The following is a 53,599-nucleotide window of genomic DNA, read 5'->3' as shown; positions in this document are numbered from 1 at the left end:
GCATGCTACTCTTTGGTGGTTGCACATAGCACCTGTGCAATGTGAAAATGGCTGCTGATGTGGGAGTCTGATTTGAAGTTACACTGTAAATTCTATCAGATTTAATCAAACTGGGATTTAAGTCCTATGTGGAAAATAATATTGGGATCTGTTCCTCTGACGACAAAAATGTAGCTATTTCAATGTCTCCACTGTGGAGTACAGCGACATCTAGTGGTTCACACACTGTCTCTGCTTGCACCTGACCTTCCTCAGACTGCCTGCATCCCTTAGGTCTGTGAGACCACTTTAATAATTTATTGTCCATTTTCTTGTTGATGAGATGGGCTGCTGTATTATTTACTGTTCATGCCATTACCATGTATGATACTGTGGCCTTGCATCGCTCCGACATCTTAAAAGAAAAAAATATTTTAGTTTTGACATCATAGTAGTTGTAAATGTTTATAAAATTGTACAGCACCTGTATAAATACTTGCCTTCATTCAGAAAAAAAAATAATCCTCTGTAAATCGTTTCATTATTTTTTTAAGGGAACCAAGAGGAAATGATATATAAAAAAAATGGGTGAAAAATAAAATAATCTGGTCATGGCATTCTGTTCATGCACTGATAAATAAAGGTTTACTGATTAAACATGACTCAAGTACCGCATCTTTTGTGTGCATTTAGAAAAATACTAATATATATCCCATATTAATAATGTACATTTGTAAACTGATTCTTTTCTGCCTATTTCAACTCTTGTGTTTACATGTGCACTTGTATCCTTGGTATGATTTGATTTTTCGGAGTATACAGTTGCACATGTAAACAATGTTTGGATATGCTGCTTGAAGTACTCACACAGAAACCAAGAAACTGGCGCATGTAAACATCTCATCCGGGGTTCTAATCATTCTCTGCTGGTAAGATCCAGAGCACAACTACCTGAATACAGTTGAAAATTGAGATACACATTACTCAACAAATCTGTTGTATTTGTTTTAATAGAGATCATTCTCTTTCAATCCATTATAAAATAGCAATTTAAAAACTTTTTTTTTAAATTCAGATATTTACATATAAACAAGTGGCTGTGCAAAATTTACAAGATATTGGCAAGAAAGCATCTTGTCTCATTTACATCACGCATATCTCTATATACGAGAAAAATAAGACATTTTTTCATAATTCAAAGTTGTGCACTGATAAATCTACAAATAGGAAACGTAGGTATGTACAGTAGTAAAATTTGCCAATAAACATTCTTTTCATAAAATGACAAAAGGTATAAAGACCAAAATTAGTATGTGCACTAAAAATATAAAAAAGTTACAAAGTGGGTATGCTTATCTGATTGACTTGTTTTAGAAAATTAATCAAAAGTGCAGTCCGTGTTCTGCATTTCATGCCTGTGTTTAATCCAACATGACCCCCATGAATCATAAATATAAAAACGTACTGAAATGTGTGCATCATTAAATGACTGCAATGAAGTTACGTTACTGGGGTTCTTTTCATCAAATTAATTATATAACCTAGATATTTCACATTTTAAATAATTTAATGTAAAAAATTATGATCAATTATTTTTTTTCAATGGTACTAAAGCAAAACCCTTACATCACAGTAAACATCCTGTCCAAGAGTATTTTTCGCCGCAGCAGCATTTCGATCTACATAAACATGATAAAATCATCAATAAAATAACACTAATTTTTCACAATATTCCCGTTACTTCAATCTATGCATGATTTCAATAAAAGACTGAAAACTTGTAACACTGTTCAAGAAACAGTGCCAAATCCAAACACTTTTCATAATGTCAATGCTCTCTGCATACCGTACTATGAATGACACTTCTGTGTCTGTCTCCATTTTACACTCCAAAACAAATCTATCGGAATATTTAAGTTTTTAACAGCATATCTGTAACAATTAAAGTGTGACATATTGGAAAGGAAGTTTACTGTGATTCAGTGCTTTGAAATATGACCATTATTGAGGAAATTCATGTAACTCTGTGGTGGCTGGGAAGAAAATTTCACCATATTTTCAAATATGACTGTCAAGATAGAAAAGTATGTGCAGTCTGTATCGTAGGTATGCTACAATCTGAATAAAAAAGGGATGTACTGCCAGTAAATCCTGTGATGCTGAGATTCTACCACCACCTGAACATTACCAGCTCATGACATATAAATAGTTATTTTTGTGTCCAAAAGACAAACTATTACAGAGCAAACGACAAAACAACAAAGTTCTCTACAAATCTGAAGAGAACTGCCAGATTTGCAAAATTACTCAACACATTCTAATCCATATGGCTTAATTTGTTAAGAAGGCAACTTAGCAGATGACAAGACAGCTGTAATTTGTCTGTAAAACAACCCACAGGCATTGATAAAATATAGTATAAATGTGAGAAATTATTGTTAAGGACTTAAATTAACAGAGCGATGTCTGGAACAACAACAACTTTTGCTGCTACAACACAAATGTCACTGCAGTGACACTGACAAGATTTTAAAAAAGACTTTTTTCTTCTTGTGTGCAGCATGAGGCAGTGCATGGGGTCAGGTGCAACTGGTCTCTGAAGCCATGAGACATGCCCAAATCAAGGCCAAGTTTCACTATCTGCTCCATTTCTGTGCTGGAAATACAAAAGGGCCAGTGCCTGAAGAGACGTTTAAAAACTGATGTCTCTTCCTACAGGCAGATTTCTCATGACGCAGCAGTGGGAACTCAACGAAAGTACCATCAGGAAAGGTCTGACTTGATGGTCAAACTCCTTTAATACCACTGAGCAAGACTCATCGTTTTAATGTGTGTGCTATTTGAGGAACCCTTTATAGAGCAGATGTGAGTGACTGGTCTCTCTTTCATTCTCCAGACAGAAGAGCAGGTCCCTGAGGTTGACTCTAGTGATGCGCTGACGCATAAACTGTCTGGAGCCTGTTCCACTGGAGCCTGCAGGCTGGGAGGGGCCTGACCCTGAGCCCTTGATAGCAAAACACAGCAAACACAAAAAGGATTTAGTCTCTTATGACTTCTTCTCTAGGTAAGTACGAGAAGCCTACAACCACTGCAAACAACTGGGTTTGTTGTCTTATATTTGCTGCTCGTTTAGCAAATGAGGAACAGAGGTCTGAACAATATGTTCGCCAGTTATTATGCCTCAGTCATGGTTAAAAATCAGTGTTCTTGAACCACTTGTTTGAGAACTTCTTTCCCCATCATATTTCTTCATAACCTATGCAGGCACCTTTATGTAAAATGTAAGAAAACATCCTTATCTTTGGAGAAATAGAAATCTCATAAGCACCCTGATTTTTAGGAAATTGTTCTCTCACCTCTGCACTGGAACCCCTCACTGGAGAGTCCATTTTCCGTTTTTTCCTTGGGCCGATTGCCGCCAGAGCCGTTAGGTTGGCTTCTCTCTGTCTGATCTGGGCCAGCTCCTGCTGCTGCATCTGGAATAAATGCAATGACACAGATTAATTCCACTGACAAATCGTGACAATGCTTCACAAAGAAAACATCTATACAGTCAGTTTTTAAGTGAATACTTGCCTCTTTGGCCTTCTGTTTGAGTCGTAGTTGCTCAGGGTCTTCTTGCCGTGAACGAGACTGTAGAGGACATTTCAGTATTTTCAGATGGATACATTGATTTTAAGCAGCTGACTCTTCATTTATTGATTTTAAGCAGCTGACTGTTTATTTACTCACTCATTCATAGCTGGTTGTTACATGGTGACGATTACAGGTAAAGCAAATGTATTATTGACACTATCCTGAGATGATTGGCTGGCCTTTTCTATGCAATTACGAGGACTCTTCCTGTGACTGATACTGTGTGTAATTGTTTAAATGCTGTTACCTTAGCCGCCTTTAACAGAATCTCTCTCTCCTGCTCTTCCTTCCTTTGCTTCTCCATCTGATCCAGCTGCTCAAAAAATTTGAGCTGAGTTCGCACATCGCTGACCTGCTCATGTCGCTCATCTTCCTGGAGGTGGTAAGAAAAAAAAGGACAAAGAGAGGCAGAAAACATAAGTAAACAGCATCACAGTCACGTTTAAATTACTGTTAAAAATTATCACCTTGAAAGTTAGGTTCTTCTGCTGTGCCACCTGGGATACTTTTTCCAGCAGGTTTTGCAATCGCTGCTGTGTAGCATGGGAGATGAAGTTGATGACATCTGTGCCCAACTCACTGACACCAAACTTCTTACCTGTGACAACAAGAGCGGATGTGGATAAAGATTTAGACAACAGGAGGAACATGCCGTACGTTTTCCCATGAGCCTACATCTCACTCACCAATCTCCAGAACAATCCGGGTGAGTGAAGGGGTGGAGAGGAAGGCCTCGTCCTTACAGGAACGAGTCACCATGCCAACAATCTCAGAGTTGGTTGCTAAGATACGGGCACTCTCCTCTGACAAGTTGACTCCTGCCATGGAGGCCACATCATTGATATCATCATCATCCCTGCATGAAATTAAAAGTGAGAGAAGACATAAACGTCAACATAATCTTGTGTACATTCATACAGACTCGATACTTTTATATTAATATAATGAGCCTGTAGCTGTGAAAACAATTCAAGGAACTTAAATTAACTGTCAAATAACAAACTTCCCTGCATTTAAGCAACTATAGCAAATATGAAAAAAAGCAATGAATGCTCATTCATTCGTCACATTTTTAAGTGTTCAACTGCAGCTCTTGATGTAGAACAGAACAAGTCCTAAAGTTTTCAACCTTCCTAAACACAGTAGTAAAGAATGGAAAGTTTGCTATTTTAGTGAAGATACCTGTTATTTAATCATGGACCTTTAATGCTTTTGAAATGCAAATTAAATTTAAATTACAAACCTGAACGTTCCTCCTGCTTCTTTCAGTTTGTTCTTTTGAACCATAGTGAGAGAAGTCTGACCGATCACTTGTAGTCCTTTGGCCCCCGGAGTCAATGTCTGTTTCACAGCTGGAACTAGGGGTCATAGACAGGGACAGAAGACAGTCTAGCTACTTGCTCATAAGAATGTAGTGTACATGTAAAATGTATTGGAATGTTTGTATTCTACAATTGTACAGTTGACACAAGGCAGCAGATATCCATTGGAAGTAATATATGTTTAAAGTACTGTATGTTAACTGACAAAATATATATCAACTAAATGAATGAAGGAAATAATTTGTTGAGCACGCACCAGTTTGCAGCTGTTTGACCACCTGTGGCTGGCCCACTATGATGCGGCTGTGTGTTTGTCCTCTAAGCGTTACCATGGGAGACTGAGCCAGTGTCACTGGTGGCCTTACCATAGTCCCCTGTTGCTGCGGTACAATCTGCAAACATTCAGGGACATAAAATTAGAAACACAAGTATAAAGTAAACTCTTACGTGCAAAGACTTCACTTTCATAACATTGCTTTAAAATACAGGCATCGCAGCAAATTTACCAGTCCAGGTTTACTGTGAGGTGTCTGAGTTATGCTGATGACTGTGGGTTTAGTCGTGGCAGTACTTGTGGCTGTAGTAATGGCGGTGGTGAGAGGAGGTCGCAGTACCACAGCAGTGAGGGCCGTGGAGGCTGCTGCAGTGGGCTGAGTGCTTGGCTGAGGCAGCAGGCTTTGTTGGATGAAGGCCTCTGAGTCTGGTGTCATCTGGCGCAGTGCTGGGAGACTTCTCTGCAGACCGAAAGAGAAAGATCGTAGATTATAGATCAGTCAACGAAAGTGCAGAGAATTTGGTTTCGTCCATTTAACACAAAGTTCATAAAAGCACTTTGTGTTCTTTAATATTTTTGAAATTAATTGTAATTTGTAATAATAGTCAACTGAGCCAACTTTTTCAGAGTTATGTTGATTTGAATTAACAGATTAAATGATGTGATTATCATCATGCAGACTGAAATTCTTGCAGAGAAAACAGTCCCACAATGTGTCCTCTCATAACACTTTACACTCAAATCAGCTGCACTGTCTTCATATAAGTATACAATGATGTAACCAGTTTCAAATTTATGATGAGGACAATGCACACTGTGTTCATGTTTAAACTGCAGATAACTGCAATGACATTTTGCAACTTTGGTTCATGCATAGGTCTATAAAACTATACAATTATGGCTGGGCGTAAATGTGTCTGTTAAAAGAATAACAGAAAAAACTAATATAACAATGTTTTGGTGCAGACTATGTGGTTGTAATTAATGGAATTATATCAGTATATACAGTAGTAATTACTATTTAATTATATAATAAACCAGTATAATGTAAATTCATGTAAGGGCAATGGTAAGATACACAAAAAGGTATCAGGTATCATTATGTTTTCATACTCCTGGGAAAATTACACATTTTGTGGATATCTTGAGGTGACAATGTATCAATAAGCTAGAATTGTCATAGAAAACGATGCTGTGGACAGATTAGATTCAAACTAAGCTCTTGGGCTACAAATGCCTGAACGTTTGTTTGGCTGTTTGCCTGATAATAAATGACCAACTGTTGAATGTGAGGAGGACGATTTTCTGCTTTGAATCTGTGTGGCAGTAGTAACTAACTATATATCTGCTGATGTGTCACTGATCTCACCTTGAGGAAAGGTACAAGATACGGCTGAGGTGAAGAGTTGAGCTCCCGGTATAACCTACTGGTGAAATCTTCAGGTTCTATCTTTGCTTCCTGTCATGAACACAGAGATGTATCAAAACAAGTACACTGACAGAGGTGTTTGCCCCCTCATGATTTATTTTTTGTATGTTATTCACACTTAAATATTTCAGATCAAACAAATTTATATATTAGACAAAGATAACAAAGTAAACACAAAATGCAGTTTCTAAATGAAGGTGTTTATTACAGGGGGGAACCTACATGGCCCTGTCTGAAGTAGTGATTGCCCCCAATCCTAATAACTGGTTGGGCCACCCTTGGAAACAATTGCAATAAAGTGTTTGCAATAACTGGCAATGAGTCATTTACAGCACTGTGGAAGAATTTTGGCCCACTCATCTTTGCAGAAGTGTTATAATTCAGCCACACTGGAGGGTTTCAGGCATGAACCGCATTGTTAAGGTCAAGCCATTCAGAGGTGGACTTGTGTGTTTTGGATCATTGTCCTGCTCCAGAACCCAAGTGCGCTTCAGCTTGAGATCAGTAACGGATGGCTTTTTCAAAGATCTTCAAGATGTCTGCTGGCAAAATTGAGACAAGCCTCTATGTTGCTTTTGCTCAGCAGTGGTTTTCATTTTGGAACTTTGCTGTGCAGGCCGTTTTTGCCCAGTCTCTTTATGGTGGAGTCATAACACTGACCTTGACTGAGGCAATAAGGCCTGCAGTTCTGTGGATGTTGTTTTGGGATTTTTTAATTTGTGACCTCTTGAATGAGTCGTCGCTGCGCTCTTGAGGTAGTTTTGGTCGGCCGGCCGCTCCTGGGAAGGTTCATCATCACTGTTCCATGTTTTTCACCATTTGTGGTTAATGGCTCTCACTGTGGTTCACTGGTGTCCCACTGGCATTATAACCTTTTCCAGACTGACTGATTTAATTACGTTGTCTCTTGTTTGTTCCTGAATTTCCTTGGATCGCAGCATAATTTCTGGCTTTTGAGGATCTTTGGTCTACTCCACTTTGTCAGGCACGTCCTATTTAAGTGATTTCTTGATTAAGAACAGGTGTGGCAGTAATCAGGCCCGAGTGGGGCTAGAGAAATTTAACTCAGCTTTCCAAAAATGTGACCACTGTTAATTTTTGTTCGAACAGTTTTTCCACACAGGGCCGTATAGGTTTGATTTTTTTCCTCCTAATAATACATACCTTCATTTAAAAACTGCATTTTGTGTAATTTTGTTTGATGATCTGAAACATTTAAATGTGACAAACAAACAAAAAAATAAGAAATCACGAAAGGGGCACATTTTTCACACCACTGTATAACACATAAACAAAATTAGAAGAGAGACAGGTGAAAGAGAAAAAGAGACATACCAACAAGTTCTTGACCAGCTCCTTTACGTTAGCTGTAGTCTCAGAGGACTGCTTTCCACTGGAAGCCAGCTTGATAAGCGTGGACAGAAAGTTTCTACACTTTTTCACATTCTCCAGAGTTTCCTGCAAGCACATAAATATAACATTATTTGTTATAGCTTTGTTTACAAAACCAGAAATACACCCTACACTTAAATATCTGTGAAGTACATCTTGTTATTTTTGTTTAGCACTTTTCTCTTACAGCTGTGACAGCTGTTGGAGTATTAGCGGTTGCAGTGGCTGCAAGGGGCCCCACTCTTTGCGCTACAGGTGTGGCTGCAGATCCAGGCTGCACTGTTGTGGGTGTTCCTAGAGGCTGTCCTGTGGCGGTGGCAGTTCCTCCCAGCATGATGGTGTTCTATATAAGTCAGTGAATATATAAACATGAGATGAGTCGCAGACAAAAGACAAGGTCAGAATAACAGCTTTGACATGTCTTTCTCCAGGGCACAGTACATTTAGCTTCTACTATGACAGGAGACAATTGTTTTCCAAGTATCATTCTTCTAGGGAAATAGTAGACATGTACTGTGTAGGATACACACTCATCTTCAATCTTAGTTTACAAAAGACCTTGTCATCTGCAAATCAGACGATGAAAAATGATGAGGTTTATTACAAATGAATTAGCCCTTAAGAGAATTTCCATGGCAACCTTAACATGTACTACTCACATTATTCAGAAAGAATAAAACAAGCAAGGTTTCAAATCGTGATCAAACAGTCCTGGCAGAGAAGAAATGAAAACAAATTGCAAACAAACTAATCTTGATGCATCCCAAAAGAAGATCACGAATATAATAAATAAAACTGAATTCTGTATTTTTTTCCAAGAAATTGTTCCAACTTGTCCAAAAGAAATGTATTTACTCCTATAACCAAGAGTATACATTTTATATTAACTTTGTAAATCTAAGAACCTATAACAGAGCTTTTTGCCCAATAACAGGACTAATTTGAGTAAATTTTAAGTAGAAACATGATGAACAAAGTTACATCAAGTGTCTTCAAATACACAAACTGCATTCAAACATTTTATGAAAAACATTTTATTTCAGTGCTATCACACCTGAATCAAATGTCTTGAGCAATGATGGAAACACACTTTGTGGGTTCACTGTATATGGTTAGTGGACACAATGAGCATTCAGAAAAGAACAAAGAATTCTCAGGTAAAAATGATGACTGGGGGAAAGTGAGGTCAGGATGTCAAGAGGCTATTATGATGTAAACGCCATTAAAGTCAGAGAGTCGTAAAAAGTAACTATGCACTAATTAATGCAGTGACAGGTGAAAATACTGAGGTACAATTAAGGCAATGGACTTCTCTTAAAGCATAATGTGGCATGCTCTATAAAAAGGAAATGGTTAACCTAGTCATTCAGTAGAACAGAGAGTTTATTGTTGGTAAAATCCAGGTTTGGCGTAAAGGGACTCAGTCACTTAATAGTCACAATTCTTTGTAACTTACAGATTTCCCTAACACCTTTTAATGGCATTTGAGGCTCTGGTAGTTAAATATCCCAAATGGACTGTAAAGTGAGAGTTACCTGCAGTACAGGAGGCCTCTGCAGCGTGGTGGTGGCTGTCACAGTGGTCTGGGCTGTGGAACCTTGTTTAATTATAGTGGTGGGAGTTACTGGACGAGCCAGGAGTGATGCACCTGGAGCCTGCAAGAACAGCATATTATACAATATTATACTCTACAAACTGGGCAGTGGTGGAACAACCTAATTATTTTCCTTTTTAACAATGGCACTATGCACTATATAATCCTAACAACCCTTTTGCTGTTCGTGCTTTTTTCTGCATCTGCACTTAAGATTTTGGTCATCTCATTTTAAGGCTAATGCTCACTTAAAACAATAAGTGAAGATGTTAAAACAAAAACATCATCCGTCACATCCAGCTGTTAACTCAGCTGCTAAATTGGGTCAGCATCCACAAAGATTCTGATCCACTGCTGTATGAGATTTATGCATCACTACTTATCAGAAACGGGTCAAATTTTCCTGTGTGTCCATGTGCTCATTAGTCCTGTACCTGCAGAGAAGTGATCTGGACAGGTGGAGTGCTGGTGGGGGCTGCAGGTCGTGGTGTCATGGCACTCTGTGACTGCGACTGAGCTTGCATCTGGGCCAAAGTCTGCTGGTGAATCATCAGCAGCTGCCCACTTTCACTGCGAACCAAAACCATGCCTGCATATAGCAAATGTCCAGAGGGGTTAAATGTCAAACATCAATACTTTTCTGTCCTAATTAATTATTACAGTACTGTATAACAACTATGATTCCATGTTTATGTTGTGGTCTGATTAGTTTGACACAGAGTTTTTTGTGTAACAACATCCAAACAATTCATACAGCTTTTAGATTAAAATCTGGAATAATCTCTTAAATAATCTAAAGGCAAATTCAAAAACTCTCAGGGTAAAATTTACAGTGACAGTTAAGGAACCACAGACCCCCACATATTGGATACTCAGGAATACACAGTAAACAGCAGTTGATATCATGTTGATGAAGATTCTGTCATCCAGGTCATCATACGTAGAGAAGATTGAAGCAAGGCGTCTGGACTTGTAGAGTTTTCTAGAAGACGTTTCGCTGCTCATCCAAGCAGCTTCATCAGTTCTAACTGTTTGGTGGGGAAACATGGTTTATATGATGATGATGATGATGATGATGATGATGATTATATTATAAACCATGTTTCCCCACCAAACAGTTAGAACTGATGAAGCTGCTTGGATGAGCAGCGAAACGTCTTCTAGAAAACTCTACAAGTCCAGACGCCTTGCTTCAATCTTCTCTAAGCAGTTGATATCAGAACAGTGGGTAATTGTCGCAGACAAAACAAAGTAATAAGAATCAATAGATTGCAATGGAATCCTACTCTGATACACTACAGTAGGAACATGTTGGCTAGCTGACCTCAATAATAGAAACAATGTCTTCTTCTAATCTGTTGTCAATAGACTAAAAAGACAATCAATTCCTGTATCTCAGACCATTTATAAAGACATGTTAAGCCTAACAGGTTTCTACATAAATTGAACAGCATGGTACAGAGTAGAAGAGACATACACTTACACACTGATAGGATAAAAATACTTTGCAAATGGTGCTAACTAAATGTAACATTAAATTACCTGGCGGGAGCTGAATATTTTGGATATTTGGGGTGTTTTGTTGAGGTTGAGTGAGTCGAGGAGCCAACATCTGTGGAGCAATAGCGCGTACTCCACCAGGAGGAGTGTTTGTTGAAGGTATTGGAGTCCTCAAGTTTTGCACAACAGTCGGACTTCTTACGGTCGCTGTCGTCACAGTTGACGCCAAAGTGTGCAGTACTGTTTTGCTGACAAGAGAGCCAGCCGTGCTGGTAACACTGACGGCTGGTGATGTTAAAACGGCGGCTGGATTGCCTGCGCTTTGCGAAGTATTAGTTTGCATAGGTGGCCTCACTAGTGTGACCGTGGGAACAGTTTTCACAGAGGACTGAGAAGAAATAACAGATGAAGTCACAGCATTTTGCGCACTTAAAGTAGTCCTTATTATAGTACTTGGTGTTCCAGACAAAACCGCTGTGCTTCCCTTGCTCACAGAAACAGGTCCATTGTTGACAAGCGTGACAGTGGGCTGTGCGTCGTGGCTGTCAGCAGGTCCGCCTCCGGTGATATGACAGTTCATCACCACAGCACTTCCATTCAAAGTTTGAACACCAGTCGTTCCAGGTTTCCCAACAGTAGGTGTTGCATCTGACACTACTGTAACAACTCCACTAGCTGCCCCCGGCTTGGGCTGACTTTCAGCGGCTGCCGCCGATGTAATCCCGGCTGTCCCATCCATACTTGAATCGTGGGACTCCGTACTGTTACTGACACCTCCTTGCACTTCTGCCCCTACAGCAGCGGAAACACATGAAAACAGGAGGGGTGTCGAGCAACTCTCCGGTCTCACATTAGTTTCGGAAATCACACAAGTGAAGGCAAGTTAGCTACAATCAGTTGAACAACGTGACCAAAATTAGCTAACGTTAGCTAACCGGAGTACGCAGCTATCTTACCTGCTTTAGCAAGCTCTTGTTGTGAAAGTACCATATTGCTGTCCATAACACTGAATTTACTCCCTACAGCTGAGCTGGCGACGTGATTTACTGCAGACTGAACCCTAGCCGATGCATTAACGTAACCTGCGCCTGTTGGCTTGCACTCCAGGGACCCGAGAAGACCACTAACTACTTTTTCGTCCACCTCTTTACTGAAGAAAACATCATCCAGCAAATCGGAGCCCGCCGCCATCTTTGCCCAGCTACGCTCGCTCGTGAGACGCATGCGCCGATTGGATGTACTGTCGGTGACGCGGCTTCGTCCGGTGCTGTGATTGGTCCCTGCAGGAAAATAAAGATTGGCACAAATGGTCGCTCTTAGTCACATGACGTCTTTGCAAATATGGCCGCGAACAGAGGGTCGCGGTGGCTCCGCTGTCAGTGCGGTAAACAGACCTCTGAAGTCTGCTTAAAGCAGTTTCATTATATCTTTTAGGAGATATTTCTCATGTAATTAACTATGGTAAACTACAGGCGTTCGTTCTAAGTGGTTATCGCTATTTTAGGTGGTATATACGGTGCATTCCCGACACGTTCAGGTCTGGAGTTTCAGTGTCAGATGACTGTTTTTAGCTTAAATAATGCAACAGCATGATTTCCTTGTGTTTGGAGTCGCTTTTTAAAACGCCTGCTGTGTTTCGAATGCGGCATAATTTGCAAATCAGCACCCATCCAGACCTCACAGCCCGTCAGATAAATGTCTCACTTTACCCAGTAACCGCAGCCAGATGTTGGTGAGCTTATTTTTCATGAAATATATTTTTTGTTAAATATGTGTGCACATATCACCTTAAAATAACCGTGCGATCATAGGCGCCCCCACACACACACACACACATTTTAAAATGGCCCGTGCTCCCTCCCCACACAATGGACATGAGAAGAATTCCTAACAAAGACACGCAAAGTTAAGAGTTGTTTTCATCATTAACCCATATTGTAATGAGGCCAGGTTCGCTTCTGTTAGGCTGCTAGCGTCAGCCTCGCCGAGCCAGTGCACATAGCCACCTGCTCATATTCTTATCAGCAAGAGTAAAATAAAAATAATGGACCTTCAGGACACAGTGGTGCATTATATGAACAGGGAAACACTGATGTAGCAGATAAGGCAGTACATCATTATAAACACATCCACAAGGTTTGTTGTGAGTTAAGTAGTTTTATAAGCAAGTAAAAATAAAGACATGGATTTTTTTTGTAAGTTAGTATTTTTAGTGTTTCAGTATTATGCATTAAGCAGAGTTTGGTTCATGGTCCAACAACTTTTTGAAACTCAGATGATGAGAAGACCACTGTGTTAAATCAAAATATGCTGATGTTATTTCATTGATGATTAAAGCTCACTTATATTGGTTGTTAATTGAAAAGTAATGCACAATCCATCTCCATCTATATCTGAGGTCGATACTGAGAGTGAGCCAGAGGCAGGGCCATCATGTAGGGCCAGTGGAGGAAGTCAATAAGCTTAAGTGTTTACTTCTGTAGGTAAAATAGGTGTTTAACAACCTGTTGAAATCCACAGGAATTTGCAATTACTTCATATTATTATATTATATTTCATAATTTACTAATATACTTTTTTTCACCACCCACCCACAGAAGGTGTCCCCCCCCACAAGTATACCAGTACTGAGTGAAAACTGTGTGCGCTGTGAGTAGATTTATGAGCAATATCTAAGTGAAAGATACTAGTTATTGATCCAAATAGACAGACTACCTCATTCCTTAATAAGGACACATTTATTTACTAACTAAAATCTGTTTCTATCTATCTGAGATTTAACTCACCAATTTCTAATGTCTGTGTGGTATGATTAAAATGCTCAGAGTGCTCTATCTTTGTAGCTACATGTAACTCCTAAATTGACTTAACAAAGACTAAAAAATCCCTATCCCTTCTTCCTACCTCAGAGGCTGTTGTTTTTAGTAAAACATGCTTCTCTGAGGTTCATGTCAACACATCACTGTGTGGGATGGCCTGCTCTGGCCACCTTAATTCACCTCTGCTTTAGGCCTATGATAGTCCTTGTTGTGAATGTGTTTCTGTCCACAAGGGGGTGCTGCAGGGTTTTGTATTTGGTATTATTTATATCAAAGTTCTGGGTCTAAATGTGTCAGATGCAAATTTGTATTTTATGCTGATGACAGTGTTTTACAACCTTTGTTGCTGTCCAGCACTCATTACTTTGCCTGCGCTTTGCTGGCTGAGATGTGGTAGACCTATGTTTTACTTGTTTTACGGTCTTAGTTTAGCCTTTATTTTGTTCTGTATAAAACATAGTAGCAACTAGGGTTTTGTTTCATGGCAGCAGCCGTGTCTTTCAAGTGTAAATTCTGAAATATGGAAAGTGTTAAAGGGTCTGCCATGTGTCCCCTTACTAACAGGAGAGTGATGACCCAGGTGTATTGAAGGCTGCATGTTACAGATTTCTGTTCTCTTTCTAGTGATTGCACAGACATTCTGTCTGCATTAAAGAGCATCCAATGGCCCTGTGGTCCAGATTCTTCCTTCGGCCTATTTAAGCAGGAACGCAATGCAGATTATTCAGAAGTTAAGGGACATGTCTTCATCCAGTTAGACTGAATCTGTTCAACATGTAACTATTTGTGGAAGTGGTATGTTTTAAGGGGACATGGGGACTTCATACTAACAGTTCCTGCTGCTCATCAGTCCGGAAAAGTTGTCATTTTGACAAAACGTACAGTTAACATAATTCACATTTACAAAAGTGAATTTGTGTCACCACAGCTTCTTAGTGCATCTTTGATATATAGGCCTATGATCAGTTTTATGTATTTTATGTTGCTTTTTTGTATTTATTTTTTTATTCATTAATACCTGTCTTATTAAGTATAGTCCAAAATCCGTCATCCACCCGGAAAGAAAATGAGTAATTAGTTCACATTTACTCCACAATATTACACTCACGGAAGGATATAGCCTAGTGTTATTTTTCCTCTCTTTTTTAGATTTCATCATCAGATGATTAGCCAGCAACCCTATCTATCACACCACTGCATTCTGCTGCCTGTCCAGTTTGTTGACATTAGCACAAATATGCTTCCTTGTTCATAAAAGATCGTTTATAAGAAACAGGACCACTCACTCCTCCCGAAATACAACCAAGAAACGACACTGTAATACTAGATCTTTGCGGGCGCACATGCACCGGAGTCATTTCCGTGGATTTTTTTTGCCCTGCTCGCTAAGACCTCAACCCTCGTAGGCCTCAGCGCTCACAAAGTATTGATGCTACCTGCATGTCAAACCTGAGAGTGGACATACTGATTACAGCCTCACTGCCAGGTGAGTTAAGCTCCAATCAGTGGGCGTGGTTTTAACTCACCTGCGGACGCTGATAAATAGTTTCCGGTTCGCGGCCTGAAATGGTGCCATGTGATGTGAATATTTGTGCAACTTTATATCATCTTTTCTGTGTGTTCTCCAGCCATGGCTTCAGCAAAGCCATACATTGGGTGTAAAATAGGTCTGATTTCAAAAGCCCAGAATCGTTATGAAGGGATTTTGTACACAATTGATAAAATTAACTCCACAGTGGTGCTGGCCAGAGGTGAGTGGCATATGCATGGTGGCATCTGTTTTGTTTTTTAATCTAAGAAAGAAGTGAAACATTTTCTTTCAACTAGTTAAGTGTTTTGGAACGGAGGGGCGACCCACTGACAGACCCACACCACCCAAGGATGACGTCTACGAGTACATCACTTTCCGGGGAAGCGACATTAAGGATATCACACTGTGTGAACCACCAGGATCTCACCATGGCCTACCCCCAGATCCTGCTATTATACAGGTAGCCAAGCACTGCATGGCTCACACGGCATGCAGATATGGGTGTAGTTATGTAGGCAACATAAGTATTGTTTTAATATTTCCTCTCCAGTCCTCCAGTGCGGGCTCTTCGGGCATGTATTCCACTCCCGGACCATTCAGTCCCCTGAGGATGTCTGCCTACAACCAGCTTGCTGCCAGCTCTCTCCTTAATCAACAGTATGCTGCAGCCCTTGGCCTCGGTGAGCACAAATCTATTAACATAAGACTGACTTTAAATGGCCTGTTTACAAACTACAGCACTGTGTGTTTATGCAGGGCCTGTACTCCCGGGTGTGCATGTGAGAAGGGCCCCTATGGTGGAGAAGGCTGTTCAAACCCTCCAGGCAGACAGATCCAGGCTGAGAGGATTGGCTGTATCACAGGAACAGGACCCACAGCGGTGGGACAGGAGGAGGCCCCAGATGACCAGAGGAGAGAGTTCCCAGACCAGAAGGGCCACTGGAGCCACCAACAGAGCTGCAACGATGAGAGGTAATAAAATCTTATAAAAGTGAATGATTATTTGTACCACAGATTGATGGGATTCTACATGGTAATGTTTTTAATATACAATCAAATAAAAGTGACTGTATATATGTTGTGGTTCATTTTAAGTGAAGTCAGGCCCAGGTGTGATCACCTCTCAGCAGGAGGCTCAGCAGCAGAATCAGGAAAATAGGCCACCACAAAGAAGACGGCAGGGTACGTATTTACCATAGAAGTTTCGTAGCTGTAAATAAATTGAAGAATCCTAATGTAAAGTGCGTTTTTGTTAACCTCAGGGACCCGGAGGCGCAGGAACCGCAGTAGAGGCCAGTTGATGGTGGCTACTGTTCCATCTCCTACCCTGAAGTTTGACACAGACTTTGACTTTGATTCCTCAAATGCACAATTTATTAAGGAGGAACTAGAAAGGAAGCTGCAGCACAAGAGAAATGCGGAAGGTAAGTTATCAGTGACAGTGGATACAGATTGGTTAAGATAACAGCTGTGTTCTCTTAACCAAATCACCAACCAGTCTGTTCATAAGAGTTCATAAGAATTACTGGCTGCAGGACATTGGAATAACCTCAGGTTAAAATCTCTTATTTGCAGATAGAAAATATGAGGTAGAAGAAAAAGAAAAGGAGCTGTTGCTTTCGACTGCTGAGGATGATCACTTTGGACCCAAATGCTACTACGACAAAGCAAAGTCTTTCTTTGACAACATCTCCTCTGATAGTAGTTTGAGGTGATTTAGAAATCTTTTCGTCCTTGTGTTTTTTTTTTTTATAGCGCAGCTACAGATTAAACCTACAAATCCTTTGTGTGATGGTTTCAGACTGTCGTGGGCAGAGGAGCGGAAACGTAATCTGGAGACTTTTGGGGTCCCTGGACGCTTCCTGAGGGGTCAAGGCTTCAGAGGTGGATATGCTGGACGGAGAGGACGTGGTGCAGCTCAGACTGTGCCTTCTCACAGAACTAGGAATGGACAGCTGTGAGGGTCAGAGGTGGATACCAAGGCACTGTTGGCTTTCCTTTTTTTTCTTTATGGGACTGTTATCAGCTACAGTGATCAGAGGCACCTTTATTGGTCTTGTATGAGTTTTTTTTGGTTTCCCCCCTCCCTATGGTACTTATTTTGCCTTCAAATTGCCAGGACTGTAAAGTTTGTCCCTTTTGAAATCTGACTTTATTTTGAATATAGACAACATTTCTTTTATTTTGAGATATCTTTAAGTTTCTACTTTTGTTTTCTAAGGAAGATTTTCAACCCTTACAGCCTGGCTTTGCCTTTTGAGAGAGTATTCTTATTTGTGCATTTATTTAACACAAGTTGCATGATATGATGCAATCATAAAATGAACTAAACAAATGTGTATTGAACTAATGTGTCTAGCCTTTTTTTGGCAAGCAACAAGTGAAGGGAATAAAATGGTTACTGCTAATGCATTTGTATTCTCCTCTGAGGCCATCTTATTCCCATATTGTAGAGGTGAAAGGATCTTAAATTGTGCAAAGCACAGTATGGAATTTAGATGATTATAATTACAAGGATCAGACATGTTTCCATTTTCTGCAAACCCTAAAGAATCAAATTCTAAATGTACAGTATGTAAATATAACAAGCAAAATGTATGTGTTGCTTGTTTAGAACTGCAAACATCCTTGATTTACATCAGGGGATGTCAGGTGCTACCTTAACAAATATGAATACTGACTGGAATCATGCAAGTTTTTTTTAAAAAACGAGTTTTGTAACAATTGCGCCTCAGAGGTTTGGCGCAATGGGCAGCCTACACAATGTAGACTGATTGGCTCTTATCAATCAAAGGAGACTCCGTCTACATCGAGGGGAAAGTGGTAGGCTACTCACTGTCTGGGTCATACCAAACAATGAGGGAGAGGGATCTTCCCCTGTTATCTAACTGGCGCTTGTCTGTGTCAGTATTTGCAGGCAGACAATGAAGATATTTTCAGCAAATTTTTTTTATTAATTTTATTCAGATAAACACAATATATATATATTTTTTCCCCGATGCCGAAGACGTGCCATTGGCACAACACCCCCTTTCCCCAGCAATGGAGAAACTAGCCTAACCAAATAGAGGGCTGCGCTCAGGATAATAAATATTAGAATAAAAGGAGCGCTTTTATTTCCCATATGACAAAATGTCGGTGGCGTTTTCATCGGCTCGCCCCAGAAGTAAAGGCGAGGTGACACAGCAGACGATCCAAAAGGTAAAACAAATCTTAAAGCGTCGTGTTTAAAGCTGTATTTTGACATGGATGGGAGTGTGTGTGTGTGTGTGTGTGAGAGAGAGAGAGAGAGAGTGAGTGAGGCGCTCCTCCAGTGCAGGGAAAGTAGCCTGTCGTAAATATCAAAGAAATGGCAACTGGTTTTGTAACGTTCCCGTTAACTGAAGGTGCGAAGCAAACAAAGCCACCACGGTGAAATGATGTCGCTTTATCAGCTGAACACCAGCTGAACACCGGCTGCGTCCCGGCGTATGATGCTGCCGTCCCCGCTGATTCCCGCGGATGATAACATTTTACTTTAGGAAATAGAAATCAGCTTTAGATGTTGGGACTTTAAAGAATAATACCATTGTTTAGGTGACGGCAGTACAGAGGTCTGTATGTGTTCATTATGTAGCCTACATCCGCTTTCTTGGACTATATGGAATATACATATATGGAATGTACTGAGAAAGGCATGACAAGGTGGGATGGATTGATTGAAATAGAGACATCTTCAATTTGCTCCATTAGAAAAAAAAAAGTGACCCAGAAAAATATTCCACTGATAGTTGAAGTTTTGGGAATCCAGGACAGCAGTGTCTTTAATGACTTTCAGTGGAATTATTGCACTGTGTCAGGAGATGCCCTGAACTGATTTTTTATTTTTCATTTTTTATTTTTTTACTCCTGAAGATGCTGGATGAAAATCACCATCTAATACAATGTATAATGGATTACCAAAGCAAAGGCAAAACAGCTGAATGCACACAGTAAGTATTTTCTTTCTGCCTTCTAAATGTTACTGTATGTCAAAATGGCTGACTGATGGTCTCAAATGTTCTCTTATTAACAGGTATCAGCAAATCCTGCACAGAAATCTTGTTTACTTAGCCACAATAGCTGATTCAAATCAGAACATGCAGTCGCTACTACCTGCGGTGAGTCTGGTTTGTAGTTTGTAGTCAGTAACATCAAACATAAATCATCTTTAATGTCAAACCATGCACTGAAAACATATGTGTGTATACTATGTAGGTTTATGGCCTGTGCCAGGAGGAGTAAAGTTTAGATTATTTATGGCACATTATTGTTCAGCAATATCATCATTCAATCGTACATTTATACACACAGTCCAGCATTTGGTACTCATGCCAGAGTCGTCATCATCACTGTAAAAATAGCCACTGAGCATCTTTCTCACCTTGGAGATGATATAGTACTCTGACAGGCCACTTCATGTTAATAGGCGAGCCCCTAGACAGTCTAAGTTTCTACTTGATGTGCCAAATCTGCTTCTTAATGAGTTTCCAAACACAGCAACGACTTAACAATGCATTTGGAGTTTGTTGTCCATAACTGCCTGGACATGTTCCAGAGTCTTGGGAGATATCCAGGTTTCTGAGAGTTTACTTTTAGTAACTGTCAGTCTATCAAAATTATATCATGGATCTTGATAGTGTCCTCCCAGAACTGGTGAAAGCTTAAATGCCCTCTAATGTTGCCGCCATGTTTTCAAAGAAACTCCTTGGGTGATGAGCTCTAAAAGCAGCTAACTTTCAGCAGCCTGACACAGAAATACAACTCCTCCCTAGCCACTGTTGTCCCTACAGTCTTGGGCAAGACACTTCACCCTAGCCTGTGGCGCGCCTTGCTAGTCATTGTATGCTTGGCAGCAGCTGTAAAGATAATAAAAAAAATAATCAAAAAAATTTCAAACCTTGTGCATAATCACTCAAAGAGTCAAGAACACCTGCATGAAACATGAGCTGTATAATTCATCTTCAAACTCAGGCCACAGACTTATTAATCTCCCGCTCATTATACTGTGCTGATCATGCAAGACAGATGACCCATTTATGTGTGATTCTGGAATCTCTTAACACGTCTCTTTATTTTTAGCCTCCCACACCTAATATGTCAATGGGTCCTGGAGGGATGGGCCAGAGTGGTGGACATGTGCAAAGCAACCTCAATGACAGTATGGCACCTGGACTGCCCCCCACATCACTGATGCAGAGCCAGATGAGTAATGGTGAGCGTTAACTACCAATAAGATTAGTTAGTTTGCAGATGTAAACATTATTTCCATGCAGACCTTGTATGTGAACATGGCTCCATTTGTTTGTCCCTTGTCTTGTGTGCTCATCTGACTTTGATGCATGTTTGTCTGCAGATACAGTACCATGTCTCGTCTGCCACACTGCCTCTCTTCTTCACTGCCTGCAAGTATTGGTAGTTTTATGTTCTGCTGATGAACATTCAGATTTATTTGCAGCTATTTCCACTTTTGCTTTTGTTTGTTCTTATTATTACACACATCTTAACCATTGTGCAGCCATGTAAGCGTCCTGTAAAGATGAACTGAATGTGGAACCATGATTAACATGAAATGGCACCACTGAGGAAGATGTGCTTAGCTGCTCTGACTATACGTGTGTGTCGTCAGGCCCCAGCCATGCCCCCATGCAGCAGCAGCAGCAGCATCAGCAGCAGTCTGGTCAGGTGCAGTCGGCAATTCTCTCCACATCCCTCAGCCTTCCAGCCAGCAGCTATGGTAGCTCGGTCTCCGGCTACAGCCACACTGCGCCCTCCTCTCAGAGCAGCATGATCCAGGGCCCTGGGCCTGGTTATGGCTCTTCCTCTACTTCCTCCACGTCCTCCTCCTCCTCCTCCTCCCGCAGCAACATCAACATGCAGTGCAACCAAGGTGAGCCAGGTATAGGACAGGTCACAGAAAACATCAGTTTTTTGTGGGCAGGAACACTTTAGTACATTAAATCCCTACAGTATATTCTGAGCTGAACGTGCTTAAAACAGCTGCTTATATGCACTCAGTGCACATTGAAGTAATTCATAACCAAACACATTCAGTTCATCAAAAAGGGTGTCCTTCCTCCTCCGCACTTCCTTCTGCTCTAGGTTTAACTTCTACTAACCCTGACCCTGAGATGCAGCCCTTCTTTCCCTGGATGTCCATGCCTATTGATTGTCCCTATGTTTATGCACTGACTGCTCTGGCTTCTGTTTGCATTTATACTTCAGAGCAGCATTTTGAAAGCATCTCTTCAAAGTGATTTTTCTTTGAGAGACTCCTGACTGCTACAGACTCCCTTTTGTTTTGCCTTTTCCCCATGCCCCAATTGCCATGGACCTCCTTCTGCATTTGTGTATTAGTTTACTTATATTTTTATTATTTTGTACCAGCCTCAAATGCTGCTAATATTGGGTTTATCTCTGCATTATTAACCTATAAGATCTTTCCTTCCAAAAAATCCCGCCTTTAGTCTCAATGATGCATCAACAATCTGCCACTTCACACTACTCCTCGGCCCAGGCTGGAGGCCAACACTATCAGGGACAGCAGGCCATGGGTATGATGGCTCAGGGCAGCCAAGGAAACAGCATGATGTCCCAGAGGCCAATGGGATCCTACCGCTCCTCCCAGCAAGGTAGGTGGTGAGACTTTGGTTTGGCACGTGGTTTAGGCAGTTTGTGTTTGAGTGCGACCTCGATAAGTGCGTGTGTGTGTCTTGGTAGGAGTTGGTTTTGGATTCCTTTTAAGGTTCTGTGAAACGTTCTAAGTATTTATATATTCATCAAAGCTCATAAAGTCAGAGTGATGATAACAATTATCTGCAGTTGTCTCTGCAACTTTAAGAGGCAGGCTGGAGATGTATCACTTGTGTCACATTAGGTTTTTGTCCCTGTAAATTGCTTAACTTGCTATGTCAGCATGTGCCTAATAATAGCTGTGCTCTGTCTTGTTGTGTCTTTTGAAGGGTGTAGAGTTGGCACGTAAAAACTTAGATGGCAAGTGGGATACTAATTCCAGTCCTCCTCTGCATATTATCCTCGTATGACTGGGTTAGATGCTGGATTTTCAGATAGAATCATTAGTATCCCATCAATTGTTGTGTCCATCGTTAAGCAGAGTGACCTGATCTTCAGCATCTACCTGTTTGTTATGACTGGTTGGTCATATAACTTGTGTTATAAGTGCACAAATTAAGACAATACAAATGCTTTTTTTGATGGTATTTGTGGTTTGAAAAAAAAAGAGCTCAGACTGGTCTTTGTGAGTTTTGGTTCTGCTAATGTTTTTAGGCAATATTCAAAGAAAAGGGGAAGAAGTGGAATCTGGAGTTTCTGCACACCACCACCAACAAGCAGAGATCGGATTCTGTTTTCTCTACTATTTATGTCGATTTTCCATGAAATTATTGACTGTAATTTCTTCACTTTAATTTGTATTGATCAGGTTGGCACAGAAATCTTTCCTTCATTTTAATATTATTATTATACCAACCTGCAGAAAGTCCTTAAACACAACCTCTTAACAACATTTCCATATTTATCTATATATAACTATTTGTTATGAGCGCCACACCCCCTTAAGTGTCCAATTCAGCACCAATTGGTCCAATCAGCTGTTTAACCATTCGTGGTGTCGCCTGTCTTGCAGGATCTGCACAGCAGTACATGGGACAAGACGAGTTCTACGCAGAGCAGTATGGACACACTCAGAGCTCCAGCGAGCCCATAAACCAGCAGTATTACCCTGATGGTAATCATGCACATCCATAAACTTCATACACACAGCTCTCAAACACACAAACCCCACATTGCAGGGTCATGCCATTTCCTTTTTTGCTCACATGCCTCAGACAGATTTACTGCTGCTTTCTCCAACCCTCTCTTATTGTGGGAGACAAAAAAAGTATTGAAACAAAATGCAAAAGTCTTACATTAGTCTCAATTCTGTTTCCTGCCAGTGTGTCTGTGTCCATACTGTCCCCCTTTGGTGTGCCGAAATTTCAGATTTCAGAGAGTGCATTAGTAGTGTGTTAAGGAGAGAGTGCAATCTTCCTCCAGGGTGTTTATTTATGCTTAACGTTGAAGTTTGAAGCTTTGAAAATGTTTTCGGTTGCAATCTGCAAATAATACTTTCTCCTCCGCATGTCAGTGGGTATTGGCTTAGCAGAGGAGAATATTTGCATGTGTTGAATCATGTTCTTTGCAGGTCACGGGGAGTACTCATATCAGCAGTCCTCATATGGTGAGCAAGGCTATGACAGGTCGTTTGATGAGTCCTCACAGCATTACTACGAAGGGGGTAACAGTTGATTATTGTAACACCTCAGCTTGTCTAAGTACTTTTCCTTGCAAAACTGTTGTAAATATCTAAGTGTAGCTGCCATGTCTACCTCCAGGTAACTCTCAGTACAGTCAACAGCAGGCTCAGTATCAGCAGAGCTCCGGCCAGCAGCAGCCCTTCAGCCAGCAGCAGTACTCCTCTCAGCAGGGCTACAGCGGGCAGCCACAGGGATATGGTAAGAGAAGAGCTCATGAAGGCGTAAACGTAAACACACTGAACATACGAACTTAACTTTGCTTTTGCACTACAGGTCCTGGGCAGGGAGGATCTTCACAATATTCTCAGTATCAGCAGGGTCAAAGCCAACAGTATGGATCCTACCGGTCTTCCCAGGGAGGTCCAGGAGCACAGACACAGAGGCCCTACGCCTATGAACAGGTACATCATAGTGCATATGCAAAAATACCTGTACAATCTGTCATATTAAGCTCTTTTTAGATTTATTTATTGTAAAAGCACCAACACAATATTTTACATTTCAGGGTCAGTATGGAAACTATCAGCAATAAGGCGCCTTTGCTGTTGTAAGATAATGAGAGATGGAATGGTTCAACACTATCTCACCAGGCTCAGCTATGGAGTAGAAGATCTGGCTGCATCAGATTGATTATCTCTCATTAGTTCTAAGAATAAGTAATCTAGTGATTCTTCCTTCCTGTGTTTTGCTCGCTACAGGGTTCTGGCTGGTATTTTAGGGTTTGAAGTGCTGCCGGTCACAAATGAACAGTCAGGGTGCTTAAGGATCAAGTTAATGTAAACATTATATGGATTGAATAGGTTACTGTAAGGGAGCAAAGAGTCATTGTACATGCCTCAGCGACCTGCAAACATCATTATCTTTATTTGAGGGGCTTTGCCTTACGCTATATCCTATCCTTTTTGATATACCTTTATATTATTATTATGTTTAATTTTTTGCACATTGGTTCGTGCAATTGATATAAAAAGCAAATATGCCTTGAGAGAAACCTTGATATGTGTTTAATAGACTAGGTTCAGCTCTTGCTTTAATTACTAGTGGACACACTGTCACATCTCATTTTATTAAGGAATGTTTATGAAGGTGAAAATGTTGGTCCTTGAACCTGACTTGATCGGTGGGTTGTCTGTGTTAGTCAAACTGTGACGTGTTGCTGTGTGGTCTAACATGACGTGTTTTTCACTCTCTGCATATGTCTTTCTGAAGTATCACGCGTAATACATAGGTGACCAATCAAGAGTTTAAAAAAATGTGTATCATTGTCCACCTCCATCGTGGTAGTATTTATAATGCTATACTTTAGAGTAGCTTTGCTCTGCAGAGAGATTTTATGCACTCTGATGCCGTTTTTGCCATTTTTTTTACTTAAAAAATGCATTTCCACTTTGTCTGCACTTTATTTTGCAGTGACAGTATGTGTGTTATCTGATATTTTGTATTGTAGTAGGCTGTTTTCAACAAATGTTGACACAAAAAAAGCCAAAGTAAAACAGGAACCGAACAGTCACATCCTACTGCCCACTACTTCAATAAGTGCAATACACTCAGTGAGTCATGTTGAGGGTTGGTTCTAACAATGAGCTCAGATTTTTTTCATTATTTGTTATTAAATATCATGTTTCATCATGATATTTTTGTACTTATGTGACAGATTATTTGCAGTCATTAATCACAAGCATAAAGCATAAGACAAATGTTGCAGGGGTATATATGATACAAGCACTTATCATATTTTATCTATCTATCTATGTATCTGTCTGTTTATTTATTTGAAATATATCTGGTCAAGTCACTGTTTCTTACAGTTTGATCAGTAATAAAGAACAATAACGTGGTTGTAAGGGTCCAGCTTTGCAGTAACTCAATGTACCTCAGAGGGATAATCTAACATTGCAGCAGGGGTAATCAAGAATGGGAGATACCTGGCTGTCAAACAGCTAAATAACAATGTACCACTCAACAGTGACAATCACAGGCTTCTCTGTACTATAATGATATGTTATCAGTGTCTCTGTTTGACTGTGAATCGGACATGTATGGCAAGTCTTTTACAGTTCAGTGTATTTTGTCATCACTGTGTGTGTGTGTGTGTGTGCGCCTGTGCTAGAGAGAGAGGGAGAGAGTGAGTGGAGTTCAATGTGCGTAATCCAAATATGAATGTTATCTACTTAATCTATTGTTCGATTGCATTGCCTGATCTTTTCAGCTGTCTTTTGTTACTGTTTGTTATATTAAAAAATAAACTGACATTTACCTTTTGTGTGTCTGCACACTGCATATTTGGCAAGCAGGATGTTCATTGTTACGCTTAAAATTATAGTTATTATTAATATGCATGCAATGCTGTTAAATTATAAAAATAATTTGGGCATAAATTCCCTAATATTATAAAACCAAGGCCTTTCTATAAAGATAGCCCAACAAAAGTGATCAAATAAACCAGAACTCTGTAGATTAATTAAATTAAGTTGAAAAAATGGCTTTTCTTTTATCATCATCCTGAGGTAACTCACATTCCAGCACAGTAGATGGCGGTAGAGGACTGTAGGATAGCTGTAAGTAGACACGGGGTAATGGATTACAACAATGGTTAGACTATTATTGGGACAATACATCAAATATATAGGTATATAGAATTGCATATTAGTCCACAAATAAAGTGAATGGGTAAAATTAAATACAAATGTGTTACATGTCGTGTATAATTCTATGTTTAATTCAAATCTTGCTGCCTGGAGTATCCTGTTTGTAGTTTGTTTTGGGATTGTTCCTGGATTTCTGTCCGCTGTAATGCTTCTAAACAATGGTCAAACTTCAGTGTGGTCACAAACAGCTCTCCTGTCCAAGCTGCTGGCTTGTCTGGTGAGTGTTGTGGGGAGAATGTATGTACACTGATGGTGTTAATGGTAGAGTTCAGCCCAGCTCCCGAGTACTAAGGAGAAAGGTGCCAGGGGAGCAACATGTTTGAGACCCCCTCCCTGGATGATATGGTTGACTGCTTTGATGACTGAAAGATATTAAATAGTACATATAAAGGGAATATTTAAATACATTCATTATTTTCAATCTGTTAAAAATATCAACTTAGATGCTCATCACAGGACCCCAGTGTTTTTACCAGTCATGCAGAGATTTTAAGTTCCTTCACTCCATCATGTAGTCCTGATTCAAGACCCACTGGTTTCTTCGTGTCCAGCAGCTTTCACTAACTCTCAGGACAGCCTCCTCCAGTAATCCTGGGTTGGCATCTGCCCGTCTTCCTCTACCAGGAGGTCTGTATGAACTTACTCAGCTGGCTCCTCTCTGTTCCCTCTATTGCTACCATGGCCCTGATGGCTAAAGAAGTTTGGTGGATGAATAACCAAATATGATTTGTCAATGCTAATGTGGTTCCTTCCCTCTCTCCCCACTTATATCTGAAAAATCAATTTATAACTGAAATAAACAAATGATTACATCAACATCGAATAACAGTGAAAAAGCACCTGCATAGTAAAAATGATTTCAGTTTCCTGCATGCTGCTTTACTGGTGGAACAACAATGCACAGCCATACCTGTGACACAGAACGCAATGCATATCTGTGAATATCCAGCCACTCATAACTGAATATTAGTCAAAAAGTAAGTTTGCCATTTCACAAATTTAATGGTTCTTCTGTTATTTGTTTTTATTTCCCCACACTGGGCGTTGTCTAGTTACAGCCAGTATCTTTTCCTAAGAAATGATTTTATCAGAACTGCCGGTAAAAAGCTTTGTACCTACGTATGTGGTCTGAGTGTGATGCTGGCTGGGACATGTAGAATCACAACACCGTACCTTTGAGTGTGTGAGAAAAGAAACCAACATTTCAACCATAATGCTGCACAGATTTATTTGAGCAAAATACATTTTCCAAGCAGCCTGATGTTCATGTTCATTTAAAACAACAGAGAAAGAAACACAGTTTTAGCTCTGATGTTCTTTTTGGACAGAACCCCATTCCAGGATATATTTCTATGAGCTCTTCAGGTCATGACCATGAAGACAACACCAGGTTTTAAACAGGGCGAGTTCCATCTGTCATTGCTAAAGCAGGGTTTATATCACTGAAACCTAATGAGGTTGGTGGTTTGATCCCCTGCCCCGGCTACATGTGTATGGAAGTGTGCTTGTGTGTACAAAAGGGTGAATGTGAAGTAGTACTTATAATCGTATTTATTTCATGTCACTTTGAACCAGCCAATTGTTGATGAAGTTTCTTTATTGCTTAGATACATGAAGTGAAATCATAATAATCAAAGGCCCTCCCACTCACTGCTGCCAAAAACATGCACTCATCTCTAACTCCAGCATTTTCAAGGAAGAGTGGGTTATGTGACGGACTAACTTCTGAAACATAACATGGAGATAATTCATTTATATCTTCTCATAATGATAGTAAGTATATTAAGTTTCTTTTTTTCCCAAAATCGTCCACTTTTCCTTGTTAATTCATCTTCACTTTTCAAAGATAAAAACAGCGTATTATGGAACATTTTATGTTAAATAAAAGAACTATGTGTGAATGAGAGTGTTCTTTATATTATAATAGCCAACGCTAATCTATAATTGCAGTGTGTGGGAGTCCATGGGTCATCTTCAGAAGTTCTGCAACGTAACAAAAGAAACTGGATCATAGATTCCTTTGAGATTGATGAAGGAAAAGTTAACTTTCCATATCCATTGGGTCACGTGAGTAAAAGAGTAAAGATGCATTCATGTGAATAGTACATAAATGTTCTAACATTTGCTATTGTTGTATATTGTGCTTAATACAGATTAAAATTGAGAAGAACCTCACTCTGTACAAAATACATGGTCCAGGTGTCGATGAGGAGCCAAAGGGAATATTACAAATTAATGAAGACACAGGAGAGATTACTGTCTGCAAGCCTGTGGACTATGAGAAATACCAAAGTTTTACAGTAAGAAGGAATTTTATGATGAATGTAAATAAAAGACTGTTATAATGAGCTTCTGGACAGTGTTAACCATATGTTAATGTGTCGGTCTTCCACTACAGTTGACATTTCTGGCACTGAATAGAGAAACCCATGTATTAGATACACAACTGGGCATCGAGATAACCATTACTGATGCAAACGACAACCCTCCAATTTTTGACCAGATCACATACAAAGTGTCCATCAAAGAGTCAACACAGCAAGGTAACTTTATCACTGTGAGAATGAGGATATAATGATTTTATCACCATAAAACGAAACAAACGTCTCTTCTTTTGATGCCAACAGGCACGGACGTGATTACTGTGAAAGCAACAGATGCTGACAGCAGTGAGGCGTTTAAAAACATCGACTTTTTAATAATTTCAGTTGAACCTAGACCAGAGCAACTGGAGTTCTTCTTACAAAAGTCTAGCCAAAATACCGCCACCATTTCATTTAAAGGATGTCTAGACCATGAGGTGAGAAAAATCTAAATAAAAACTGAATTTTCAGTCTCTTTTGAAGGGGTTCAGTTGGTAGATACATTTGATATATTTGTTATGGATCTATTAACAAATTGTCTTTTTCAATCCACCAGAAAGCAGAGCGATACTCCCTCAAACTGCAGGCCAGAGACCATGGACCAAAACCACTTTCTGGCAACTGCACTGTCATAATAGACATAGAGGATGGAAATAACCACCTTCCTGTGATCACACAACAAAAAGTAAGCAATTACTTATTCTTAAATGACCTTTAGAAATCCATGACAGCTGCTGGAGTCTGTTTTCATTGTTTTTCTCTAACTTTAGGGTCCAGCAAGAGTTAAAGAGGGAGAGAAAGGTGTTCTTGTTACACGTCTACAAGTTACAGATGAAGACACCAAAGGTACAGAAGCCTGGAGAGCAAAGTATAAAATCCAAGGAGACACAAGCAACAAGTTCAAAATCACCACTGATCCTGAGACAAATGAGGGACTACTGTGTGTAGAAGAGGTATTTTACTGTTGTTTGAACTTCATAGAAAATCCAGTGTCACCCAGTTTTCATTAAGCCTGCTCTGATCTAGTTCTGTCTTTTGCTTTAATTGCCTTCATTTTTTACAGCCTCTAAACTTTGAACAGGGTCCTGTGCTGAACATCACTATCACAGTAGAGAATGACATCCCCTATTATTCATGTAAAGTGGAGAAACGCACCTACACTGGTCTTTGGAAAGTTGTTACTGTTACTGGTGCTGCTGGAAGTGGCACCATGGTTGGTGGTTCATCTGGATCCATAGTTGATGCCACTGGGACACAAGGTTCATCCACCCATCAAGTGACAGTGACTGTGATGGATGTTAATGAACCTCCAGACTTCAAAGAGAAGAACAAAACTGTTCAGTTGCTTGAAAATAAAAAGCCAGGCCAACATCTGGCTATATTTACAGCTACAGACCCTGACATCACCAGTGCAAACACATTCAAGTAAGTCACAGGATGCTTTCAGACCAGAACAATGTTTTCATTGCTGTGAAGTTATGCATTTTACTATATTGACGTGTTTCAGATACATAAAAGGAGAGGATCCAGCTGACTGGGTTACAGTGGACGCAGCGACTGGAAGAGTGACCACATCAAAGATCATTGACCGCGAGTCACCTCATGTTAAAGACAGTGTCTATGTTGTCACAGTGTATGCTGTTGACGATGGTATGACCCAGAGAATATTTACATACTGCTTTATACTACACAATTTCTCATTAGTGAACATGTGCAATACATATGTTTGATTATCAGGTAAGCCTCCAGCAACAGGCACTGCAACTCTCAACATCCATATTACTGATGAGAACGACCACGCTCCAACCCTGGCTGTCAGCACAATCGACATGTGTCAGTCCGACGAACCCTCTATGGCCAACGTCACAGTTTTGGACCTGGATAAAGAGCCATATGGGGGACCTTTCAACTTCAAACTCCATGGAGAAGTTGAGGGCAAATGGAGAGTTGACCCTGAACAAGGTGAGCTCCAGCTCAGACAACTTGTTTGGGGTTGATACATAGCTTAAGTCATATTAGTGATAGTGCACTTCATGCAGAGTGCTTGAAGAAATCTTTACAGTATGACTGAATATGCTTTCATTTTGGATGTACAGGGTATACATTCTACCTGGTGAAAGAGAAAACAGTTCATTCTGGACACCATGAATTGGCTGTAGAAGTGTCTGATCGTCAAGGGAATGCAGCTGTCCACAATCTGATGGTTACTGTTTGTAACTGCCCAGACAATGTGCCAAGCATGCCAAGCTGCCAAAGACAAAGAGCCACTGGCTCCACACTAGGAGCAGGAACACTGATGGTCATGGTTTTCAGCATGCTACTATTTACAGGTAGGATGGTAGTAACTAAAAATACCAGTTTTATTCTGTGGACATAAGTCTTTCCCTGAGTAAAAGGGTTAATAACCACTGCTTTCCCACTGCAAGATTTTGGGGCTTCATAATCAGCTGATTCAGTGTTTGTGTTTTCCATTCTGATGCATTCAGCCCTTCCTTACCAGGAAAACATAACATAAAGTTTAAGTTTCAGTTGCTGAAACTGGAGCCTGATCTTTATCTAACCCCTTCCCTTTATTTTAATGCCTGTCCTTACCCAGTAGGTGGTGTGGCTTTCATTGTACATGTGTGTGATCAATCATAAATCTAATACTACATGGTGTTGTGTGTTCAATCTTTAAACTCAAGGTTTGCTGCTTTTGGCATTCCTGGTGTCATGTAAAAGACAGATGACAACATTTCCAGAAGACACAACGCAGAGCCTGATGAGGAGTAATAGTGAGATACCAGGAGATGACTGCAAGGTAAATTAACTGTGTAAATGTTCAAAAAACCCTGTCAGCATTAGTTTAAAAAAATCATTGGACAGAATGATCATTACTTTATCAGACTGTTTGAGAAGAGGTTATTAATATAAATACTGTGGTGGTTGTTGCATGTTTAAGGTGATTCATCCGCTGCTGAACAGTGGTGCGAATGGGAACCTGACCCAAATAAAATTTAAACAGGTAAGTGATGTTCATGTTGACATGGGTAATTTTTGTGTTATAATAATATATACCAAATATTACAGAAATTAACAGTTCACGCTGTATATGAATTTCACATAAAGGATAAAGAGGAAGATAAATAAATGGGGTGGTAAAAATGTACATTTATAATAAAGTATTTTGGGATTTTATAGCACATTAATGTTAATCAGCCTGAACCTATAAGACCTGAGTGGAAGGAAAAGAAAAAACTAACTAACTTTTAATTTAGTTCTTTTTCGTTATTATTATAACATTTACTTACAACAAAAACATAATGTCAGGTGCTTGTCATTTCTTGACATTAATTGTCTGAGCTGTGTGTACAGATCAAAATAAACAGCTCAACGGGCTCCACCATCACAGGAGACTCTGCAAATGTGGTATGAAAAGTCTTATTATGTTCATTAAATTCTGTCTTATGTAACAATTGAAAACATTAAATGTATAATATGTATTAAAGTATATGATTAGGGTATTCATATTTGTTAAGACATTGTTTTTATTGATGTTTTGGTCAGTCACAGGCAGCAACATAAAGAGCAGAAAAAGGAAATTGTGGCACTTTTAAGTTTGATTGTGTTGATGACATTTATTACCGACTAGAAGGACACCGCATTAATTGCCAACATTTGTTTGGACCACAACGTGCCTTAATTTACCAGGCGTTTGTTTTTCTCTCACAGTTAATTGATTATGTGAATAAGGGGTTTCAGGCACAAGCAAACAACTTCAACCAAAGAAGTATCTCCATAAGAAACACTGTTAATGACAGGATCTCTAACAACACGGTATTAAAACTATTAGTACTATTATTGTTGTTGTTGTATTCCAAAAGTATTAATTATTTGAACATATTCAGTCAAGAAGTGCATCATCAACCATCGGAATGAGACATTTCAGCAAACACTGGCTACAACAGTTGGATGTAAGAGCTTTTTTCATGCAAAATGTTCACAGTTCAAATCTTTTAGAGCTCTGCTGCTTCTGTTGTTATTGATGTGTAACTATCTGCTTCTAATTTCCCAGACTTTGGATGAAGACAGACATTATAAACTGCTATTAGAGGTGATGACAGGGATGCTCTACAAACTGCAGGAGCCGAGCAGGGAACTGCATGATTATGAACCTCATGTGTACGCTGAGGAGGGGACGGAGGATTGTACATTTGAGCTCGACGCCATCTCCATCGCTGATGTGTCCTTTGACCCAGACATGGAACTAGATGTCAGGTTCAGCACTCTGGCCTCAGTCTGCATGCCCAGTGACAGCACTGCCTACAGCACAGCCACCTCACACAGCAGCTTTGATTGGACAGTCACAAAATCAAACTAAATGACAGCGACTGAGGAAATATTAAAAATAGATCAAAAGTATTAAGTTCTGAAAAATATCTGTAGCATCATTTAGTCCTGTGCACTCATTTTAATGGGATTTGTTATTGTAACTCTTACTGATCAGAAGAATAATGTGATTCATTGTGGGGACAACGTTATGATAAAACAATGAAGTACAGACTACATGTTTTCTTGTCTTATCTTGTGTGACATTCTTATGTGAGCATTAGCTCTATTAAATACACAGAGGTGTTATGGAGAGACAGGATACTGTGGAAACTGATGGGGACAAGTTACAACGAGGAAGTGGAGTTTGTTTTTCTTTCAATGAAAGTAGTCACACCTTCAGCAATGCATGGACTGTTGTGTGAGTGTGTGTGTTATTTGGTTCTGTAGACATCCTGGTGGAACAGTGAAATGTGATAAGAGGGAGCGGCTGTTCCAACTAGCCAATCTTTAGAGGATTGTGCCAAATCTTCTTTAACATGAATTAAATACAAACAGAACACCACAGAATGAGGGCATGTAGTAACATTTAAATGCACTCATCCATTTAGTATGAAAGGTGACTGACTACCGAGCACAGCAGATAACATCACAGGCTGCCATAACGTGTTGGAAAGGCTTTTCCAAGGTGCCAAACTGTGGTGAAGTCACAAAAAAAGAGAGAAAAAATATAATATTCTAGTCCTGCACACTTTCTCAGGATTTCTCTTTATAATCAACAAGGGGATATGTCAACAAAAAGGTTTGTTTACAGTACCTAAGCTATACTTCTACAACCCTTAATCTAAGATAAATATAGTAGGCCCAGTGTATTTAAAGGTAAATTGCATTCTTTTACCAAAAATACGTTGCTGATAATACTAACACTGCTCTCTAGTGGCAGACTTTGGTTACTCGGTTATGTGAAATACAAACGTTATAAAAGACTTATAATGTAAGTCAATGTAAGTCAGACTGATCATAAAGAGGTGACATAAAAGCATTTATTTATTTATTTTCTATTCCTCCTCGTGTCCTTCGATTTGTTTTTTGTTTTTTTTTTACATTTTTTTCTCTATTTTTGATTTGATTGGATTTTATAAGGTTTGGGTTTTTTGTGGTGAAGAGGATGGTGAAGGTTTAAGCCCACTGATTTTTTTTTTAACATTCTTTTCTCCTCGTAATTTATTCATTTATTTATTATTTTTTGGTCTCCTCTTTGTCTCTGCACTCTCGACCTTCTTCTATTTATTCATTTATTTTTGTTATTTTTGTGTTTGGTTTGATTTGAAGTGTGGATTCGTGTGATTAGAACCACGGACAGCAGCATGTTTCCTTCTTCTTCTTCTTCTTCTTCTTCTTCTTCTTCTTCTCTTCTTCGTTCTTTCTTGTCATTAGTGACAATGAGGGATGATCAGGCTCTGGTGTCTGTGAGTCTGTCTGTGCTGTCCCTCAGTTGTTGTTAGCAGTTTGAAGTTAGGAGTCTTCTGCTCAGATTTCTGAGCACAGCTGACCGTTGTTCTGTTTCAGGAGCTGCACCTGGTCTTTCAGGCCTTGGAGCAGCGACTGCACTTTTTTTAGGCCGCTCTATTTGGGCCCTTTCACTTTGTCTACCTGGTAGTTCATGGTAGTTATATAGGTGCTCAGCTTTCCCTGGTGGTCTAGTGGTTAGGATTCGGCGCTCTCACCGCCGCGGCCCGGGTTCGATTCCCGGTCAGGGAATGTTTTTCCAGAAATATGCCGCGGGACTCATAAAACATTATCTGATCTTATATACAGTATATTCAGCAGATTTGTATTACGCACACTGATGAAGTTCAGTAATATTTTTTTACCTTAAAATTTTCATTTCCACTTTGTCTGCACATTGTAAGTTATTCTAATATCTAATATTTTTATTTGTCTCATGTTATTAAAAACATGTCTCAGCTTTCAGCTGACGTTTAAGAATGGATATCTTTGTGTTAGATTATGTGCAATGTGCAGCTAATCTAATCTAAAATGCATCTGACGCAAAATTTCATAAATCACTGTTTCCTAGAACACTAATGTGGATTAAAGGGTCCAGCTTTGCATTAACTCAGAGGGATAATCTAACACAATAGTTACAGTCATTATGTTGCAGCAGGGGTAACCAAGAATGGGAAGTACCTGGCTGTCAAACAGCTAAATAACTATGTACCTCTCAACACTGACAACCACAGGCTTCTCTGTACTGTAATGAAATGTTATCAGTGTCTCTGTTTTTGTGTATGGCAAGTCTTTTACAGTTCTGTGTATTTTGTTAGAGAGGGAAATGGAGTTTAATGTGCATAATCCAAATATGAATGTTATTTATTTATCAATTGTAAGACTGATAAATTCATGTACATGTAAAAGTAATGAAAATGAGACATTAAAAGTTTTTTTTCTGGTCTTTGAATTATCTCGATGTAACTCAAACTCCAGCACAGTAGGTGGCGGTAAAGGGCTGCAGAGATAATGAGTCTTTCTGTCCCTTCACGGATTCCGTAGTTCCACGGCTTTGCTCTGTAAACATGAGGTCGGCAGGTTTAATTATCAACGTATCAAAGTTACTGTATGAGAAATCTGCACATTTGTGAATTGACATCATATTATTTTAACCATTTGTTTATATATCTACTTATGTTCTGCTACATTTTCTTTTTTTCTCGTTGCTTCGTCTCGGTGATGTGTACCGAGGTCACATTGACAACTTGTAGCAAGCAAAATGTTAGCGACGTTGTCAAGAGTTAAAACCTCTCGTTTGCCTCCGCTGGACACATTTTTAAGATGCACTTTTGGCCACGTCGTTAGAAAGGTCGAGTTGTGTAGTTGTTCTCCAGTGTCGGAGTTGTGGAGACGGAGGATCCGCGGTGTGAGGGATGTCAGCACCTCCAGCAAGCTGCACGCAAAAGTCCGAGGAAAAGAGAGGAAGACTGAAATTTCCGAAAAGAAGCTGGTATGTAGTCGTTTTTCAACCTGGAGCTCTACTTTTCTAAATGTATCAGATCGTTATTTCTCTGTGGTTTGATTCTACAATATAACCTTGACTCACACAGTGGTTGAATCCCTTGTTTGTGCACCACCTGTCAGAGGTCCTCACAGTATGAGTTAGTTGACATCTGTGTATTTATTTCCACAGACCCGTCACTTTGTAGACTACCGGCGTGTGAAGCTGCTGGCCGGTTCGGGCGGGAAAGGGGCCTGCACCTTTCATAGTGAGCCCAGAAAAGAGTGGGGTGGACCTGATGGAGGGAATGGAGGGGATGGAGGACACATCATTATCATGGGTAAGTTATGTCATGTATTGTTACGCATTGCTGGATTTCATTAGTATCTTTGTTAGCAATAAATAATCATATTTAGTGGCAGATCAAATCAAAGAACTTCCTCCTGGGGGGCAATTTATGGCATGTGAGCAGTTTACACAATTAACACAAAAATAGCATTAAAGTAAAATGGATAAAATAGGCATAATAAATAAAATATACATGCCCAAACATGCTCATCATCATGTGATTTATGTGCTTTTAGCTGATCGGTTTGTGAAATCATTGGCACAAGTAGTTCCAGTTTACAAGGGAGAGGATGGGCAACCAGGGAGCAGCAAGAACTGTTATGGCCGGAACGGCAGCCATACCTACATTAAGGTGAGTCTGTTAATCAGATCATTATTGACACTTAATCAACAGATTTTGATCATGTCCCTGATTTGACTGAATATTTCCATTTATGCAGGTACCAGTAGGAACTGTAGTGAAGGAGCAGGGCAAAACCATAGTGGACCTTGCTGATCATGGCCAGGAGTTTTTGGCTGTGTTTGGAGGGGCTGGAGGAAAGGGGAATCGATTCTTTCTGTCAAATGAGAACCGCGCCCCAATGACAGTGACCCCAGGGGTGACGGGTCAGGAGCGAGTCCTTCAGTTGGAGCTGCGAACCATGGCCCACGCTGGACTGGTGAGGAGAAAGGCATATGGCTTTTCGGCATAGGAAATTTATTCAGGTGTGTTTTTATCATATGTATTCCCTCAGGTTGGGTTTCCAAATGCTGGCAAGTCCTCACTTTTGAGGGCCATCTCTAATGCCAGGCCTGCTGTAGCTGCGTACCCATTTACAACTCTTAACCCCCATGTAGGAATTGTGAAGTACAGGGATCATGAGCAAGTTGCAGGTAGTTTATCATTATCATTTAACATCATGTAGTCTTCATCATGTAGGAAGTCACTCTACAGGAATAACGTGCTTTCACCTTTGCTTTTTGCAGTTGCAGACATCCCGGGTATTATTCGAGGAGCCCATCTAAACCGAGGCTTAGGCTTCTCCTTCCTGCGCCACATAGAGCGCTGCCGTTTCCTCCTTTTTGTCATCGACATGTCAGCTCCAGAGCCTTGGACTCAGCTCCAACACTTACGTTATGAACTGGACCAGTATGAGCCAGGCCTGTCCCAGAGGCCTCAAGCTATCATAGCCAACAAAGTGGACCTGCCTGAGGCTTGTGAGAAGATACAAACTTTTAAGAGCCAGGTCAGTCAAAGGGTCATAGCTGTGTCGGCTCTCACAGGATACAACACAGAGGAACTCATCCTCCATCTTAGAGAGCTGTATGATGGCTACCTTCAAGGTGAAGGCAGCGGGAACGGCAAACCCGCTAGGTGGTAAAAAATGTCCAGACAGGTAAATATTTATTATACTAGAATGTGTTTAAATTGACTAATAAATGTATAAACAAATTGACATTTTTGTGTGTTTTTTTTGAGGACACTGGATTATACATTAATTGTGCATCAGACACACAACATGACTAAGGCTGCATAATGTGTGTTCAGAGATAGGCTTGATTTTAATTTAAGTAGGAAGAAAAGGAACCTAAACAGGGACTGTAGATGGACTCAGTTTTGTGTGTTGGAATAAATTGGAATAGTGTAAACAGTTCCTAGGTGGACCAGCAGATGGCATAGTTCACATTACTTCAATTACATTGGATAAAGTGAAGTATTTTTGTTGTTATGTTTTATTTAATGCAGAAAATCAGTGTATCAGTGCACATCAGCATCACGACTCAGCAGTCCTTAACCCTCGGGACATTTTGTGCCATTTCATTTTTAATTGTGTTGAATGAATATAGCTCAAAATTGCCAACGAATATTCATTTTTAACAAATTTTTTCCTCAGTTCCTTAAATTAGCCTGTAATGGCTGTGCTATGCAAAAACTATGCAAACAAATTTGTCCCTCAGGACAAAATGTGTGCATGTGTGCTGAAAACCATTGAAACTGCTGTTTTTCAACCCCCTTTTTTTCTAATGTAAAATAATGCAGTTTTTTATGTTGAGATGTAATTTTAAAACTACAGGCTTCCAATTTTTAATTTTTTATAATTTGCCACCAGGTGGCGCTATCCCTTTCCATTCAAACCGTGTAGCAGAAATTTGCTTACAGGTTGAAAACAACCTGAGCAAAACGTGAGTCTGCCTCTGGAGTGAAAAATCAGGTCGGAGCATTTTCCCGGCTACTATGTCCTGCAAGAGGTTTGATCTGGCACTGCAATACTAATAGGCTAACAATAATAATAAAGCCATTGTTTTGTCAATCATCAACAAACCTACTGTGTATCAGTACATATCATTACAACAGATTAAAGAAAGGATTGGCACTGCCATGACAAAGGACACAACTAGTGTCATTATACTTATGTTGTGGTTTTCACCTTCATATATATTGAGGTGAATAGTACAATATTTAGTGTATTCACTACATTTTTGCAGACGTGCAATTTTACACGCATTATTTTCGCACTAAGGTAATGTGTTTCTTTCTTAAAGCATTCCAGGGATAATACATGACTTTATTTGTTTACATTCCGGTAGCATTTTTCAGAGAAAAAGTAGCTCTATAAAATGATACTGATAGAGCGAGACTTTGTTGGCACATACACATAAGAAAACAGTGCACTTTTAATGGAATGTTGTTACATGTGGCAGAGTATTAATGAAAGTGCTACAAGAAAAAAATAAAAGTAATAAAATAGAAACAAAAAGCGTTATAATAAAGTGACACTGAACGCCTGAGAGCGTTCTTAAATCACAATGGGCCCAGCTTCACAGTCTAGTTCATTAGTTTACTCAGTACTTTACCTCCACCATGGTGATGGTGACACTATTTCTGCATCTGCTGTTGTCCCTGCACCACGGTTAAAAAAAATATCACCCATGACTTATCACAGCTTTACCTGATACTGTCAGTCATCTGTAACAGTTAATGGACCACTTCTTTTTTAGTGATATCACATGCAGGTTTGTTTGTTTGTTTTTGTCTCCTTCATGGTGCTTTTCTTGTTTTTCAGCCATATTAGATGAAAATTTGACACACTCCTCCAAACGTTGTCCAGATGGATCAGCTGCTCCCTCCCTGTATCATGGTCACATTCTACTGTTCCACCAGGACGTCTACAGAACCAAGTAAACAGCACACACATACATTTACTTGCACCGAAGAGTGCAGTATTTTTTAAATTTTATGCAGCAGGTAAATACAACAATCCAATACATATGTAAAAAATATAAGACAACAATAAATTATAGTAAAGTGTAGTAAAGCAGGTCATTTCTTCCTGCTTATGCCCACCTCAGCTCCACTTGACCCGCACCATTTCTCCCTTTCAAAGTTATTCATAGTCTACGATCTAAACATTAAACTCATGCAAAAAAGACAAAAGATTGCACCAACTAACCCTTTATATAATATGAGATATAGAAATCATACAAAACAAAAAACCCACAAAACAACACGGACACATCTACACAAGCACATACATACACACACTCATTATCAAAGTATGTCTCAACAACAAGCACAAAAACCGGTTTGGCAGGCTGATCATGGCTGAATGGAAATACCATGACATGATGATGCAGCAGTAATCACTGTACTCATTGGAAGTTCTTTGTTTAGCACGATACACCTGTACAAACATTTTAATAGTTTTCAATGAACTTTGAACTTGAAACATTTGCAAATGCTACGGTGTGTGAAAGTCATAAAGATAAATAACATAACATAACAACAAAATGAGTAAGACACTCCAAAGAAAATGAAACCCCATTCCCATTTGTTACTATAGATAACATTTCCAGCATTTCCCACACTATCCTGTCTCAAAATAACATCCCTGTGTTCTTTTAATTAATCTATTGCATAATGCAACTCATAGAAAAATAACCCATACTTTGTTTTTAATGTTATTCCATACCTTTTTTCACAATAATCTGCTGATCAACATAGAGTGTAATACTTGGATGGAAATGTGACTCATTCCTGATTATGAAAGGATTAAATGCCACAAGCCTTTTGTATTAATTCAAAGGATGAATTAAAGGTAGGGTAGGAGATTTTGAAAACTCAGTAAGAGTCAGCCAGATTTTGAAAGTAAACACATGCCCCGTTCTCTCGGAGTTCACCCCGAAGCCACGCCTCCCAACCAGTCTGTGACTTCGGCCATCATGCACGTACCTCTCTGATGCGCGCAGAGCAGGAAGAGAGTGACAACCAGCCAACTATACGCACAGGGGCGCCTCACAGGATTGGCTGATGGTTTTAGCGTTTTATAGCTTCCACAGATGATTAATATTCTTCGCTTTAAAGCGAAACTGCCAAACTAATCGGTTGCTATCTGATTGTAAAGAAAAGTTACACTTATTTAACAAAAAGTGCATCAGAATGAAATCTCCTACCCTACCTTTAATCTGAGTATATTTGCAGATATATCTGCTAAGTATTAAATCTCACAGTATTTACCATTACTGTACCAGCATGTTGTGTTACTGTACATCCATTAAGGCATTTATGTGTCTGTCTCCTGTCCTTTAGTCCTTTAATATAGCAAATTCCAATATAAAATGTGTGCACAGGACTAAATGATGCTACAGATTTTTTTCAGAACTTAATACTTTTGATTTCCATAGTCGCTGTCGTTTGGTTTGATTTTGTGACTGTCCAATCAAAGCTGCTGTATGAGGTGGTTGTGCTGTAGGCAGTGCTGTCACTGGGCATGCAGACTGAGGCCAGAGTGCTGAACCTGACATCTAGGTCCATGTCTGGGTCAAAGGACACATCAGGGATGGAGATGGCATCGAGCTCATATGTACAATCCTCCGCCCCCTCCTCAGCGTACACATGAGGTTCATAATCATACAGTTCCTGGCTCGGCTCCTGCAGTTTGTAGAGCATCCCTGTCATCACCTCTAATAGCAGTTTATAATGTCTGTCTTCATCCAAAGTCTGGGAAATGAGAAGCAGATAGTTACACATCAATAACAACAGAAGCAGCAGAGCTCTAAAAGATTTGAACTGTGAACATTTCACATCAAAAAAGCTCTTACATCCAACTGTTGTAGCCAGTGTTTGCTGAAATGTCTTTTTCCGATGGTTGATGATGCACTTCTTGACTAGAAAATCAAGCATTTAAGTTATCAATACTTTTGAAATACAGTAAAATATGTAAAGGTAAATTGCAACAACAGCAATAGTGCTAATACTATTTTTACCATGTAGGCCGCGTTTCCATCAGCAGCAGCGTTTCTCATGGACACACTGCTGTCGTACCTTCTTCTCGGTTGTGATCCCTTATTTACAAAATGACAGAATAATGTGGTGAGGCTATGTGAGGTGTGTGTGAGGTGTTAAAGCAGGGTTGGCAGTTGATGATTTGTTATTTGGTCTCCACAGCGAATTATCCATTTCCACTGAACTCTATTCTCTGCTTCCTCTTCTCTCACACCAACTAACTTCACATCCTCTCTTAGCACATACACATATCTCCTATTTGTCCTTCCTCTTGAACTTTTGCCTAGCAGCTACATTTCCAACACCCTTCAACCACTAAAACCACCCACCCTCCTCTGAACATGTCCAAACCATCTCAAGCTGGCCTCACTGACTTTCTCCCCAAAACGGCCAACCTGACCTATCCCTCTGCTCTTTCCTAATCCTGTCCATCCTCATCACTCCTAAAGAGAAACTTAACATCTTCATCTCTTTCCTCATTGCAGCAATCACTAAATCAGACAGCAGAGCTGGTCTCCCTACTATGTTGTACAAATTTCCTTTGATTCATGCTGACATTCTTCTGACAAAAAACATAAATGAAAACAATGTGTAAAATCATCTACATGAAATTTGTACTTTGACTTTATTAAATTGTTACATAATTGACAATTGAATCTTGGTCTTTCTCCAAAGTCTTGGAAATTAGAAGCATATAGTTACATATTAATAACAACGGAAGCAGCAGATAATAACAAGTGACTGAAACGCCACATAAAAAGGGTTCTTTATAGTAGATAGTCGTACCCAGTGCCTCTTATGATGTCTCAGTTCCATTAATGGTGCATGTATCGACTGGAAGTCTTCATTTTCTGAGCCGGTTAACAACTGTGGAGATGAAAAGACATGCTTTGATATACAGCTGATATAATTAATGTCTGTTTATCAAATTATCATTCAACATACAAAACAAAGTTAACGAGAAAGACAAGTGACTAAAACTGTGTTTTGTCAATTAAAAAGTAAATCTTAAAATTACCCATTTCAAATTTTGGCGACATTCATAAGCCTGGAAAAAACAAACAAACACATTTGTCTGTATGAAATTCTAGAAATGTGGTATTATTATTACTTACTATTACAAGCATTTTTATAGCACTTACCTGTTGATCTGTGGCAGTAAAAGTTTTTGTTTCGGTCTGCTCACCATTTCCACTACCGTTTAATGGCAGAGGAATTATCTGTAATATGTTCATTCAGTTAGTTTGTATTGTCATATTTTGTATTTACATCTTAATAATTTGTTATAAAACTTCAGAAGAAAGTATAGTCATTCTTTTCAGGGATTTTTTTTTGTTTTAACAAACCTTATAAGAGGCATTGCCAGAAGAGTTTTATGATAATGATAGTTACCATGCAGTCATTTCCTGGTATCTCACTGTTACTCATCATCAGGCTCTCCACAGGATCGAACGTGATTGTTATCCTCTCAGGCTTACACATGCAAAAGAAACACAAAGGCAGCATACCTGGAATATAAAGACCATACACCCAAAAAGGTTAGCTTTGATCAAAGACTTGTATTAATGATAGGAGCTCTCACTCCAATGACTATTCACATATCACATTAAGTGATATAGTATGCAAGACATTGGAAAACACAAACACTGAATGGGCTAATTAAAAAGCCCCAAATTCTGTTGTTAAAAGCAGTGGTTATTAACCCTTTGCTAAGGGTTTACCCTGTTGGTACCATAATATGGTCATTAAGTTGTTAACTGTAAAAATCACAAATTTTAACTCCTACCAACAGGGTAAACCACCAACAATCAAGAATGCATGATTATGTAGTGCCATGGCTGTGCAGTCAAAAAAGTGGTTATAATGTAAGTCTATGGGACAAAATGGGAGAAAAAATGAAAATCCAGTGCTGTGCAAAAACTAATAATGCAATAAAATCAATTTTTTACTGATGTTTGACATGACCAAGACTGTAATAAAGGTTAAAAAAATCCAGTCCACATTCACCTTTTCTATTAAAAATGAGCCATTTTGTGTGTTTTTTTTCCAATTTTCAGCACCACCCCTTATAAAATTGGTGATTAAAGGGTTAAAATCCTGGGGGAAAATGATTTTTTCACTACTGTTGATTAGAACTGAAGTTAATTAAACGGTATATGAAAAAAATTTCAAAAAAATATTTATCTGATATATTTTTAAAACCATTAAAGTTAGGGGACGTTTTTGTCCCGAACAACACATAAGGGGTAAAATTTGCCCACAGTGTACTGTTGACCTATGAAAAATTTTCAAATCATATTAACAAAATGTATGTAAAATTAAGCTTGTTGAGCAAAAATGATTCAATATGTCCACATATTGACAAAGTTATGGCCAAAATAAGCAGAAAAATTTATGTATGCTGAAGATATGCTGCGCCAATAAATGTACGGAATAATAACAAAGAAGAAGAAAGGAAGAAGAGAAGAACAAGAGTTTTGATTGCCTTGCAGCAATCAAACTGAAAAAACTACCATCCTACCTAAAAATAGTAGCAGGGTGAAAAAAATGACCATCAGTGTTCCTGCTCCTAGTGTGGAGCCAGTTGCTCTTTGTCTTTGGCAGCTTGGCATGCTTGGCACATTGTCTGGGCAGTTACAAACAGTAACCATCAGATTGTGGACAGCTGCATTCCCTTGACGATCAGACACTTCTACAGCCAATTCATGGTGTCCAGAATGAACTGTTTTCTCTTTCACCAGGTAGAATGTATACCCTGTACATCCAAAATGAAAGCATATTCAGTCATACTGTAAATATTTCTTCAAGCACTCTGCATGAAGTGCACCATCACTAATATGACTTTAGCTATGTATCAACCCCAAACAAGTTGTCTGAGCTGGAGCTCACCTTGTTCAGGGTCAACTCTCCACTTGCCCTCAACTTCTCCATGGAGTTTGAAGTTGAAAGGTCCCCCATATGGCTCTTTATCCAGGTCCAAAACTGTGACGTTGGCCATAGAGGGTTCTTCGGACTGACACATGTCGATTGTGCTGACAGCCAGGGTTGGAGCGTGGTCGTTCTCATCAGTAATATGGATGCTGAGAGTTGCAGTGCCTGTTGCTGGAGGCTTACCTGATAATCAAACATATGTATTGCACATGTTCACTAATGAGAAATTGTGTAGTATAAAGCAGTATGTAAATATTCTCTGGGTCATACCATCGTCAACAGCATACACTGTGACAACATAAACACTGTCTTTAACATGAGGTGACTCGTGGTCAATGATCTTTGATGTGGTCACTCTTCCAGTCTCTGCGTCCACTGTAACCCAGTCAGCTGGATCCTCTCCTTTTATGTATCTGAAACACATCAATGTAGTAAAATGCATAACTTCACAGCAATGAAAACATTGTTCTGGTCTGAAAGCATCCTGTGACTTACTTGAATGTGTTTGCACTGGTGATGTCAGGGTCTGTAGCTGTAAATGTAGCCAGATGTTGGCCTGGCTTTTTATTTTCAAGCAACTGAGCAGTTTTGTTCTTCTCTTTGAAGTCTGGAGGTTCATTAACATCCACCACAGTCACTGTCACTTGATGGGTGGATGAACCTTGTTTCCCAGTGGCATCAACTATGAATCCAGATGAACCACCAACCATGGTGCCACTTCCAGCAGCACCAGTAACAATAATGACTTCCCAAAGACCAGTGTAGGTGCGTTTCTCCACTTTACATGAATAATAGGGGATGTCATTCTCTACTGTGATAGTGATGTTCAGCACAGGACCCTGTTCAAAGTTTAGAGGCTGTAAAAAAATGAAGGCAATTAAAGGAAAAGACAGAACTAGATCAGAGCAGGCGTAATGAAAACTGGGTGACACTGGATTTTCTATGAAGTTCAAACAACAGTAAAATACCTCTTCTACACACAGTAGTCCCTCGTTTGTCTCAGGATCAGTGGTGATTTTGAACTTGTTGCTTGTGTCTCCTTGGATTTTATACTTTGCTCTCCAGGCTTCTGTACCTTTGGTGTCTTCATCTGTAACTTGTAGACGTGTAACAAGAACACCTTTCTCTCCCTCTTTAACTCTTGCTGGACCCTAAAGTAGAGAAAAACAATGAAAACAGACTCCAGCAGCTGTCATGGATTTCTAAAGGTCATTTAAGAATAAGTAATTGCTTACTTTTTGTTGTTTGATCACAGGAAGGTGGTTATTTCCATCCTCTATGTCTATTATGACAGTGCAGTTGCCAGAAAGTGGTTTTGGTCCATGGTCTCTGGCCTGCAGTTTGAGGGAGTATCGCTCTGCTTTCTGGTGGATTGAAAAAGACAATTTGTTAATAAATACATACCAAATTTATCAAATGTATCTACCAACTGAACTGCAAAACAGAATGAAATTCAGTTTTTATTTAGATGTTTCTCACCTCATGGTCTAGACATCCTTTAAATGAAATGGTGGCAGTGTTTTGGCTAGATCTTTGCAAGAAGAACTCCAGTTGCTCTGGTCTAGGTTCAACTGAAACTATTGAAAAGCTGATGTTCTTAAACGCCTCACTGCTGTCAGCATCTGTTGCTTTCACAGTAATCACGTCCGTGCCTGTTGGCATTAACAGAAGAGACGTTTGTTTCATTTTATGGTGATAAAATCATTATATCCCCATTCTCACAGTGATAAAGTTACCTTGCTGTGTTGACTCTTTGATGGACACTTTGTATGTGATCTGGTCAAAAATTGGAGGGTTGTCGTTTGCGTCTTTAATGGTTATCTCGATGCCCAGTTGTGTATCTATTACCATGTTATTTTCTTTATTCACTGCCAGAAATGTCAACTGTAGTGGAAGACCGACACATTAACATATGGTTAACACTGTCCAGGAGCTCATTATAACAGTCTTTTATTTACATTCATCATAAAATTCCTTCTTACTGTAAAACTTTGGTATTCCTCATAGTCCACAGGCTTGCAGACAGTAATCTCTCCTGTGTCTTCATTAATTTGTAATATTCCCTTTGGCTCCTCATCGACACCGGGACCACGTATTTTGTACTGAGTGAGGTTCTTCTCAACTTTAATCTGTATTAAGCACAATATACAACAATAGCAAATGTTAGAACATTTATGCACTATTCACATGAATGCATCTTTACTCTTTTACTCACGAGACCCAATGAATATGGAAACTTTTCAACGTTTCCTTCATCAATCTCGAAGGAATCTATGATCCAGTTTCTTTTGTTACGCTGCAGAACTTCTGAAGATGACCCATGGACTCCCAAACACTGCAATTATAGATTAGACATAGTTTTTCATTTGATAGAAAACATACTTAACATAGCTCACTGAATTAATATTATTATTTATGTTTTTATCTAAAGAGAAGTTGATGATTTAGGAGTAAACACCAAGTCATATCTGGGACAAGTACTTACTGTCATAACAAGAAGACAGAGGTGCATTATCTCCATGTTATCTTGAATGATGTGTTGTTTTATAAGTTAGTCCCTCACAAAACAGAGTCTTCCTTGAAAATGCTGGAGTCAGAGATATGTGCATGCTTTTGTCAGCAGTGTACCGAGAGTAGGAGGGCCTGTGATAATAAATGACCTCACCTATTTCAGTCAAGCATTTCTAAACCCTTATCAAGAACTGGGTGTGATGTAAAGAGAGTCTAGCCATGATTGTAACTTTATAGTTCCTTTTAAAATGTACAACTGAGGGACTCAGGGTGGTGGTGTCACAGATGTTCATTTTTAGATCAGCCAAAAAACTTAAATGTAGTTTTACTTTTTCTTCTTCTTCTTCTTCTTTTTTCCCTATGAGGTGTGTATTCGGTCTTATGGTGATAAAATTTCTGCTGTATTTGCACAATAGTGCAACACAGTTCTCTAACAGGCCATCATACTGTGAATCTACAAGCTGGCTTCACTAGAAAATGTGAGAATTAGGCAAGCCTCTTTTACTGAGGAAAAATAACAAATAACAACAAAGTCTTTGTTGGACACATCGGCCATTTAGCCTTATGGTGTCTGGCCAAATTCAAAGAAGCAGCTACCATTATTACTTGAGCACACATGACAGAGAAAGTGCATCCCATCAACAACTTATATTTTTCTTATTTAGTCAAACACACAAGATGTTTTTTATTGCAAATGAAAGATTTAGCAAAATCATTAAAAACCTTTGTAACTATGACACATTCACGTAACTAAAACTGACATTAAAAAGCAAAACACACATAAATAAGAGAGTGGACGTGTTTGATCAGCAGGGAGGCATCCTCAGCAAAGGCCTGTGCAGTCTAAAAAGAGCACCTGAGAGAAATCTGTAGTTTCTAATAAATGCAGATAAACATCAGGGTGTTTCCAAAAAAATGTAGTCTGGTGAGATGTATCGAAGATAAGGGTGTGTAGCTGTGTCATAAAAACAGTGTAAAATTGGTGTATTGCAGTGGTGGAACTGTTGAGATTAACTTGGAAGTCATAGAATGATCAGGACGACACAAACATAAAAAATGTTTGTGATTGTGTTTAGGTGCAGGTTTGCACCATTTCATCGAGGATTCATTGTTTGGCCATAATTAGAATACAAATAAGACATATACATTTACATTTGCCAGCCATCGTCTCACTCACTCACGAGACAGGTACATACCTTTTTTCCAAACAGCTGTGATAAAATCAGGCTGTAACGAGACAACACCCTGTGTGGGAGTAACTAATATAATTGCCCCTTTCACGCGGAATGTTGTCCTGTGTGTCATATGTACTGCTGTGCCTTGTTGCCATTAAACTCCAGCAGCCTCTTTGACGGAACTACTGAACTGAGATGCTGCTAAATTTGTTGTTTGTTTGGGAACAAGTAAATCCTGCTTGAGATGGCCTTCTTGGTGACATTATTGCATGATGTTTGCACGAGAATAACACAACATCTTCTTATGCCTGAAAGAGCTCACCACACTGCAACTTTAGCAGAAATGTTGAATGTTAAAAGGTGACTGACCTGGCTGTGACATGCTAACGGCAAGCAAAAGGCTCTCAGGCTGTTGGAAAAAAATCTAATTTCAATCACCACCGATGATTAGCAGACTTCAATAACTTCACAAAGGTCCCAGAAAGTTAATACTAAGGATCTCCCGATCCGATCACGTGATCGGAAATCGGCCCGATTACATGGTTTCAGACTTGATTGGAATCGGACGTTATCTCCTGATCAGGACTTGGATATTAGGGTTGTCAACGTTACCTCGGATGAGCTGCTTCCATTACCAGTTTGAATGGAGGTATTTATAGTTTGCGGCAAGACGTTTCAGGCAGTTTGTGGTAGTGTACCCTTGGAAGTGGGTAGCTTATAAGTTGCTTATGCAATCACATACCTTTATCTACCTTTGTAAAGAACCCTAAAAGTATCGGATCGGGACTCGGTATTGGCAGATACTCAAAATCAAATTCCTCGGACTCTGACTCGAGGGCAAAAAAACCTGATTGGGACATCCCTGGTTAATACACTTCTGTTAACGCCACTGTCAGAGTATTTGAGTGTTTGTGTGCCATTAAGTTTAAGTGCAGCAAACTCTCTTGGCGAGCACATTTTTAAATATTTAAGTATTCTGCCTGAAATATTTACACTTTAAATTACTTTAAAGTTTTTTGTTTTGTGTGGTTCTCATCCGTCCACATAATATTTTGCTCTTTTGCATTTCCTATTTCTAATACCAGTACTTTCACTCAGTTGTTTTTCTATGTTGTCTATTTCTACTGTGCCGCTCAAGACAAGAACAAACAGGGTCTGAACTCAAATTTAAGGTTTGAAAACCTAAATGTGGTTTCGAGTTTTTAGTGTTCGTCAAACAAGTTTTCAGATTTGCATATTACCTGCCTGCCGCACCTTGGTGACTATACTGAATACATACCATTGATAGACAAGTTTAAACACAGCTGCTGACAGTCTGATATTAATGGATTATAGAGGGGGCAGATATGCTACACTGTATATGAAATACAATGGCTGATTGACTGGTGAAGCCTGAGGCCAGTTCAGCTGAAACAGAGGCAGGTGTTAGATGGGTACACATTCCTGGCCTGCAGTTTCAAACATCACAAAAGGTTTTTAACTTTAAAACTTTAAAAACATTGTGATAGAAAAAGGAACTGCACTCCTCTCATTTTGCTTTATACCATTAATTTATCAGCCCATTATGGTGAGAATAAAAAAAAAGAAAATCTGGTTTCTGTAGAAAAGTTGTTTATTGTACTTACAAGTAATTATTTATATCTTTTAGTAACAGCAAAGTTTTCTGTAAATTCTCTATACATGTCCATTTGTTTTCTAAAAAGTAATCACACATGATGAAGTGTCCCAGTATCCTCTCATGAATTTTAATTTTCATAATAATACTGTTTGGACAAATCCACCAGAGCTTCAAATAACAAACTGTTACTGGTAGTGATCAGTGTTATTGTAGCAAAGTATATAAAAAACCCAGATACACCCAGTCACCATCAAACAAGTCACCAGAGCATGTCCTGGCTCTGCAATGCATTTAATTCAACTTCAAGCAAGCAAAATAGAGCTTCTACTCTGGAATGTTGGTTTCACTTATTTATCCTCCTATTTATCCTCCTAAGATCCAGTCGGATCAGTCCACGATCCAAACTTAGGTTCGTGGGGTTTGCAGTTCAAGCAGTGCACTTTAAAGCTGTATGTTTTTCTCTTGAATTGACTGCTGACAGATAGCTCCCAGGGTCTTGAATTTTGGCCCCAAATCATCCAGAAAGTGCAAATCCTCGTCCAGGTTGCTGAGCGACAGCTCATCCAGTGACTGACATTTGCTGCCGCGTCCCTCATAGGTATACATGCAGGGTTGGTACAGTGGATGGCCCACGTCATTTCCAGCAATGGAGGACAGTTTCTGTGGGATTAAAAATATGATTTAAGCATGAAGACAAAATATATATTTAGAAATTTTTGCTTTATCCTATTTGTTATGACACAGTTGTGGTCTCTCCAGCGTTTATTGCTGTGTTGGTGCATTTGATAATCAATAAGGCCTGCACAAAGCATGCCTGGTGGTCAGCTCTGTGTGATGCATGATTAAGCCCTCTTACCCGGTCGATTTGTTCTGCTATGCGTACGTCTGACCGCAGGCTCAAAGTGTGCTGGAATCTTGATGAGCCACCCCGCTGCTACAAAAGAATATTGTGAGAGCTCAATGTAGTGCCTTATTTTACCTGTTAAACAATATTTAATCTGTGATGAGCACTACTTACCCAGCTGCTCATCCTGTTTGAACCCCATGAAGAATACTGAATGTAAGGAAAACAAAAGCATTCAATTTTTGAAAATTTAGTCTTCTGGATTATATTTAATACTTCAAATGTTATTAAAAGTTAGAGGACCTGCATCAGGAGCCATTACATAATATGTGAAAGCTATGCTTGGTCGTGTGTTTTTAAGATAAAATTTAAATTGCACTGCTCCAGGTTATCATTCATTTTTAATTGTTGAAACCGTGTTGAAACAGTGCCAAACTGAAAAAATAAATCCACAGACTGTATGCCAAATACAGATTCCAGCACCATCTCTCAGTTTTGTGCAGATTCAACACACATTTATCCTTTTTTTTAAAATGCAGGTTCTAACACCCTCTTTTGGAAAATAATAGGTGGTGTGCCGACTAGAGTAATTCAGAGCATGTCGTAACATCATTGTCAGGACTTTGTTTGTACAGTCACTCACGATATTCTGCCCCTCATAGCTTCTTAATGTGTCTCTTTGATTGTGAAATTCCCGTGGCTGCATGTTGGAAAAAAAGAGAGAAATGAGGCTAAATCAGGATTTTATTTCATCGTTAACAAGCCCCTTGTTCAGATTTACATGATGTTTAAATCTGAAAACGTATTTCTTCATTGTGACATTATTACTATTACAGTATTTTTTTAACACACACAAGGAAAATATGTAAAGACCAGCTGCTCACCATGTGGTAATCTGAGCTGTTGTAGTTCTCGATCTTCTGCATCATTACTGGTGACATCTCAGATATCTAAAAAAAAAAAAAAAAAACAATATCTATATATCCTCAAGATCATAAAACTTAAAAAAATTTAAATATTGTAAATATGGACACATTAGTGTAAAAATGTCCAACTTTTTGTATTCGTATACACACACTGCCTTTTAATCCTAACTACTTCAGGCACTTTACACACCTACATACCAACAACAGCAGAGTAGGGTGTGACATGAAAGTTGACATATACAATTTTTAACTGACACCACTTGTGTCTTATATAAATAAGATTATAACAGCAAGCTCTAAATGTCAGCAGTTCAAATAGTTAGATAGTAGTATTGCCCTGTTATATCACGTTAACATGCAACCTGCGAGCCGCTTGTTACACAATCATGTGCAAACCCTATAATTATTTATACACACACACAATAATCATCATAACTTCCCCCCCACACAGACATATCTGTCATCAACACACACAAACGAAAGCAACAACTGAATTATGCAGGAACTGATTTTTTTCATATTTTTATGTGTCACTGCTGGAAGACTTTTAAACTTTCACTTTAGTGCACACTATGGCAGTTTTCTCTCACACTGACACATGCAATCCACAAAGAGGAATAAGAGAAATATACCTGCACGTTGCCCATCTTTATACCATCTGTCACAGTTATTCCATTCGAAGGTGACAGTAGCAGAGCGGGCTCAGCCTGACCGGGAAGACAGAAGAAAATAGTTGATAGAAAAGAAAAGAAAACTTTACAACAAGAAGAACTTTTTTAATCTCATCAGGGGGAAATCTGCAGATCGGAGCAGCTTGTTGTACAAAAACACAATAATTTGCATATAATACTGAATAAAATGTGTAAATAACCTTTAAACAGCAGTTTGTAGTGGAATTAAGTTGTGGGTATTTAATTTTTGTGAATGACCGATTAGTTTCAGATGCAGCTTACTGAACCTCTGATAGTAACATCATGGGTAAAAATGAGCTTCTGTTGTCGATGACAATAGATCCTCCTGTATTACTGAGAATTACTAATGACTGCATTCACACAGCCTGTTTGATGTGATGGTGTACATGTTGTTGCATGGCATGTAGAAATGTTTCCTAGGAAACATTTATCCAAAGGACTGACTCGTAAATGATGACATGTTAATTTAAAACACACACATTCAAGGGAAAGGGTGTGTATGACACGTAGGCTATTATATTCAAATTTAAGGTCAGACCAATGCTTTGATGTATTAATATTAGACTGAGGTTAACTAGAAGGCCTGTAAACTGCAAATTACAACCAAAACAGCACACAGTTTATACATGTAAAACATATAAAAAAGCAGCACAAAGTGGAGAGTGGTGGGATAGAAGACAGAATAAACTTTTGTGCGAACTATTTCACTTTCATTTTCAGTTACTGTATGTTTGGCGTCTGATTTAGGGGAAAGAACATGGCTTTGGTTAAAATAGATGCTTTTAGCCGTTCCACAAACCAAATCAATAACACTGAGCAACATTTGGCTCCTATATATAGTTTAGATTATGTGCATAGATTTATTTTACATGTATATATATATATATATATATATATATATATATATATACAGAGAGAGAGAGAGAGAGCTCCACTGGAGAGTACACTTTTGATTGACATATGTTTGCTTGTATAAGGGCCAAAATCTAGATATCTATATTATATGGATATTTGTCCATATAATCTAATTTGCAACACAGTTGACCCACCTTGCATGCAGCTCCGCCTCCTTCTTGGTTGTAAATGATCAGCGTTTGGTTGCCCTCATCCGGTTCCAAGTACTTAAACTGCTTGTCTCCACAGTCACAGATAAACAGCATCAGCAGTACTG

The 53,599-nt window shown here is 39.3% G+C and overlaps 7 protein-coding genes and 1 non-coding gene across 15 annotated transcripts in view; 5 read left to right on the top strand and 3 right to left on the bottom strand.

Moving 5' to 3' along the window:
• Positions 1-1,078: 1,078 nt before the first annotated feature.
• On the bottom strand, positions 1,079-12,350 carry LOC114438773 (transcription initiation factor TFIID subunit 4-like). Its single transcript, XM_028410316.1, has 16 exons — positions 12,083-12,350; positions 11,169-11,918; positions 10,061-10,215; positions 9,568-9,687; positions 8,220-8,375; positions 7,976-8,098; positions 6,581-6,670; positions 5,444-5,671; positions 5,194-5,329; positions 4,859-4,973; positions 4,302-4,471; positions 4,083-4,213; positions 3,863-3,988; positions 3,556-3,612; positions 3,336-3,455; positions 1,079-2,983 (listed from the first exon to the last, which is right to left on the bottom strand). The coding sequence occupies exons 1-16, from the start codon at positions 12,348-12,350 to the stop codon at positions 2,816-2,818; spliced, it is 2,913 nt and encodes a 970-aa protein (XP_028266117.1). The 3' UTR covers positions 1,079-2,815.
• A 2,447-nt stretch (positions 12,351-14,797) lies between these two features.
• Positions 14,798-17,588, top strand: lsm14b (LSM family member 14B). Its single transcript, XM_028410018.1, has 9 exons — positions 14,798-15,431; positions 15,574-15,696; positions 15,773-15,936; positions 16,027-16,156; positions 16,233-16,448; positions 16,572-16,658; positions 16,739-16,900; positions 17,052-17,187; positions 17,278-17,588. The coding sequence occupies exons 1-9, from the start codon at positions 15,386-15,388 to the stop codon at positions 17,435-17,437; spliced, it is 1,224 nt and encodes a 407-aa protein (XP_028265819.1). The 5' UTR covers positions 14,798-15,385; the 3' UTR covers positions 17,438-17,588.
• Positions 17,589-18,589: 1,001 nt separating this feature from the next.
• On the top strand, positions 18,590-24,341 carry LOC114438566 (calcium-responsive transactivator-like). 2 transcript variants are annotated; one of them, XM_028410019.1, is made up of 11 exons: positions 18,590-18,677; positions 19,371-19,447; positions 19,531-19,615; positions 20,577-20,709; positions 21,124-21,384; positions 21,962-22,126; positions 23,140-23,241; positions 23,698-23,790; positions 23,888-24,007; positions 24,083-24,210; positions 24,315-24,341. In XM_028410019.1, the coding sequence occupies exons 1-11, from the start codon at positions 18,609-18,611 to the stop codon at positions 24,339-24,341; spliced, it is 1,260 nt and encodes a 419-aa protein (XP_028265820.1). In that variant the 5' UTR covers positions 18,590-18,608. The 2 variants fall into 2 exon arrangements, with proteins under 2 accessions (XP_028265820.1, XP_028265821.1); XM_028410020.1 differs by lacking the exon at positions 21,124-21,384.
• A 3,779-nt stretch (positions 24,342-28,120) lies between these two features.
• Positions 28,121-33,534, top strand: LOC114439206 (cadherin-like protein 26). 3 transcript variants are annotated; one of them, XM_028411028.1, is made up of 17 exons: positions 28,121-28,230; positions 28,408-28,524; positions 28,611-28,757; positions 28,856-29,000; positions 29,085-29,257; positions 29,377-29,505; positions 29,591-29,773; positions 29,884-30,245; positions 30,328-30,470; positions 30,558-30,782; positions 30,917-31,150; positions 31,505-31,620; positions 31,762-31,824; positions 32,175-32,228; positions 32,532-32,636; positions 32,708-32,773; positions 32,914-33,534. In XM_028411028.1, the coding sequence occupies exons 1-17, from the start codon at positions 28,195-28,197 to the stop codon at positions 33,178-33,180; spliced, it is 2,565 nt and encodes an 854-aa protein (XP_028266829.1). In that variant the 5' UTR covers positions 28,121-28,194; the 3' UTR covers positions 33,181-33,534. The 3 variants fall into 3 exon arrangements, with proteins under 3 accessions (XP_028266829.1, XP_028266827.1, XP_028266830.1); XM_028411026.1 differs by having other exon boundaries at positions 32,875-33,534; XM_028411029.1 differs by having other exon boundaries at positions 32,888-32,964.
• Positions 33,535-34,817: 1,283 nt separating this feature from the next.
• On the top strand, positions 34,818-34,889 carry trnae-cuc (transfer RNA glutamic acid (anticodon CUC)). Its single transcript has one exon. It is a non-coding gene; the product is annotated as a tRNA-Glu (tRNA).
• A 787-nt stretch (positions 34,890-35,676) lies between these two features.
• mtg2 (mitochondrial ribosome-associated GTPase 2) lies at positions 35,677-37,904 on the top strand. Its single transcript, XM_028410233.1, has 6 exons — positions 35,677-36,129; positions 36,313-36,460; positions 36,705-36,820; positions 36,909-37,127; positions 37,203-37,341; positions 37,435-37,904. Exons 1-6 carry the CDS (start codon positions 35,899-35,901, stop codon positions 37,827-37,829), a joined length of 1,248 nt encoding a protein of 415 aa, XP_028266034.1. The 5' UTR covers positions 35,677-35,898; the 3' UTR covers positions 37,830-37,904.
• Positions 37,905-40,679: 2,775 nt separating this feature from the next.
• On the bottom strand, positions 40,680-47,272 carry LOC114438407 (cadherin-like protein 26). Of its 4 annotated transcripts, none has more exons than XM_028409720.1 (18): positions 47,148-47,272; positions 46,878-46,997; positions 46,645-46,791; positions 46,399-46,546; positions 46,142-46,314; positions 45,898-46,026; positions 45,631-45,813; positions 45,158-45,519; positions 44,933-45,075; positions 44,621-44,845; positions 44,253-44,486; positions 43,124-43,239; positions 42,874-42,951; positions 42,750-42,779; positions 42,518-42,598; positions 41,713-41,790; positions 41,548-41,613; positions 40,680-41,407 (listed from the first exon to the last, which is right to left on the bottom strand). In XM_028409720.1, exons 1-18 carry the CDS (start codon positions 47,181-47,183, stop codon positions 41,102-41,104), a joined length of 2,655 nt encoding a protein of 884 aa, XP_028265521.1. In that variant the 5' UTR covers positions 47,184-47,272; the 3' UTR covers positions 40,680-41,101. The 4 variants fall into 4 exon arrangements, with proteins under 4 accessions (XP_028265521.1, XP_028265519.1, XP_028265520.1 ...); XM_028409718.1 differs by having other exon boundaries at positions 40,681-41,446; XM_028409721.1 differs by having other exon boundaries at positions 41,289-41,433.
• A 2,678-nt stretch (positions 47,273-49,950) lies between these two features.
• Positions 49,951-53,599, bottom strand: part of cdh26.1 (cadherin 26, tandem duplicate 1) — a 9,828-nt gene continuing 6,179 nt past the window's right edge. Inside the window, exons 19-25 of one of the 2 annotated variants that reach the window (XM_028409716.1) lie at positions 53,478-53,596; positions 52,369-52,443; positions 51,695-51,760; positions 51,454-51,510; positions 50,985-51,020; positions 50,823-50,900; positions 49,951-50,626 (exon numbers count right to left, since the gene is read on the bottom strand). In XM_028409716.1, coding sequence (XP_028265517.1) covers positions 50,408-50,626; positions 50,823-50,900; positions 50,985-51,020; positions 51,454-51,510; positions 51,695-51,760; positions 52,369-52,443; positions 53,478-53,596 — 650 coding nt within the window. In that variant the 3' untranslated portion in view covers positions 49,951-50,407. The remainder of the gene's footprint in view (positions 50,627-50,822; positions 50,901-50,984; positions 51,021-51,453; positions 51,511-51,694; positions 51,761-52,368; positions 52,444-53,477; positions 53,597-53,599) is intronic. The other variant, XM_028409717.1, reaches the window with a different exon arrangement.

This window comes from Parambassis ranga, chromosome 7 (genome assembly GCF_900634625.1).
Source record: "Parambassis ranga chromosome 7, fParRan2.1, whole genome shotgun sequence".
In the NCBI taxonomy this organism is placed as follows: domain Eukaryota; kingdom Metazoa; phylum Chordata; class Actinopteri; family Ambassidae; genus Parambassis; species Parambassis ranga.
This window is presented reverse-complemented; position numbering and strand designations above follow the sequence as displayed.

Excerpts from the sequence above, each read along its gene's own strand:
- LOC114438773 (XM_028410316.1), bottom strand. The coding sequence starts at position 12,350 with ATGCGTCTCACGAGCGAGCGTAGCTGGGCAAAGATGGCGGCGGGCTCC. Across the intron at positions 8,376-9,567 it reads AGAGGCCTCCTGTACTGCAG|AACACCATCATGCTGGGAGG; the intron begins GTAACTCTCACT and ends TGACTTATATAG. Across the intron at positions 4,974-5,193 it reads GGTCAAACAGCTGCAAACTG|TTCCAGCTGTGAAACAGACA; the intron begins GTGCGTGCTCAA and ends TATGACCCCTAG.
- LOC114439206 (XM_028411026.1), top strand. The coding sequence starts at position 28,195 with ATGGAGATAATTCATTTATATCTTCTCATAATGATA. Across the intron at positions 30,783-30,916 it reads GAGAGTTGACCCTGAACAAG|GGTATACATTCTACCTGGTG; the intron begins GTGAGCTCCAGC and ends TTGGATGTACAG. Across the intron at positions 32,774-32,874 it reads ACTGGCTACAACAGTTGGAT|ACTTTGGATGAAGACAGACA; the intron begins GTAAGAGCTTTT and ends CTAATTTCCCAG.
- lsm14b (XM_028410018.1), top strand. The coding sequence starts at position 15,386 with ATGTCAAACCTGAGAGTGGACATACTGATTACAGCCTCACTGCCAG. Across the intron at positions 15,937-16,026 it reads CAGATCCTGCTATTATACAG|TCCTCCAGTGCGGGCTCTTC; the intron begins GTAGCCAAGCAC and ends TTTCCTCTCCAG. Across the intron at positions 17,188-17,277 it reads TCCTCTGATAGTAGTTTGAG|ACTGTCGTGGGCAGAGGAGC; the intron begins GTGATTTAGAAA and ends TGATGGTTTCAG.
- LOC114438407 (XM_028409718.1), bottom strand. The coding sequence starts at position 47,183 with ATGGAGATAATGCACCTCTGTCTTCTTGTTATGACA. Across the intron at positions 46,027-46,141 it reads AAGGATGTCTAGACCATGAG|AAAGCAGAGCGATACTCCCT; the intron begins GTGAGAAACATC and ends TCAATCCACCAG. Across the intron at positions 42,780-42,873 it reads TTACTGCCACAGATCAACAG|GCTTATGAATGTCGCCAAAA; the intron begins GTAAGTGCTATA and ends TGTTTTTTCCAG.
- LOC114438566 (XM_028410019.1), top strand. The coding sequence starts at position 18,609 with ATGTCGGTGGCGTTTTCATCGGCTCGCCCCAGAAGTAAAGGCGAGGTG. Across the intron at positions 18,678-19,370 it reads CACAGCAGACGATCCAAAAG|ATGCTGGATGAAAATCACCA; the intron begins GTAAAACAAATC and ends TTACTCCTGAAG. Across the intron at positions 22,127-23,139 it reads CTACCGCTCCTCCCAGCAAG|GATCTGCACAGCAGTACATG; the intron begins GTAGGTGGTGAG and ends CCTGTCTTGCAG.
- mtg2 (XM_028410233.1), top strand. The coding sequence starts at position 35,899 with ATGTTAGCGACGTTGTCAAGAGTTAAAACCTCTCGTTTGCCTCCGCTG. Across the intron at positions 36,821-36,908 it reads GCAGCCATACCTACATTAAG|GTACCAGTAGGAACTGTAGT; the intron begins GTGAGTCTGTTA and ends CCATTTATGCAG. Across the intron at positions 37,342-37,434 it reads GGATCATGAGCAAGTTGCAG|TTGCAGACATCCCGGGTATT; the intron begins GTAGTTTATCAT and ends TGCTTTTTGCAG.